Below are 72,089 nucleotides of genomic sequence, written 5' to 3'. Positions count from 1 at the left end.
GGTGCAAACATTTGTATACAGTTTTTATAAGGATATTTATTTATTTTATTTTTAGGTCAAAGTATATTGCTGTGTCTGAATCATGAGGCCTGTGACTATTTAGCTTTTGAAGAAACTAACAATTTGTGACCTAATAATTGTGTTTTTTACATTCTTTCCAGCACTGTATGAGGGTTCCAGTTTCTCTACCTCGTAGTGAATACTTTATTTGGTCAGTCGTTATTAATTTTAGCCTTTTTAGTAAGTTTATCATGCTGTCTCGCTGGGTTTTTTTTTTTTCCCTCTAAGAATTCATGATTAGCAGGTTTGTTTTTTTTTTCAGATGTTTGGTCTCTGTTTTCATTTGCTCTATCTTATAAAATACTCACTTTTATCTTCTGCCTACTTTATGAACTTTGGTTATTTTCTTTTCTTTTTTTTTTTTTTTTAACAAGTAGGACAAAGATGTACATTGAAGAGTCATCCATCTTCACTTGTTGAATAATGTGATTGTTAAGATTTGCTTTCAGTGCTGGAAGAATGTGTCCTGAGCTTTTTCAGTTTTTGTTATGCACAGTGTAGTGGGACACATGTACCATACATTTTAAAGATTAATATACCCTGGGAATTTCCTGACGGTCTAGCAGTTAGGACTTTGCTCTTTCACTGTCTGAGGCCCAGGTTCAGTCCCTAGTTGGGGAGCTAAGATCTCACAAGCCTCATGCCACATGGCCCAAGCGGGGGAAAATAAAGACTAATCCGCCCTAATACGACGTTCGTCCGTTTCTAAAGTCCAGACTGAATAATAAACCCTTGCTTTGTAGTGTTTGGCCATTTTCCTGCTCCATTATGAGGGATGGTGGGTTGGAGCAGGACTGTTAGATGGATTAAGTGCCATCAGGATGGACAGTACATCTCAAAAGCCCAGTGTGGAGGGACATAGGAGGGCAGGGGCCAGTCTCTGCAAGCCTGGGTCAGGCAGCCTGGGTTTGCAGCCTAGTTGTTGGGTTCACATCCTGGATCCCATTGCCTTGACTCACAGAGAAATGACAGCCACCCACCCTCTACCCTCCCTGACCCCCTGTAAACAGGGATAAGGAGAGATCCTGTCCCCTGGTCTTCAGAGGAGCTGAACAGCCGTGTCACCCGTTCCCCATTAGGAGGGTGTGGCAGTGGTGACACACTGAGCCCAGCCACCCTGCGCTCCTCCTGACGCTCACAGTCCAAGCTGACGCCATGAAGCCACGCTTCGGGTGGCCAGTGCTACGGGACACTAGGGTGTCAGCATGCGTTTTCCACCTGAGAATCTTCAGGTGGCTTACTGGAGCTCCTTCAGGCTCAGTTCCTGACTGGATTTGCAGGCAAATGATAGCATTTAACTTGTTCTTCGTGAGAATCAATAAAGAGACTGGGACTTGACCGTGCAGGAGCCCCGGGTTCCATGCTGGTAGAGGATCTAAGATCTCATGTGCTTCCGGGCAAGCCCACGCATTGCCACTGAACAGCCAACATGCTGCATCAGACACAGTCAAATACATAAATATTTTAAAAAGCACTCCTAACTCAGAGATGCCGCGGGAGTGGATTTGAGTCTTGTCCCCCGCTCTTGCTGGGTGCCCTGCAGTAAATTTTGTACGTTCTTTCATCGCCACCAGGTGGCACTAGATCGGCTTTGTGGAGCCAGTGGACTGTTCCGTTTAGTAACACAAGCACTTCGGTGATCCATGGCAGACTGATCCCACAGATTCTAGTGTGGCTCCTTTGGAAGAAAAGCCGCGTCTCTGTCCTTAGAACTGCAGGCATCGTTTTCCGGCGACGCTCACTGGGCAGCTTAGCCTTTTCTCTTTCTCCTGAAAGTCTCGTAGGGAGAGCCTTCGGCCGTGACTTGCTCGTGCGTTCGAGCGACATTACCCGGGGTGTTCAGAGGAAAGGGCAGCGTGGGGAACGAATGAATTACCAGGAAACAGGCAATTTCCGTTTAAAGCGCAGCTCGTTGGGGCGGGACTTCCGGCCTCCTCCCTCAGGCGGCCGTTTCAACTGCTGGGGGTCTGTTCAGGTCCGGAGGCCTGTTAGGGCTGGGCGATGGGACCGAGAACATTCGATGCGAGGGCCTGTCGCCGCTGCACAGAGACGGGTCTGAGCTTCGGCGACGCCGCCCGGGGACCGCCTTGCCCCAGTCGCCCCGCCGTTCCCGGCCCCGCTCCGCCCAGAGCCGCTGGAGGCGGCGGCGCTGAGGGACCAGCCTCAGGTAAATGTCCTCCGGGCGCGCACTGCCCTCACCCCACCCGACACGAAAGCCCCGAGAGCGAGGCTCCTGCGCACGTGCCCGCAGCCCAGGCCCCGGGCTCCAGGACAGTGAGGCGGTCGTGGGCGGTCCCTGTGTGTCACGGACTGTGTGATGGCGCGTGGGACAGGGTGATGGGCGGAGGGACCCGCAGCTGCAGAGGCTTGGAGGTCGGAGTGTGGCTGGAGGATTCAGGAAACCTGGGTCCATCAGATGTCTTCAGGACCCAGACAGTGTGAAGCGGAGTCATGACCAGACTGTCAGGCTGAGGGTTGTGTCTTTACTGTCGGGACCTAAGACGGTGTGGGGAGAAGGACATGGCAACCCACTCCAGTATTCTTGCCTGGAGAATCCCAGGGACAGGAGCCTGGTGGGCTGCCTTCTGTGGGGTCGCACAGAGTCAGACACGACTGAAGCACCTTAGCAGCAGCAGCAAGAAGGTGTGGAGAGTTTTGAACAAAAAGGGGAACAGGATTTACATTTGCTTTTAAATTGTTTCCCAAGGCTATTCAAAGGAAAAACAGATTTGAGGGGAGTGATGAGAACGCTGAGGCACTAGGAGGTTGAATCTTTGTTCAAGGTGACACTGCTGGTAAGGAGTGACAAAGCGCACCGAGGCATAGAGGTCAGACAGCCAAGTTGAGGTCACCTGGCTTGGTCTCGGCATGGATGCATATGGGGTGGCATGAGCCTCAACCTTTCTGTTCCCACTGTTAGATTTTTCTAAGGTCTGTCTCTTTTCACAGAGTCTCAAGGCTGCAGAAGTACTTACAGAAACAAAACGGGTATGTAGAGGGTGCCCTAGTTCCTTTCTGGCTCTAACCCTCACTCAGATGTTTTCTGGTTTGTGGAATCCGGGAACTCTTACGTGCCGTCTTCCTAATCCTTGGCTCTGGGCACCCTTGAGAAACCCCATGCCCAGAGTCTTAAGTCCATATTAGAGGTTATATGGTTATATTTCCATTTCTGGCAACCATCGTAAGGTAGTTTGGAAAGTTACCCCAGGAGCTGGTACCACCATGTGCAAATACTTAGTATTAAAATGAAGGTGGGAGTGTTGAGGAAGCACAGGTAGCCTTATCTGGAATGAACACGAAATATAGGATGAATACCTGAGAAATTGAGCATCTATTCTGGAGGTATTGGGTGGTTTCAATCAGAGGAGGGAGGTGATATTATCAAGGTCTTAAAAAGCTATCTCTGACTGTAGGTAGAGTGGGAAACAGACTGTGGGAGTGAGAGGAGTGAGGCAAATCCTGGTAGAGTCTACTGACATACTCTAGCTGAGAGTTAATGGGCCAGAGTTGTGATTTAGTAGATGAGGTTGAAGTCTGGATGCATGTTCTAAAAAGGGGTAACTAGGTTTTCTAGTTTGGATGGTGAGAAGTGAAACAGAGAAACCAGAGATAACCCCAGGGTGTTTGATCTTAGCAGCTGTAACGATGGAAGCTCCAACTGAGATGAGGAAGTTGATAGTGTGAGTAGTAATCACTGGGTTTATCAGAAGCTTTTTTTTTTTTTTTAACCATATTAAGAGTCTGAGGTATTTCAGGGACCAGTAAGTGGAGGCATCAAATTGGCAGCTGGACTCACAAATTGGAAAATCGAAAGAGGGATTCAAGTGGAGATATCCAAAATGTGGCAGCTACTATGTGGACCCAAGTGAGTGACCTGTGGTCACATTTAGGAGGTATAATCTTCATGTTACTGTCCTAACGCTGTTCAGGGAGCAGGAAGTAGAGGATAGAGGCTGAGCACTGGGGCTCTTGCTTGAGTACCTGAGTGATGGTATTGGGTTTCTTGGTGGCTCAGATGGTAAAGAATCTGCAGTGCAGAAGACCTAGGTTTGACCCCTGGATCAGGAAGATCCCCTGGAGAAGGGAATGGCAACCCACTCCAGTATCCTTACCTGGAGAATTGCATGGACAGGAGCCTGGCAGGCTACAGTACATAGGGTTCCAGAGTCAGACACAACTGAGTGACTATCGCTTTCACTTTTCAAATGCAGTTGAGGGAGGTATGTGGCCATAAAGGTAGGGTGTAATCAGACATGAGAGCCTGGTAAGTGGCCAAGGCTTCCAAGAGAAGAGTAAGTATGAGTTGGATGCCAAGGAATAGCAGTGATTGAGGCAGGATGGCATACAGACCGGAGCTATTGCGTATTCAATTCACTAGGGACTCACCAAGATTTTGTGAGGACTTAAATGGGGCCTGGAATGATTCATTCAGCCTGGTGGATATGGACAGAGGCAAATATGGTCATTTGTGATAATTAGTGGGATTGGGGTGACTTGAATGGGGGTTAGCTGGACAGAGAAGGCTGTCATTGCTGAAGGACAGCGAGAGCTGCACAGAAATGGAAGAGGGCCATGGGCATCCAAGATTGACTGGTGGGTTTGTGTGGCTTAGTCTTAGGCAAGGAGCAGCCATACAGGAAGAGAGGCCATAGAAGGCTTAGATGTTCCCACCCTCAGTGGGTGCTGTGGGAGGTCTAAGCTAGTATTGAATCCTGTCTGAGTTTGCTGAGCAAACCTGGGTGCTTTCTGCAAAGTTGTATGTTAAGAACTTAAATGAAGGACTTCCCTGGTGGTCAGGTGGTTAAGAATCCACCTGCCAATGCAGGGGACGCAGGGTCGATCCCTGGTCTGGGAGGATCCCACGTGCCACAAGGCAGTTAAGCAGGTGTGCCACAGCTACGATACGAGCCCATGTTCTAGAGCCATGAGCTGCAACGGCCGAGCCCTTGTTCAGTTATACGTCTTCTGAGAGGAGTGGGGCCAAATGGATGAGGTTCAGGGACGCTTGTACCTTGATGCTGGAGAACCTTGAACTTGCAACCTCCCTGGGTGAGGTCCTCACGCCCACCTCTGTGCCCCGATGTATTCCTTGCTGTCTTCACCCTAGAGCCTGGCCTGCCCTTCCTACATCAGAACCACGGACGGTGCGTCCCTCCCCAAGTCCCTAAGTAGGTGCTGGGGCTGGTTGGATAAGATATGTGCACTGCCTTCTTCTCTCCTTGAAAAGTCCCAACTTCTGCTTTCATGAAGCCTCACAAAGAATGATTCAGGGTCAGCCATCTACTGGTCACTGTAATGGATTCTGTTTTGCTTGCCCTCTGCCTGACCTGGTGACTTTGTCCAGATCTAAAGCACTCTAGTACCCTAGATCCCGTTTCTCTCTTCTAGCTGACATTTCCTCATGCCTGCCTGTGCCAGGATTTGACATGTTTACTAATTACGTGGACCATGGTCTTTCCTTGCAAGACTCTCTGAAGTTTTCTGTAACGGTTTTCTTTCCTGTGTACTCTGTGTGCTGAGTTATTCTGGCCTGGTACTGGCTACACTTTGTAATGTCTTTCTCTAAGTAATTGCATCACATGGTTGCCATGTGTATTTGCTCATCTCGGGAGTAGGATGGAGTGCATTCAGTGGTTCACAAATGACTTAATCCAGTCACAGCAAAATGCATCAGGAGGCTCCTGGTCTTAAATGGCACCTGGGGGAGGGCATGCCATCAAGGCTGTGTTCAAATTATAGGAGAAGCTTACTGTGTTTGATTAGTATTTTGTGCCGTTTCTAGCAGCTACACCTCATTTCTGGTGCTGCTTCCCCATTCTTGACATTTTGACGACTTGTCTGTTCGACTCGTCTGTCCTGCTCTTCCATACACGACTAACCCTCGCCTCTCTGGACGCTGCCCTGCTCTTCTCACTGCTCCTTCTGCAGTGCTCTCCAGTGTCGACTGTTACGTCTTGTGTCACGAGGTGTGCACTATCTGTGAATAGTCCTTGCACACAGACTGTTCTATTGCAGTTGGATATTCTTGGTCCTGGACTTAGCCTTCTACTCTAGTGGTCACGTGTCACCAGCAAACAGGAGCCCTCTGGAAATTACTTACAGATAAACTGGTTGTAGGCCCTGTTCTCCTCCAGATATCCCATCCCATAGCTGTGTCCTTCACCTTACGAGGCCTTCCTCATTCTGTGCTCTTTATTTCCCAGTACAGCAAAGCGGCCTGATCTGGAGCCTGCGTCACCTCCCTGGTCCTGCGGACAATCCCATGGACTTATCCTGAGTTGTGTTCAGGTGGCCCTCTCCGACCATGTACTGTGTTATCTAGCACCATCTACAAGGGTGCACTATAGAGATGTACATGGCTCTGCGATGTGAAGAGGCCACAGAGGTTTTCAGAAGGCAGATCATAGAACAGAAATACAATGGCATTATAAATTTTAAGTTTCATAACTGTGTCTAAATACACATCCATTCTTCTGGATTCCACTAAATAGTGTGAAGAACAGAGAGAGAGAGAATGTCTGACATCTAGGACCTGTCTTGACTTCAGCTCAGTTACATTTCCTCATTTTGCCAGGAGTAAATCCATATGGAGAAGATTCCAAGTCTAGGAAGCCACTCTAGATGGCTCATCATTTTCCTGTGTTCCCTTTTCATGGAACCTGAGTACCAGGTCACTGCATACATTTAGTACATTATTTCTGACCAGGTGTGATCTTGGATCAGAGATAGAGAACAAACACATGGGGTAAAACAAAGGAAAGAGAAGAGGGACAGAGAGGGGAAATGAGAGAGATGAATTATGGTAGAAATGACACATAAATATCCGGAAGTGGTGCAGTTCTGAAAATAAGAGACTGTTTAAAGAGTTCTGTAGTTTTTGAACATGGGAAACACTAATGTATAATATTTTGGGTCAATTAATTCTTCAAGGTATAGAGAATGAGAAGCAGTTCATTAGAAAGGATAAGAAGCAAGCTATGAAGAGTGAAACTATGATCTAGACTCATGAAAATCCAGATTCTTAGACAGATGGGAAGGTATGATAAGTCTTCAACAATCAAAATTAAAAATTGACATAACTGAAAATAAGTAACTGAGGGAAAATACATTTTCTAACACATTTGAAATGAGATAGTTTTCAAAGGAGAATAATCAAAATAGAACTCTAATAAAGGTTTATTTTGCTAAGTCAACAAACTGCCCTGCTGTCAAGAGAATTGATAGAAGCAGTGTTTGCAAGCAGAGTGGATTCATAAAGAGAGGAAAGTTTCTTCAAAACCAGCAGCAACAGGAACAGCCTGACGCTGCTGTGTTCCAGGTTGGGGTGTTACTCTGTGACTCTATGAATCCCAGTCCATGTGGGCTATCAAACTGGCCCTCCCCCTCCATCAGGATATCTGAGGTTCTGTTACTGTACAGAAGAGAAGGCAGGGCTATGCCCTGTGGATCTGAATGTGACTAGAGCTCTCTCACACCTTCCTTCTAGAATTACGAGCTTATATCCTAACTCTGCTTAGATTCAGCGTACACTTGAATGACAATATTGCACCTTCCTTTTCATGAATATGAGATGTCTCCTCCATTTATTTAGTTTCTCTTTGATATCGTTTATCAGAATTCAGTAGTTTTCTCCATATAGCTCTTATATATGTTTTGTTAGATTTGTACCTGAGTATTTAATTTTGGAGGATGCTAATGTAAATGGTAATATATTTAAAATTTTAAATTCCATTCATTCACTGCTGGCATATAGCAACAACCTTGCTATAATTTCTTACTGATTCGAGAATTTTTGTTGGTGTTGATTCTTTCAGGTATTATACATAGAGGCTTTCTTATCACTTGTTTACAGAGACAGTTTTATTTCTTCCTTCCCAATCTATACCTTTTCATTTTATTTTCTTGTCTTACTGAATTAGCTAGGACTTCCAGGACAATGCTGAAAAGCAGTGGGTAGCAAGACATACTTGCCTTGTTCCTGATTTTCGTGGAAAAGCTTTGAACTTCTCACAAGTAAGATTAAGCAGCCGTTGCTTTTAAGTATATCTGATCATCTCTGCTTTTGTTTATTTGAAGTTAAATGCATCATTTTGAGTAAGGTCTTTATTTCACAACCTGATACTTACTATGCTATGTTTATTATGTCTATTTATTATATTTTTGTAGATTTTCTTCAAATGTTGGATTTTCTCAAATGTGTTTTCTGCGTCTATGATGTGATCATGTGGTTTCTCTTCTTTTAGCCTGTTGATGTGATTGTTGTTGTTCAGCTGCTTAGTTGTGTCCGACTCTTTGTGGCCCCATGGACGGCAGCACGCCAGGCTGCCCTGTCCTTCACCGTCTCCCAGAGGTTGCTCAAACTGCTGTCCATCAAGTCAGTGATGCCATCCAATCATCTCGTCCTCTGTCGTCCCCTTTGCCTACCTTCAATCTTTCCCAGCATCCAGGGTCTTTTCTAATGAGTCAGCTCTTTACATCAGGTGGCCAAAGTTAATTTGTATTTGAATATTAAACTAGCCTTGCATACTTAGGATAATTCCATTTGGTTGTGGTGAATAATTCTTTTTACACATTGTTGGATTTGCTTCTGTGCTCATGAGAGAGATTGGTCCATAGTTTCCTTGTAATGTCATTGTCTGGTTTTGGTATTAAGAGTGATGTTGGCCTCATAGCATGAGTTAGGGAGTATTTCCTCTGCACTTTTCATCTGGAAGAGATTGTAGATAACTGGTATAATGTCTTCCTTAAATATTTGGTAAAATTCACTAGTAAATCTCTTTGGGCCTGGTGCCTTCTGCTTTGGAAGGATAGTAATGATTGATGCAGTTCTTCACTAGAAAGTAAGAATAGACGATCTGAATAGGCCTGTATCGTTTAAAGAAATTAATAAATGCTGTAAAAGCATTTGAGAAAATCTAACACCCATGCTCTCCTGTTTTCCATTTCATTGATTTCTATTCTAATTTTTATTTCTTTTTCTGTTTTGGATTTAATTTGCATTTCCTTTTACAGTTTTCTAGGATGGAAATTCAGACTAATGATTTTGTATATTTCTTCTTTTTATGCTGTAAATTTTCCTCTAGGCACTGCTTTCTCTGCAACCCACAAGTTTTGGTAAATTGTTTTCATTTAGTTTCAAGCAGTTTGAAATTTCTCTTGAGATTTCTCCTGACTCATAAGTGTCCTTGAATTATTTAAAACTATGTTTTTTCCTCTCCATGTATTTTGGGGTTTTCCAGCTATCTTTATCTTTTTAATTTCTACTTTAATTCCTTTGTGGTCTGAGAGCAGACAGTGCGTGATTCTATTCCTTTAAGTTTGTTAAGGTCTATTTTATAGCCCAGAAAATGTGGTAGTGAGTGTTCCATGTGAGCTTGAGAAGAATATGCAGTCTGCTCTTGTTTGATGAAGTAGTCTTGTAGATATCAATTATATTAAATTGACTGAAGGTGCTTTGAGTTTAAATATGTCCTTAAGTGATTTTCTGCCTGCTGGAACTGTCCATTTCTGGTAGAGGGATGTTGAAGTCTCCCAAATATAATAATGGATTCATTTATTTGTGTTCATCTGGAGCTCTAGGTCCACTTTCACACTCACAAAGCACAGTAGTTTCCTTCTCATGGTTTCCCTCTGAATTCCTCTGTATTCAGCCACAGCAGGAGACTGTCAAGGAGAGAATTTCTTCTCCCACTTCTGAATCCCCTCTTCAGATCTGCCTGACTTCCACTTCTGTTTCAGCCAGAACAATCTCCACATTGGGAACTCATGTGATTACATTAGGCCAGCCTGAATAATCTCTATTTTCAAGTCAAACAATTAGCTACTTTAATTACATCTGCAAAGTTCTTCTATCTTGTAACATAACGTGCTCAGGGGAGTAACTCCAGGGGTCAGAGCCACAGCCATCAAAACTGCCAGTCATAGTCTTTTTTCCTAATTCACTTCTAGTATTTTGTAGCACATTTCATATGTTTATCTTCTCACCTGTAAGTCTGAAGTTATTTTTATTTATATAAATCTACTCGCAGTTTATCCACACATCTCAGCCATGGGATAAATATCCATATATAACTGCAACTACCATTGTCTGGCACCAGTTGACTTGAATTCCAGGTTTCACGTGTTCAATACAGTGCTTCGATTAAGCAGTAGTTCGCTTCTAAGTACATCTGATTATCTCTGCTTTTGTTTATTTGAAATTAAGTGCATCATTTTGAGTAAAGTCTTTATTTTGCTTATTTCCTTTGATTTTGTGGACTAATCCTTTGCTCTTCTCATGATATTAGCTTGGGGGCTTACTCTCTGAGTCTGTGAAGAATTGATACTGATGCTGCCTTTGTGTAGAGGGGTTGCTTCTGCCCTCCTGGCGGGCCTCAGTTGGACAGGCCTATCACAGAGGCCTACTATCTATCCAGTATTCTGCATGATGAATGCTTAGGCAGTGATGTGTTAGGTTTCCACACAAAGGCATATACATGTGCAACAGCCAAGTTTGTAACTGTACAGCACGATTACTTACTGTTCAGTGTTTTGGTGTTCTAAGGTAGGAACTGTTGTGGAAACATAATTTTGAATAAAATGTCCTGCTAACCCAGAAGACTTCTTCACATAAAAAGAAGAGAGAGAAAACTTTTTTTTTTCCTGTTGAAGAAGCATTGAGGCAGAATGTGATATGCATTACAGGCAATCTAGTAAGGAGATCGTGAAGTCAGTAAGGAACCTCACCCTTTTATGTGACCGTGCAGTACAATGTGTTACATACATGTTCTTGAGATAAATGAGAACTATTCTCCAGTAAGAGGATTTGACAGTACCATTTTTCATATAATTCATGCTAAATTTACCTTCTAATTGGAGTGACTATTGGTGTTTGCCAAGTGTCTTTATCTAAAGGAAAAATATATGTCTTATACCTTTATGACAGGAGGTAGCTTTATAAATTAGAGCCTGGCACCTGCTGAAGTTAGGCTCCTTCTCTCCTGCAGAAACTGGAAGATAAGGGCACACTCTTACGTAATGATTGAATTTAAAAGAGCAATCTCTCAGGTCCCGGAGCTAAAGGTTTCCAGAATGCACATCTCACAAAAGGCTTATATAGCTTTAAAAAATATATCGTAATGGGCAAAGGAAGAAAAGACAAGTTTTCTTAAGTAAATGCCTTAACAAAAAGTGGATGTGGTGATGAAACTCTCCTTTTTTGCCTCGGAGGATTTATTTTTCTTTTTTTAAATTTGTGTTAACTGTTACAAAATTCACTGTTAATTTGAACTTTAAGCTGATCTCCAAAAAATTTACTTGCATTTTCTAAGCATTGGCTGGGTGAAGTTGCTTTCAAATGGAGAGGAAAAAGTCCTAAAAATTTACTGATTTCTGGAAGCTTTAGAAGACTGGAAGAACTGAAGGGATGTCAAGAATTCTGTGTGTGGGTGTGTGTAAGTAAGATAAAGCCAGGAAAGTATGTGATAACTTCTGACAGGTTTTGATGGAAACACCAAAGGAGAGAGATTTTCCAGAAGAGACATGATGTGTCACTGAGTGTTTATTCATGTAGGAGAAATGATAAGATTCCCTTAAAAATTCAATTAAAACAAATTGATTTTATTAAAAATTATTTTTAACCCTTTTAGTTTTAAGTATTAAATAAGTATTTTTAATATAAGTAAAAGTTTAACAAAATTTGACAGCCATTAGCACCTAAAAACAACATTCCAAGACCTACATTTTCATGTAGTCTTTATTGTCCATATTTGATAATAACTTGCCATTTATTATAAGTAACATGGTGCAGTGGTAAAGAATGCGCTTGCCAATGCAGGAGGCATGGGTTCGATCCCTAGGTCAGGAAGATCCCCTGGAGAAGGAAAGGGCAACCTACTCCAGTATTCTTGCCTGGGAAGTCCCGTGGACAGAGGAGCCTGGAGGGCTTCAATCCATGGGGTTGCAGAGAGTCGGATATGACTGAGTGAGCACCCGTGACTAACTTACAAACAACACTTGGTCATTGAGAAATAGTCTTACCTGTGGCGAAATGTGTAATTCTTCAGCTCTGTGATGTCTGCTTCACTTAAAATCAATTGAAAACATTGTTTTCGTCTTTTAGTATTTAATCATGTAAAATGCTTTTTAATGTGTGCAGATATGAAGCACATAATTTAATTATTTAAATATCATTTCAATCCAGAATATTTAGGTAATATGGTTGTCAATGATAAATCTTGCTGAAATAAGTTACATTTATTGCCACTAATAAAACGTCATAGCAACAATACCTCCCATAATGAGTTTTTCTTTTCAGCATTCATTTATATTCCTGTAGTAAATTAATACTGCATGGATTTCTTTTTCAAGATTTTAATTTGATGGTTCCCTGTTATTTACAGACTCAAAGTTTTAGTACTTGTTCAGTGACTTTGAAATCTGTCCTAATTTAAGATCCTCAGGATTATCTCTTGTTCACTTATCACATTTTTCAAAAGCATAAATACTGAGTGAACTTTTTTATGCTTATGACAGTGCAGTGATCTGTGAGGAACCTCATCCTCTCCTGTTTCCACAACTCCACGTGGTTTTTATAGTGAGAAACTTGTACTCACTTAGCTATATGCAAATTAACAAATCAGTGTCAAAACTCATTATTGCAGAGACTGAATATGATCTTTGGTATGATTCATTCTTAAAAATCGTTTTATGGTTCTATGTCTTAATAGATGTAAAAGACATTTCCTTCACTTCTTGGATCTGACCGTTCTCAATACACTTTAGCCTCAGCCTCAATACTTTATTATAGGAATGAGCAGAGCTTATAGTGCTTCTGTCTCTTTATTCTCTATTCTTTGCACTCTGCCTTCTCTCGGTGCCCCCTTTCTCTTTTCCTGAATGCTGATATTGCGTAATGACTTAAAGCGTAAAGAAGAATCACATTTTGAAGACAGTGTCTTCAGAATAATTATTCTGGTCACATGCTCAGCTTAATTATATCTCTTCTCAGACATCACTGCTAAAACTTCTCTAAGATTTTCACATTTTAAACCATATACGGATACTCCGCTGAGACATTTCAGACATAATCTCTGAATCACTACATAGTCATGAATAGTTTTCTGTAATTTGAATTTTATAACGTTTTCTCAGGCAATAGTTCCTCATGCAGAGCACTCTCTGTAATCCAGGGGAAATGATAACGACTTTCCAGTGATGAGATCATAGTTTCAGTTACTCCGTGCAGTTTGGGGTTCAAACACCTTTTTCACACATGCTTGATCTGTGAATACCACATCTGTATGAAATCTGCATGTCTTTCATTGTTCTGTTTTTGAGAAATAACTATCAGGCTATCCAAAAAGAAACTAAATGATAAAAATATTATATGCTTGCTAAATTGGACACAAAAACTTACTATGCTGTTAAAAGTATTTTCTGAAGTGACTACAGGGATCCACCTTTGTACTTCTGCTGACCCACCTGGAGTGTTTTTTCTCTTCTTCCTGACCAAACATACAGAGACTGATCAAACTGATTCTAACACTTCATAGTGTATAGATTTAATTGGAACATGGTAATGTTTAATACGTGAACTTCCTGACGTTCAAGCTGGTTTTAGAAAAGGCGGAGGAACCAGAGATCAAATTGCCAACATCTGCTGGATCATGGAAAAAGGAAGAGAGTTCCAGAAAAACATCTATTTCTGCTTTATTGACTATGCCAAAGCCTTTGAGTGTGTGGATCACAATAAACTGTGGAAAATTCTGAGAGAGATGGGAATACCAGACCACCTGACCTGCCTGTTGAGAAATCTGTATGCAGGTCAGGAAGCAACAGTTAGAACTGGACATGGAACAACAGACTGGTTCCAAATAGGAAAAGGAGTACGTCAAGGCTGCATATTGTCACCCTGCTTATTTCACTTCTATGCAGAGTACATCATGAGAAACGCTGGACTGGAAGAAACACAAGCTGGAATCAAGATTGCCGGGAGAAATCTCAATAACCTCAGAGATGCAGATGACACCACCCTTATGGCAGAAAGTGAAGAGGAACTAAAAAGCCTCTTGATGAAAGTGAAAGAGGAGAGTGAAGAAGTTGGCTTGAAGCTCAACATTCAGAAAACGAAGATCATGGCATCCGGTCCCATCACTTCATGAGAAATAGGTGGGGAAACAGTGGAAACAGTGTCAGATTTTATATTTTTGGGCTCCAAAATTACTGCAGCTGGTGACTGCAGCCATGAAATTTAAAAGATGCTTACTCCTGGGACGAAAAGTTATGACCAACCTAGACAGCATATTCAAAAGCAGAGATATTACTTTGCCGACTAAGGTCCATCTAGTCAAGGCTATGGATTTTCCAGTAGTCATGTATGGATGTGAGAGTTGGACAGTGAAGAAGGCTGAGCACCGAAGAATTGATGCTTTTGAACTGTGGTGTTGGAGAAGACTCTTGAGCGTCCCTTGGATTGCAAGGAGATCCAATCAGTCCATTCTGAAGGAGATCAGCCCTGGGATTTCTTTGGAAGGAATGATGCTAAAACTGAAACTCCAGTACTTTGGCCACCTGATGCAAAGAGTTGACTCATTGGAAAAGACTCTGATGCTGGGAGGGATTGGGGGCAGAAGAAGAAGGGGACGACCGAGGATGAGATGGCTGGATGGCATCATTGACTCGATGGACGTGAATCTGAGTGAACTCCAGGAGTTGGTGATGGACAGGGAGGCCTGGTGTGCTGCGATTCATGGGGTCGCAAAGAGTCAGACATGACTGAGCAACTGAACTGAACTGAATGTTTATTTTTCATTGTTAGTTTATTTTTATTGAAGTATAGTTGTTTTACACCTGGAGCTAATTCAGGTATATAACATAGTGATTCAGTATTTTTATAGATTATACTCCATTTAAATTTATTAAAGACAAGGCTTCCTTGGTGGTCTAGTGATTAAGAATCCTAGAAGACAATGGCAACCCACTGCAGTAGTCTTGCCTGGCAAATCCCATGGGTGGAGGACCCTGGTAGGCTGCAGTCCATGGGGTCGCTTGGGGTCGCTAGGAGTCGGGCAACGACTGAGCGCCTTCCCTTTCCCTTGTCCCTTTCCTGCATTGGAGAAGGACATGGCAGCCCACTCCAGCGTTCTTGCCTGGAGACTCCCAGGGACGGGGGAGCCCGGGGGGCTGCCGTCTCTGGGGTAGCAGAGCGTCGGACACGACTGAAGCCCCTTAGCAGCAGCCAATGCAGGGGACACGAGGTCGGTCCCTGCTCTGGGGAGACCCCGCGTGCCACCGGGCAGCTAAGCCCTGTGCCGTAGAACCTGTGCTCTGCAACAGAAGAAGCCAGAGCAGAGAAGCTTGAGCACCACAACGAGGTGCAGCCCCTTCGCGCCTCAAACAGAGAAAGCCCACGCACAGCAGCCAAGACCCAGCATGACCAAAAGTAGATAAATCTTTAAAAAGTTACTAAAAACAAAAGCTATATTTTCCTGTGCTGTACGACATATCCTTGTTCTTATCTTTTTATACATAGTGAAACTGAGCAGGACCCTGTGGGACCTTCATGGGAGAGACATCCCCAACGCTTATGTCCCCTGACTCCCACTTGACCCACTGGGTGTGCTGCACAGCTTGCGGGATCTTAGTTCCCTGACCAGGGACTGAACGCGGGCCCTGAGCAATGAGAGCATGGAGTCCTAACCCTTTGACCGCCAGGGAATTCCTGTCCTGACTCTTGTTTATGGAAAGTTTTATCCTCTTTGGCTTTCCTGGAATTCCAAAAAGCAAAATCAGAAAAGTGAGAAGATGCAGAAACAAAGGAAGGCAGTCAAGTGTGACACCATAATAATAGTTTAGCCATAAAACAAAGTGAAGGACCTTTATAGTTCCTCCTCAGGGGCTATGGATAATATCCTGAGCCATATCCTTGAGCTATTTTGCAGTTACTAAAACCCCTACCAGGTGGAAGAAGTTAACTGCATGCTGACAACCAGCATGTAGCCTCCCAGACCACTTGGAGTTAGAAAACTGATAATTAATATTCTGAAAATATCACCATTATCTCATCATCAACCAGAGAATTGTGCTCAGGCTGACACACATCCTGCTACCCTCTTCCTCATAGTGTCTTTAAAATCCCTTCTTTGAAAGTCATTGGGGACTTCAGGTCTTTTGAGCATGAGCTGCCTGTTCTTGCAGTAAACCCTGTACTTACGTTTCACCACAAGGGAATATCGATGGTTTGGCTTTTCTGTGCATCAGGTGACTGGCCCAAGTTTGGTTTGGTAACAGCAGTTTGAGTCTCTTAGGCCCATAGCCCTATTTTGCCTTTCCCCCATGAAATGTTTATCAGCTTCTGCTACCAGCGGACACATTTTGTATCTGAAGGACTAGGAATGATATGTGTACTTGGCTCTGTGTCCTCTGAGAACTTCAGAAATAATACAGGTAGCCTCAGGCAGCATGATGAAGTTCACAGAAACTGAACTAACACATCTCCAATCTTGGGTGAATGTCTTCAGACAACACAACATCCCCCAGAAGTCCTGAGATCTGCCCCTTTAAGAACGAACAAGAGGCTTCTAAGTCCTTGGACGGGTGAACTCCATTTCCCAGCGCCCCTGGGGTCTCTAAACTTGTCAGAGTGCAAAGGGGTGGGGCGAGTTACCCCGTAGCGTGAGGACTACATAACCCAGAGTACTCTGCTGTGCAGCCTTGCTGAGCCAATGAAGGCTCAGAACAGGCGTTTCCGTGCGTGGCTCCCAGCGAGGGGCGGGGCTTCCGGCGTCCTCCTCCGGGCGGTCATTTTGGCTGCTCGGGTGTGTTCGTCCGGACAGAAGTTCCGGAGCCGTGAGCCGGGGCCGACAGAACAGGACCGACAAAGCGTCAGAGGAGTCCCGCTGCACAGAAGCGAGTCTGAGGTTCGGCCGCAGCACCGCGCGAGATGATTCGCACCAGGGCCGGTTTAAGACCCGCCGGCCCGCTCCCGGACCCACTCCGCCCAAGGGCCTGGATGGCTGCGGCCGATCGGAGGGACCCGCCGCAGGTAAGCGCTTGTCCTCGGGCCCTCCCTACCCTCACGCTATCAGACACTGACGTCCGGAGTGCCCTCGTCCCTGCAGCCCAGCCCCCGGTGTCCGGGACGGTGAGGCGTTAGTACACGTGCTCTTGTTTCTGACAGTGGTTGTGAATAAACTTCACATTCCAGTTTTCCAGTGTAATCTTACCATCTGGGGTGTGATTAGATGAGGGAGAGGGATACAGGCAGAGGAACCGGGATGTACGAAGGCCTGGAGCTGCGACTGAGCTCTGGGAATTCGGGAACTCTGGGCTCCGTTGTGCCCGGCGAGGAACAAAGTTTGAGGCGGAGTTACTCCTGGAATAGCAGGCTGAGGGCTCTGCATATATTCTCAGGATTCTAAGAGCTGTGGGAAATACCATACTACGTTAGGTTTTCAAAAGTCTTCCAAAAGCTGTTTAACAGCCTTTGGATAAGCAGACCGAAGGAGAAGGATGAAGACGCTGGGGCACCAGGAGGTTGGATCTTTGTTCAAGCACGCAGAGCTAGTAAGATGAGATACTGAGGCACAGAAGTTAGGCATTCAGCCCAAGGGCCAGGCGTGCGCTCATAGCGGCCTGAACCCCGTGAAACCTGCCATTATATTCGTTCATCTGTAGCCTGTGTCTTAAAGCATGACTGCAGAAACGTTTGTGGGACCTGTGTAGGTATGTGTAATGTGTCCCAGACTGCTGCTGTTCCCTTCCCCAACCCATATATTCTCTGAATTGTGGTGACCCGGGATTCTCTTTATACATTGTTTGTTTATGGCTGTGCTGGGTCTTCCTTGCTGCGCAGGCGTTTCTCTAGCTGTCGTGACTGGGGCTGCTCTTGGCGAGGTGTATGGGCTTTTGCATTGTGGTGGCTTCTCTCGTGGAGCGTGGCTTCAGTAGCTGTGGCGCATTGTCTTAGTGACTCTCGCAGCTTGTGAGTCTTCCCTGACCGGGGATCGGATCTGCGTCCACTGCTTTGGCAGGCAGATTCTTACCACTGCACCACCAGCGAACTTCCTGCTGTGGGATTCTTTAAGGACCTAAGCCTAGGGTCCTGAGTCTACCAAAGATTGTATAGAAGTGTTTCCATTTCTGGCACCTAATGTAAATGGATGTGGAAATGTTATCCAAGTACCAGGATGTGAAAGTGCTTAGAGGTAGAGCTGAGGTGGGATCATTAAGATCTTTCCATTAGGTGGGAAGAAGGAGCAAGAGAACAGAATTCAGTACTGGAACGGCTGCCTAAGAAATTGGGTATCTGTTCTGGAGGTGATAGGAAGTTTGAATCAGAAGAGGGGAACGACCTTGCCTAGCTCCATGCATAGGAGAAGGAAATGGCCACCCACTCCAGTGTTCTCGCCTGGAGAATCCCAGGGACGGGGGAGCCTGGTGGGCTGACGTCTGTGGGGTCGCACAGAGTCGGACACGACTGAAGCGACCTAGCAGCAGCAGCTCCATTCATTCATTTATTTGGGGGGGGGGGGTGCGTCTTATTGCAGTGGCTTCTTGTGGCAGAGCTTGGGCTCTGGTGCGAGTGGGCTTCAGTAGTTGTGGCGCATGGGCTCAACAGCTGTGCCTCCGGGCTTGCAGTTGATCTGCAGCACGTGGAATCCTCCTGAATCACCGATCGAACCCGTGACTCCTGCACTGGCAGGTCGGCTCTTTAACACGGCCTCCAGGAAAGCCCTGACCCAGCTCTTAGCTGTGTCCGTAGGGCTGCACAGTGGAGACCAGATTGTGAGACTGAGGGAAGAGAAAGGAAAGCCAGTGTGGAGGCTCCTGCAGTAGTCCACTGGAGGGTTTATGGAGCAGAGTGGTAGCTTAGAAGTGGCTCGATTCTGGATGTTTTTATTATGAGATAACTGGATTTTCCAATGAGGAAGGAAAGTGTCTTTCTCTGCATGGGTGGTTATGACAAAGTACCATAAAGTAGATGACTTATAAATACCAGGAGTTTTTTTCCCTGGAGGCTGGAAGTCCAAGATCAGGGTGCCTGCATGCTGAGGTTCTATGTCTGGTGAGGGCCTGCTTCCTGGTTCCTAGAAGCCATGTTCCGTGTCCTTATGTGGTGAGCAGAGAGGATCAAGCTCTCCTGAATTTTATAAGGGTGACAATCTCTCCTTTGTGGGGCCTACCTTCATGGTCTCATCTAATTTACTCCCAAAGGTTCTCGCTCCTAATACCATAAAATTGGGAGGTTCTGTGTCAACTATGAATTCTGGGAGGACATAAACATTCACTCTCTAACACTGAGAGAGTGAAACAGATGAACCTAGGTAGTCTTTTTTTTTTTTTTTAACATATTTGTGTGATTGAATTACATTAGTTTCAGTTGTACAATATAATAATTGGATATTTATATACATTACAAAATGATGGGAAACATTCTGTTACTGTGTGTTACCATACAGAGTTCAGTTCAATTCAGTCGCGCAGTCGTGTCCGACTCTTTGCGACCCCATGAATCGCAGCACGGCAGGCCGCCCTGTCGGTCACCAACTCCCGGAGTTCACTCAGACTCACATCGATCGAGTCAGTGATGCCATCCAGCCATCTCATCCTCTGTCGTCCCCTTCTCCTCCTGCCCCCAATCCCTCCCAGCATCAGAGTCTTTTCCAATGAGTCAACTCTTCTCATGAGGTGGCCAGAGTACCGGAGTTTCAGCTTTAGCATCCGTCCTTCCAAAGAAATCCCAGGGCTGATCTCCTTCAGAATGGACTGATTGGATCTCCTTGCAGTCCAAGGGACCCTCAAGAGTCTTCTCCAACACCACAGTTCAAAAGCATCAATTCTTCGGCGTTCAGCCTTCTTCACAGTCCAACTCTCACATCCATACACGACCACAGGAAAATCCATAGCCTTGACTAGACAGACCTTAGTCGGCAAAGTAATGTCTCTGCTTTTGAATATGCTATCTAGGTTGGTCATAACTCCTTCCAATAAGTAAGCGTCTTTTAATTTCATGGCTGCAATCACCATGTGCAGTAATTTTGGAGCCCCCAAAAATAAAGTCTGACACTGTTTCCACTGTTTCCCCATCTATTTCCCATGAACTGATGGGACCAGATGCCATGAGCTTCTTTTTCTGAATGTTGAGCTTTAAGCCAACTTTTTCGCTCTCCTCTTTCACTTTCATCAGGAGGCTTTTTAGTTCCTCTTTACTTTCTGCCATAAGGGTGGTGTCATCTGCATATCTGAGGTGATTGATATTTCTCCCCGCAATCTTGATTCCAGCTTGTGTTTCTTCCAGTCCAGCGTTTCTCATGATGTACTCTGCATAGAAGTGAAATAAGCAGGGTGACAATATACAGCCTTGACGTACTCCTTTGCCTATTTGGAACCAGTCTGTTGTTCCATGTCCACTTCTAACTGTTGCTTCCTGACCTGCATACAGATTTCTCAAGAGGCAGGTCAGGTGGTCTGGTATTCCCATCTCTTTCAGAATTTTCCACAGTTTATTGTGATCCACACAGTCAAAGGCTTTGGCATAGTCAATAAAGCAGAAATAGATGTTTTTCTGGAACTCGCTTGCTTTTTCCGTGATCCAGTGGATGTTGGCAATTTGATCTCAGGTTCCTCTGCCTTTTCCAAAACCACCTTGAACATCAGGAAGTTCACGGTTCACGTATTACTGAAGCCTGCCTTGGAGAATTTTGAGCATTACTTTGCTAGCATGTGAGATGAGTGCAATTGTGCGGTAGTTTGAGCATTCTTTGGCATTGCCTTTCTTTGGGATTGGAATGAAAACTGACCTTTTCCAGTCCTGTGGCCACTGCTGAGTTTTCCAAATGTTCTGGCATATTGAGTGCAGCACTTTGGTAGCATCATCTTTCAGGATTTGAAATAGCTCCACTGGAATGCCATCACCTCCACTAGCTTTGTTCGTAGTGATGCTTTCTAAGGCCCACTTGACTTCACATTCCAGGATGTCTGGCTCTAGATTAGTGATCACACCATCGTGATTACCTGGGTCGTGAAGATCTTTTTCGTACAGTTCTGTGTATTCTTGGCACCTCTTCTTAATATCTTCTGCTTCTGTTAGATCCAGACCATTTCTGTCCTTTATCGAGCCCATCTTTGCATGAAATGTTCCCTTGGTATCTCTAATTTTCTTGAAGAGATCTGTAGTCTTTCCCATTCTGTTCTTTTCCTCTATTTCTTTGCATTGATCACTGAAGAAGGCTTTCTTATCTCTTCTTGCTATTCTTTGGAACTCTGCATTCAGATGCTTATATCTTTCCTTTCCTCCTTGGCTTTTCGCTTCTCTTCTTTTCACAGCTATTTGTAAGGTCTCCCCAGATACCCATTTTGCTTTTTTGCATTTCTTTTCCATGGGGCTGGTCTTGATCCCTGTCTCCTGTACAGTGTCACGAACCTCATTCCATAGTTCATCAGGCACTCTATCAATCAGATCTAGGCCCTTAAATCTATTTCTCACTTCCACTGTATAATCATAAGGGATTTGATTTAGGTCATACCTGAATGGTCTAGCGGTTTTCCCTACTTTCTTCAGTTTAAGTCTGAATTTGGTAATAAGGAGTTCATGATCTGAGCCACAGTCAGCTCCTGGTCTCGTTTTTATTGACTGTATAGCGCTTCTCCATCTTTGGCTGCAAAGAATATAATCAGTCTGATTTTGGTGTTGACCATCTGGTGATGTCCATGTGTAGAGTCTTGTCTTGTGTTGTTGGAAGAGGGTGTTTGCTATGACCAGTGCATTTTCTTGGCAAAACTCTATTAGTCTTTGCCCTGCTTCATTCCACATTCCAAGGCCAAATTTGCCTGTTACTCCAGGTGTTTCTTGATTTCCTACTTTTGCATTCCTGTCCCCTAGAATGAAAAGGACATCTTTTTTGGGGTGTTAGTTCTAAAAGTTCTTGTAGGTCTTCATAGAACCGTTCAACTTCAGCTTCTTCAGCGTTACTGGTTGGGGCATAAACTTGGGTTACCATGATATTGAATGGTTTGCCTTTGAAACGAACAGAGATCATTCTGTCGTTTTTGAGATTGCATCCAAGTACTGCATTTCGGACTCTTGTTGACCATGATGGCTACTCCATTTCTTCTGAGGGATTCCTGCCCACAGTAGTAGATATAATGGTCACCAAGTTAAATTAACCCATTCCGGTCCATTTTAGTTCACTGATTCCTAGAAGGTCAACGTTCACTCTTGCCATCTCTTGTTTGACCACTTCCAATTTGCCTTGATTCATGGACCTGACATTCCAGGTTCCTATGCAATATTGCTCTTTACAGCATCGGACCTTGCTTCTATCACCAGTCACATCCACAGCTGGGTATTGTTTTTGCTTTGGCTCCATCCCTTCATTCTTTCTGGAGTTATTTCTCCACTGATCTCCAGTAGCATATTGGGCACCTACTGACCTGGGGAGTTCCTCTTTCAGTATCCTATCATTTTGCCTTTTCATACTGTTCATGGGGTTCTCAAGGCAAGAATACTGAAGTGGCTTTCCATTCCCTTCTCCAGTGGACCACATTCTGTCAGACCTCTCCACCATGACCCACCCGTCTTTGGTTGCCCCATGGGCATCGCTTAGTTAGACATTGAGTTGTCATCATTGAGTTAGACAAGGCTGTGGTCCTAGTGTGATTAAATTGACCAGTTTTCTGTGAGTATGGTTTCAGTGTGTCTGCCCTCTGATGCCCTCTTGCAACATCTACCATCTTACTTGGGTTTCTCTTACCTTGAGCGTGGGATATCTCTTCACGGCTGCTCCAGCAAAGGGCTGCTGCTGCTCCTTACCTTGAACCATACAGAGTTACTACAGTATTATTGACTGTATTCCCTGCGCTGTACTCAGGAGTCCCCAGCCTGTGGGCTGCAGACTGCTAGCTCTTGTCAGATCTGGAGCATCATTAGATTAGAAATAAAGTGCACAATAAATATAATGTGCATAAATCAGCCCGAAACCATCCTCCCCTGGTCTGTGAAAAATTGTCCTCCATAAGACCAGTCCCTGGTGTCAGAAAGGTAGGGACCCCTGCTTGCATCCTTGACTTATGTGTCTCATAACTGGAAGTCTGCTTTGCAGTCGCCATGAGGCTTTTGTTTGTCTGCGTGTGGTCTCTGTTGTGTTGTGAAGGCGTGTTTGATGCGGTGCAGAGCCTCACTGTGGTGCTCGGGCTCCAGTGTGTGCCGGCTTCCATAGTTGCTGCTCGCAGGCCTAGCTGCCCTGCAGCATGTGGGATTCTAGTTTCCCACCAAGGGATCGAACCCGGGTGCCTTGCACTGCCAGGCAGATTCTTAACCATTGGGCTGCCAGGGAAGTCCCTCCCATGCAGTTTTTATATATGTATATATATACATACACATAACATGAAAATATATGTGTTATATGTTTTAAGTTGCTGGGTTCTTCATGTCAAATGAGTTTCCAATACCCTGCATTTGTGCTCTCCACTTCTCATAATTGCTGGTGTTGGTGCCATATTTGTGTGTGGGTGATTTCCTACCTTGACTGTATGTGAGCTTTTACCCGTGAGCTTTCCCATTTGTAGTTTTCTTGTTTCTAGCTGTGGCCTTTTCCTTTTAGAGAAGTTCCTTTGGCATATGTGCTAAAGCTGGTTTGGTGGTGCTGAATTCTCTTAGCTTTTGCTTGTTTGTAAAGCTTTTGACTTCTTGGTCGAATCTGAACGAGAGCCTTGCTGAGTAGAGTATTCTTTGTTGGAGGTTTATAGCTTTTCTGCCTTGCTGAGTTTCTGCTGGAAAATCAGCTGATAACCTTATGGGAATTCCTTTGTATATACTTACTGCTTTTCCCTTGTTGCTTTTTTTGGTCCTGGGCACATTGAGCAGCTCTCGGGTCTTAGTTCCCCGACTACAAATTAAACCCGGGTCACAGCTGAGAAAGCACTGAGTCCTAACCACTGGACTGCCAGGGAATTCCCAAGTTCTGTCTATTTCAGTGATGTATTTATGATTATATGTGCTGTCAAAATATGCAGAATTGTACATTAGACAGAGGACATTTTACAGTATATACTATAGAAAATTAAGACAAATCCCAGAGACTTTTATTATTTTAAATCGAGTGGTCATGAAAGGACTCTAATAAAAAGACATTAGGACTGGTGATCTAGTGGTTAAGAATCCATCTTCCAATGCAGGAAATGCAGCTTTGATCCCTGGCAAGGGAACTAAGATTCCGCCTGCCCCAGGACAAGTATGCCCACATGCCACAACCAGAGAGGCCTGCGTGCTGCAATGAACAGCCCACATACCTCAGCTAAGACCTGATGCAGCCAAATAAATAAATCTTAAAAATAAAAAAGATGTTAGACCAAGTGGTCAAGTGGCTAAGCTCCCGAGCTCCCAATGCCAGGGCCCTAGTCAGGGAACTGTCAGGCAGATTATCTCACTACTGCTGACCAGGAAATGCCAGGTTGACTGATTTAAGGTTTGGTTTCTGGGGAAGGCTGAAACTGAACTTAGGTAGTGTTGGTTTGGTCAGTAAAGCTCAGTTCAAGTGACTCCATTTTGGGCCAGTTGTCTCTCTTTTTTTTTTAAACAATTCTTTAAATTTTTATTTTAGATGGAGGTATTATTGATAAAAAGTGTTGTATTAGTGTCAGGTGTGCAGCAGAGTGGCTCGGTTATACATATACATGTATCCACTCTTTTTCAGATTCTCACCCCTTATACATTATTCCAGAATATTGAGTAGAGCTCTTGTGCTATACGGTAGGTCCTTGTTGGTTGCTTATCTGTTTTATTTAGTGTGTGTGTGTGTGTGTGTGTGTGTGTGCTCAGTTGTGTCTGACTCTTTGTGACCCTATGGACTGTAGCCCACCAGGCTCCTCTGTCCATGGAATTTTCCAGGCAAGAATACTGGAGTGGGTTGCCATTCCATTCTCCATTTATTTATAGTAGTGGATATGTTCATTCCAAACTCCCAATTTATCTGCCCACCACCTTTCCCTTTGATAATCATGATCCTTTTCAAAGTCTAATCTGTTTCTATTTTATAAATAAGTTTCTTTGTGAAGATTTGTATCATCTTTTTAAGATTCTGCATTAAGTGGCACCATATTTGTCTTACTTCGCTTAGTATGATAATCTCTCTTATTTCAGTCTCTTTTATGGCCAGTAGTATTCTGTTGTATGTGTGTATATGTCTGTGTCTCTGTGTGTGTGCGGCGTGTATGTGTGTATACATGCCGCTTCTCTGTTATCCATTCCTCTGCCGATGGGTATTTAAGTTGCTTCTGTGCTTGGCTGTTGTAAATAGTGCTGCAGTAGACACTGGGGTGCATGGGTGCATGTATTTTTCTTGCTTGCTTTCTCTTCCTTCCTCGCTACCATCCTCCCTTCCACTCTCCCCGGCTTGCAGGATTTCAGTTCCCTCCAGGAACTGAACTGGGCCCAGAGCTGTAAAGCCCAGAATCATAACCACTAGGCCACTTAAGGAACTTTCTTAAGTGGCATGTATCTTTTCAAATTACAGTTTTCTCCTGTTAATATGTCCAGGAGTGGGTGTTTTAAACAACTTTAAGGAGAATACATTTTGTGAAACAGAAGTAGTTTTCCGAAATTTACAATCTTTAGATTTGACATCCACAATGTTAGGACTGTTGGAGATATTTCATTTTTCTTGAACACAAACTACAGTTGAATTTTAGATGGATGCAATATCATCTCCATGGTGTATCATAGCAGTTTGCAGCAGATGTTGGAATTCTTATTTGTAAGTGAAACTCTCCTTATACCACAACCACCAATTAGGGGAGTGGAATTGGATCCTACCCCAGTGACTGTAGGCACAGCTTCATGCGCTCGTCACTCACTGCCTGTAGCATGTGCTGGCTTAGAGAGAAGATTTTCAGAATGACTGGCTAGGGTGTCAGCTAGGTTCTCTGCTCTTTAGAGACGTGCAGTCCTGGGTTGAATCATCACTGCTCTAAGATGTCGCTGTTCCCATTGGCTAACAAGATTCCACATGGTGATTTCCTTTTCAGCCTCACCTTCACTTAGCTGAGGAACATTCAGAAAATCTAGGACATCTTCTCCTGAACTGTCTTAGTAATTATACATATTGCAGTACTTTGAGGTAGGAGAGCTCACATCCGTCATTTAGAACTTCCAAACCCCGTTCACCTGAACTCCTGTGCTCATGTCCCTGGACCAGCAGCTTTTCCATTTCCTGTTCTCCTCTCCAGATTGCAGTTCTTGGCTCAATCTCTTTCTTAAACTTTCAGGAGGGCCAGCAAATCTTAACTGTTGCTTCGTTAAGTTCCCTGGTGTGACTCCCTTCTCTGTTGATATTCAGCTCCTGCCACCCACAGAAAGAGCAGAGCTCGCCATGTGAAACCAGTGTCTGCTTCCTAACCTAAAACAAATCAGTTTAACTCAGATGCCAGCTAAGGGCCATGCCCTCATGTCTTAATTTGTCTGCGGACTGGTTCTTGATCAGATCTCATGACTGGTGACCTACTACTGTGCTCTCCTTCAGTCTCTTTTCAAAGTAACTTTATGAACACTTATTCCTTCTAGAAATAGTTTTTCCTCTCAGTGATCCGGTGCATTTTGTGTTCTACTGTCTCTGTCATCTTTTACAACTGAACTTTACATTTATTTTTAATATTTAATTTATTCTTCTGTGTCTGGTCTTAGTTTTGGCATGAAACCTCTCAGTTCCAGCATGTGGGATCCAGTTTCTAGATCAGGATTGAACCCGGACTCCCTGCATTGGGAGCGTGTAGTCTTAGCCACTGGACCACCAGGAAACCCCTAGAACTGAACTCTTAAAAGAGCGTTGCTTTCTTCTCTCTCCTGATGATGTCGACAATATAGCTCTGTGTTTTCAAGTTTCGTGTATTAGCCTCACAGCTCCATTGTTACTAACAAAGTCCGAAATCCAATGGTAAGTTTAAGATCTTGTTTACATTTCCTCTCAGAAGCGTTTGCCGCAGTGGACATTTTGATTCTTTTTGGCTATGCTGGACCTTCATTGCTGCGGGCTTTCTCTAATTGCAGTTCACAGACGTCTTGTTGCAGCGGCTTCTCGTGTCGTGGTGCACAGGCTTAGTTGTTCCGTGGCATGAGCGATCTTCCCAGACCAGGGGTCCAACCAGTGTCCCCTCCATTGCAAGGTGGATTCTTAACCACTGGACCACCAGGGAAGTCCCATGCATATATTTTTTTTTTAAGTAATAATGCTTTATTGAAGTGCTATTCATATGACATGGAAATACCATGACAGGTATTGGGGTACATGTATCCTTTAGAACCACGGTTTTCTCCAGGTACATGCCCAGGAGTGGGACTGCTGGGTCATATTGTAAGGAACCTCCATACTGTTTCCCAAAGTGGCTGTACCAATCTTATCAGGTTGGCAAAAAGTTCATTGGGGTTTTGCTGTAAGATCTTAGAGAAAACCCAGACAAACTTTTTGGCTAATATGTACATTCCCACCAACAGTGTAGGAGGCTTCAATAACAGTCTGACCTGATGGTAATACAAGTGAAAACTTGTGAGAACTATGAAATAATGCACATAGTTGGGTCTTCTCTTCCCTACTTTGCACTCTGCTGGCACAACTGACTATATTTCTCTGTCTTACCTCTCCTGAGGTTGAAGGGATTTAGTATCTTTAACTTTCCTAAGGAAAACTGATGAACAGTAAAATAATATTGGGACGTCCCAGATAGCTCAGTGGGTTAAGAATCTGCCTGCAGTGCAAGAGACACAGGAGATGCAGGTTTGATCCATGGGTCAGGAAGATCCCCCAGAGGAGAGCACGGCAACCCACTCCAGTATTCTTGCCTGGAGAATCTCATGGACAGAGGAGCCTGCCCAGCTACAGTCCATAGTGTCACAAAGAGTCACACACGACTGAAGTAGTTAACTAAGCACAGTATGGTCATATTAGGGGAATCCAATATACTGGTATCTGAAGAAGACAGGTTTTGAGATATGATCCACTTCAGAATAAAAGGGTAGCATATAGCAAATGGAAAACATGCTCAACATGTTTGATCATTAATATAAAAATTTTGTAACTAATATTCAGTTCAGTTCAGTTGCTCAGTCGTGTCCGACTCTTTGCAACCCCATGAATTGCAGCACGCCAGGCCTCCCTGTCCATCACCAAGTCCCAGAGTTCACTCAAACTAACGTGCATCGAGTCAGTGATGCCATCCAACCATCTCATCCTCTTGTCATCCCCTTCTCTTCCTGCCCCCTATCCCTCCCAGCATCAGAGTCTTTTCCAATGAGTCAACTCTTCGCATGAGGTGGCCAAAGTATTGGAATTTCAGCTTCAGCATCAGTCCTTCCAAAGAACACCCAGGACTGATCTCCTTTAGAATGGACTGGTTGGATCTCTTTGCAGTCCAAGGGACTCTCAAGAGTCTTCTCCAACACCACAGTTCAAAAGCATCAATTCTTTGGTGCTCAGCTTTCTTCATAGTCCCAACTTTCACATCCATACATGACCACTGGAAAAACCATAGCGTTGACTAGACGGACCTTTGTTAGCAAAGTAATGTCTCTGCCTTTGAATATACTATCTAGGTTGCTCAAAATTTTCCTTCCCAGGACTAAGCATCTTTTAATTTCATGGCTGCAATCACCATCCTCAGTAATTTTGGAGCCCAAAAAATAAAATCTGACACTGTTTCCATTGTTTCCCCGTCCATTTCCCATGAAGTGATGGGACCAGATGCCATGATCTTCATTTTCCGAATATTGAGCTTTAAGCCAACTTTTTCACTCTCCTCTTTCATTTTCATCAAGAGGCTTTTTAGTTCCTCTTCACTTTCTGCCTTAAGGATGGTATCATCTGCATATCTGAGGTTATTGATATTTCTGCCAATCTTGATTCCAGCTTGTGCTTCTTCCAGCCCAGGGTTTCTCATGATGTACTCTGCAAATAAGTTAAATAAGCAGGGTGACAATATACAGCCTTGACCTACTCCTTTTCCTATTTGGAACCAGTCTGTTGTTCCATGTCCAGTTCTAACTGTTGCTTCCTGGCCTGCATACAGATTTCTCAAGAGGCAGGTCAGGTGGTCTGGTATTCCCATCTCTTTCAGAATTTTCCAGTTTATTGTGATCCACACAGTCAAAGGCTTTGGCATAGTCAATAAAGCAGAAATAGATGTTTTTCTGAAACTCTCTTCCTTTTTCCATGATCCAGCAGATGTTAGCAATTTGATGTCTGGTTCCTCTGCCTTTTCTAAAACCAGCTTGAACGTCAGGAAGTTCATGGTTCTCGTATTGCTGAAGCCTGCCTTGGAGAATTTTGAGCATTATTTTACTAGCGTGTGAGATGAGTGCAATACAGACTCTTAAAAAATCGTAGAAAAGTGGGCACAATAATAGGCAAAAAGAAAAAACCCACAAGAAGTCATCATATAGTTACAAGTGAACTGACACACAGCCAAAATAATTTCATTTATAATCCTGGTCTATTTCCCTCAGCAATTGCTTATCTTAAGGCAAACTCTAAAAGCCATGTCATTACATCTATAAAAGTTCAAGTAAGGGAATTCCCTGGTGGGCCAGGGGTTAGGACTCCATGATTTCACTGCTGAGGGTGTGAGTTCAGTCCTTGGTCAGGGAGCTAAGATCCTACAAGCCATGAAGTATGGCCAAAAAGAAAAAAAGCACGTAAGTGTCTGTAATAGGCTAGGACTGTTTGCTGTTTAATTGTAGTGTCTTTATCATATGTAACTATAAACAGTTTCTCCATGTTATGCAGTACCGAACAGTGTTCCAGTTTTCCTGGGTATTTTATTTCTAATATGTATGTCACTTCTCTATTGAGCTTTGGCTGTGGCAGGCCTTGGTTGCAGCGTGCAGGCGGTTCATCACAGGCTTTCCTTTAGCTGCGGTGCGAGGGCTCGGTAGATGCAGCTGCTGGGCTTACTTCCCCTGTGGCATGCGGGGTCTTCGTTTCCTCAAACCTAGGTTCCCTGTTTGGGAAGGTGGTCTTTTTCCTTTTTTTTTTTTAAAGAAGGCATATTTTTAACTACTGGGCCACCAGGGAAGTCTCTAGATTTTTTTTTTTTTTTTAATATTTATTTATTTGTCTTCACTGGGTCTTGTGGCATGTGGGATCTAGTTCCTTGACTAGGGATTGAACCTGAGGCTCAAGCACGGAGTCTTGGCCTCTGAACCGCCAGGGAAGTCCTGCCGATGGTGATTCTTGCCGGTACCGTCAATATGGGTGATGGTTCTGCTCCCCCTTTTCCTCTATTAGGTGGAATGGGCTTTTTACAAATACGGAAGTTACGGGAGAAGAAGTTCAGACAGAAAAAGATACAAAATATCTTGTTTCTTATTCCTCCTTTCCCAGGGGGATGATTCGGTCCTTTGCCTTTCTCCAAAATGAGGGTTTTGGGGTTTTTTCTTAGTAGTAGTAACAATACATGTAAAGGAGTTTTACAGATTTTTGCTTTGTAGACACAGTTGACCCTTAAACTGCCAACCCCCTACAAAATCACAGATTTGCGTATAACTTTTGATTCTCCCAAACCTGATTGCTAATAGTCTACTGTTGACCAGCATATATATTCTATTTTATATGTATTTTACACTTACACGTTAGAGAAAAGAAAACGCTCTTGAGAAAATCATAAGGAAAAAAAAATACATTTACAGTATTGTAATGCATAGCCACCAGGCACATGAAAAGATGCTCAACATTGTTAATTAGAGAAATGCAAATCAAAACCACAGTGATATCATTTCACAGCTGTCAGATGGCTGTCATCAAAAATACCACAAATAACAAAGATGTGAAAAAAGAGAGCGCGCCCTCCTACACGGTTAGCGGGAATGCAAATTGGTACAGCCTGTGAATAGGAATATGGAGGTTCCTTAAAAGAACTAAAACTAGAACTACCATAGGATTCAGCATTTCCACCCCTGGGTATTTATTTAAAAAAGAAAAAAAAAACCCACTGATTTGAAAAGATACATGCCCCCCAATGTTCATAACAGCATTATTTACAATAGCCAAGAAATATATGGGAGGAACCTATGATGATCAACAGATGAATGAATAAAGATGTGGGATATCTATCTATAAATGCATATATCTTTTATATATTTATTATATATACTGTTTGCATATATTTAATGGAATAAAATACTACGCAGCCATCAAAAGAATGACATTTTTCCATATGCAACATGGATGGACTTGGAGGGTATTATGCTTAGTGAAATAATTCAAAGAGAAAGACAAATACTGTATGATATCACTTTTATGTGGAATCTAAACAAAACAAACTGGTGAAGATAACAAAAACAAACAGATTCACAATATAGAGAACAAACTAGTGGTTACTAGCAAGGAAAAGGGATATGATAGAAGTAGCATACTTAGAGGTACAAACTACTAGGTGTGAAATAAGCTACAAGCATATATTCTACACAGAGGGTATAGTCGATACGTTATAACTGTAAATCAAGTGTAAGCTTTAAAAAGTGGCAATCTCTATGTTGTGTACCTGAAACTTATATAATGTTGTAAATCAACTCTACCTTAATTAAAAATAAGATAATGTGAAAAAATTCATATTTACGCATATTCATATGTCAGTAACGAACCAGCAATATGATTGGTCCACGGTAGCCTAGCTTATACACTAGTGAATGGTTGATTATAAGAGTTTTTACTGATTTTCATGTTTTATTCATGGTGATCCTTAAATTAAGGGTGAGCATGTACAAATTAAAGCATAGGATTAATAAATGGTAATAGACTTCTGGTTTAATTAATAAGATTTGCTGCAATGGATTTGAGATTTTGTTGTCAAAATATGTTAAAATGAATTAAGCTTAATAAGAACTTTTTAATTTGATATTGTTTTATTGTCATCATGACCACTTTTACCTCATTAACATTTTTATTTATGGCTGCGTTGGGTAACAGAGACGTATTCCTTCATGTGATCATTTATTCAGAAAACATTTTATCATGATATCCTATTTAAGTAGTTACTTTGCTTATGTTGTGGTTGCTAGTTTTTGTTGCAGACCATTCCAGTTCAAAAATGGTAACTATTTGTAAAGACATGGCAATTCCTAACATTGAAAATGTCTGAATTACCCTTTTTTGTAGCAGGTATTATGACTAAAGGGCTTATTCTGTTTTCTTCATTTCATTTTCTTTTTCAAATTTATTTGTAATTGGAGGATAATTGCTTTACAATACTGTGTTTGTTTCTGCCATACATCAACGTGGATCAGGCAGTTTCTGTCTGACTTTTTAAATTTTTTCATTTCTCAAAAAAGTTTCTGTAGGGCGCCGACTCTTCCACTGTCTGTGTTTGCTCTAGTTTCAGTGCCCATATCATGCAAGTCTCCATCTTTGAAAGGAAGTCAAAAGCAGTCTTGAATAATCAGAACCCTTCTGCTGGACTGTCTAAGGCCGTTTCGTTTCCTGGCACTGGAATGTCGGCATCAGCTTCCCCCAGCGCGGGCTCAGAAGCACTCATCCCCATCACGTTGTCTTCTGCTCATTCCTCTGGTATGGGGCCAGTTAGCTCTGGAATTTCTCCAGGATCCATATCCTGAGACCCTTCACCTTCCCACCTGCCCACCTCCCCCAGCCACCATATATACAGTCTCTTTCATGATTTTCTTGACTGCCTTTGTTTTAAATCCTATGAAGTCATCTGGACACGTTCTTCTCCAGTAGCAATTTATTGTTTCAGACTTTATGGCTTTCACAGCTTTTTCTATAATAAGAGCATTTTAAGTAGTATAATCCTTCCTGACTTCTGTGGTGATTTCTTGATCAGAATCCTCGTCTATTGTAGCACTGATAATCTTTCCATAGAGGGCTGAATGTAATGGGCCTTACAAGAACTGTAAAAGGCAGTCCCTTACTTGCAAGATACTGATTTCAGAGACAAAGCAGCAATGGAACAAATTCAGAAAAATGGTTCTTGTCTAGGCCTTCTTGTGTAACCAAAGACATGTTTATCTTTTCCCACGGGTTAGCAGCTTTGTAATCAGGGGAGTCCTGATTATCAACCAGACTGCATTTGTACTACATGGTCAGAGGGTTTGGCGTAGTTGATAAAGCAGAAATAGATGTTTTTCTGGAACTCTTGTTTTTTCTGTGATACAACAGATGTTGGCAATTTGATCTCTGGTTCCTCTACCTTTTCTAAATCTACCTTGAACATCAGGAAGTTCTCATTTCACGTACCGTTGAAGCATGGCTTGGAGAATTTTGAGCATTACTTTGCTAGTCTGTGAGCTAAGTGCAATTGTGCAGTAGTTTGAACATTCTTTGGCATTAACTTTCTTTGGGATTGGAATGAAAACTGACCTTTTCCAGTCCTGTGGCCACTGCTGAATTCTCTAAATTTGCTGGCATATTGAGTATGGCACTTTCACAGTATCATCTTTTAGGATTTGAAATAGCTCCACTGGAATTCCATCAACCCTGCTAGCTTTGTTCGTACTGATGCTGCCTAAGGCCCACTTGACTTCGCATTCCAGGATGTCTGGCTCTAGATGAGTGATCACACCATCGTGATTACCTGGGTCGTGAAGATCTTTTTTGTACAGTTCTTCTGTGTATTCTTGCCACCTCTTAATATCTTCTGCTTCTGTTAGGTCCAGACCATTTCTGTCCTTTATTGTGCTCATCTTTGTTGAACTGTTCCCTTGGTATCTCTGATTTTCTTGAAGAGATCTCTAGTCTTTCCCATTCTGTTGTTTTCCTCTGTTGCTTTGCATTGATCGCTAAGGAAGTCTTTCTTATCTCTCCTTGCTGTTCTTTGGAACTCTGCATTCAGTTGGGTATATTTTTGCTCTTCTCCTTTGCCTTTTGCTTCTCTTCTTTTCCCAGCTATTTGTAAGACCTCGTCAGACAACCATTTTGCCTTTTTGCGTTTCTTTTTCTTGGAGATGGTCTTGATCACTGCCTCCGTCCACAGTTCTTCAGGCACTCCGTCTATCAGATCTGATCCTTTGAATCTATTCTCACTTCCACTGTATAATCGTAAGGGATTTGATTTAGGTCATACCTGAATGGTCTAGTGGTTTTCCCTACTTTCTTCGATTTAAGTCTGAATTTGGTAATAAGGAGTTCATGATCTGAGCCACAGTCAGCTCCTGGTCTTGTTTTTGCTGACTATATAGAGCTTCTCCATCTTTGCCTGCAAAGAATACAATCAATCTGATTTCGGTATTGACCATCTGGTGATGTCCCTGTGTAGAATCTTCTCTTGTGTTGTTGGAAGAGGGTGTTTGCAATGACCAGTGCCTTCTCTTGGCAAAACTCTGTTAGCCTTTGCCCTGCTTCATTTTATACTCCAAGGCCAAACTTGCCTGTTACTCCATGTATCTCTTGACTTCCCACTTTTGTATTCCAGTCCCCTATGATGAAAAGGACATATTTTTTTGGTGGGTGGTAGAATTAACCTATCCTTTCCTGCCTTAAATCCTGGTGCTCACTTCTTCTCTTTACTAATAAATGTTCTTTGTAGTGTTGCTATATGATATTCTTAAATATATAGTAAGAATGTACATATTTTACTGTTGATATTCTGAATATGATATTCTTACTTGTAAGAGTAGGTAAGACTATGTATTAGATATTCTTATTAAGATATCTATCTTAAGATATTCTGAATATGGTATTCTTACTTTTTCTGGACTGTAAATTACGATCTGAAGGCTCAGCAGTAGAGAACATTTATTGATTATGTCCACAGCTGCCTAATGCTTACTGTGAGGATGCGGCATGGTTTATTCAGTCTCTCGGTGGTAGATACCAGGCTGGTTATTCTTTGTTACTATAAAACAGTCTATACCAAATAGCTTTGTTATTACAAAAGATTGCTCTTATTATTAAATTAAAATGATTTGTTAAGTGACCAAGTTAATTTTCTGGTATTAGAATTATCCACTATCTTTGTCACCGGATTCCTCTGATTCAAATAAAATCAGTTTCTAACATACTTTCTAAATTGATGGAGTAATTTCTCCTAACTTTAATTGGGGTATTATCTTCACTCAGACTGGGTTGGGATCCTTGGAAATTCCTCACTCTTTATAACTTTGTAATTCCAATTTGGGCATGAGATGAGACCTCTTTGGATCACTTGGTCTTTGCTGACAAGTTGGTCCTTTCTCTAAAGGGATCATCTGGTGGCAGCTTTTGGATTGAATGAAGCTGGATGTGAACATGTCTTCTATTTACACAGAAAGAATATGGGACTTTCCCCCAGCATGACTTGCCTCCTGAGTAGTTTCTAGGCCATTAAGCTTTGTATGCACACCTCTTTGAGATCAAAGTCTTAGCTCCATCCACTGAGTACTCTGACTTCTGCTGTTTCCTAGACTGGATCCTGAAACTCCTGGTGTAGATTGACATTCCTGTTAGCGTGGTGAGGAGCAAAAACAGAAGTATGGGGCGTGGGTATGTATGTATATCTTCCTGGTTCCTGGGACTTTCCAGATAGACTAAGAGGAAGTATTGTCAGTGTCTGTGATATTGATGTAGTGTGTTTGGACCTTGTCACCTGGGCTGATGCTTCCATTGTCTTTGTTCTTTACAGGTACAAGCAGTAAGTCCAATACATTCTCAGCAGTAGACTTTCTTCTGGACCTGCCTATGATGTCAGAGCCACATGTACCATCCTGATCCTGGTAAGCATGTTTGGCTTTTTTTTACTTATTCACTTCTATCTTTGTCCTTTGGATGACTCTGGTTATAAACCCAGGCCACTGGCCGATGGAAACCTTTCTTGTGTCTTTATGTTTCTCAGCATCTTGTCGCTTTGTGCTGATTAGCAGTGGCCGCTGTGTCTATGTTCTGCTTTGTGTGCTGGGTAGAGAGAACATCTTTTTCCAAAGATGTGGGCTCAGAAAGTTCCCTGTAGGATATTCAGTCATGAATTTAATAAACTTTCCTTTTATGTTTATAATCTTGTGAACTATTCCAGTTAATCTGTTGGGAATTTTACATTCACTGTTGAATAACAGTTGAAGTGATTCAGTAGTGGTAGGCTACAAAAGAATCTGTTGCAGGAAGGGAGACCCCTTCCATGGCTTGAGTGGGCTCTTGTCTGACACTCAGAAATGAATTGTCTGAGGAGACACATGTGCAGAAGACTATTGGGAAGGGGCATCCTGGCTGAGAGCAGGAGGGCAAGGAAACCCAAACGGACTGCTCTGCCACGTGGCTCACAGTCTCAGGTGTTCTGGTGATGCGGTTAGCTTCTGGTGTGGCTCCGGCCAGTCATCTCGCCTGGCCCATAGCCTGACTCGGGGGCCTTCCTGGTGATGCGAGCATCTCTCAGCTGAGGTGGGTTCCAGTGAGAAGGTCTTTGGAGGGTTGGTCACCTCCTCCCTCTTTTGCCCTTCCCTGAGTCTCCCGGTTAGTTTTCGGGTTAGTTTTGTCCTGCAGTACATGTTCTTTTTTGAGATTTCCTCTTGTGAGACAACTCAGGTAAGCGGGCCTGGCCAAGATGGGTGGTTTTGGTCAACAGTTCCCTAGCAAAAACTGTTGTGTAAATATTCAGAGATGTTGCTCTGAAGTCAAAAAACATCTGACTTTTTCAGATTTGGGGTTAGATGGTTGAAATCCAATGCCGCTTTGAGTTCTTTTCAATACCCCAGTTTTCTAATCATTAAGGAAGGAGCCCTGAACCTACTGCAGCATCTTTGTTTGGTGATTGGAGGTGTCATGATGGTTCTGCTGTACAGCAAAGTGAGTCAGCCATACGAATACACACGTCCCCCGACTCCCCCAAGTCGTCATGGAGCCCCGAGCTGAGCTCTCTGTGGTGTAACAGGTTCCCACTAGCTCTCTGTCTTACACACGTAGTGTATTCATGACAAATGTAATCTCCCAATTCATGCCCTCTGTCCCCTTCCCCTCCCCTCATCCACTCTCTGTGTCTGCATCTCTTATTTCTGCCCTGGCAGTAGGTTCACCTGTACCATTTTTCTAGATTCCACATACTTATGATAATTGCCTTTCTCTTTCTGACTTCACTCAGTATGACAGACTGTAGGTCCACCTACATCTGCAGATGAGCCAGTTGTGCTCCTTTTCATGGCTGAGTAAATACCCCATTGTGTGCATATACACGTAACACCTTTACCCATTCATCTGTTGACGGACATCTGTAGGTTGTTTCCATGTCTCAATATTGTAAAGAGTGCTCCAGTGAACATTGTCTTACACACACACACACATATATATATATCTTTTTGCATTAAGGTTTTTTTCAGAGCATATGCCCAGGATTGCTGGGTCATAATGGTAGTTCTATTTTTAGTTTTTCAAGGAACCTCCATACTGTTCTCCATAGTGACTATATCAGTTTACACTCCCACTAACAGTGCAGGACGGTTCCACATTCTCTCCAGCACTTACTGTTTGAGGATTTCTTGATGAAGGCCTTTGTGATTGATGTGAAGTGATACCTCATTGTAGTTTTGATTTTCATTTCACTAATAATTAGTGATGTGGAGTATTTTTTTCATGTGCCTCTTGGCCATCTGTATGTCTTCTTTCAAGAAGTGTCTATTTAGTTCTTCTGCCCATTTGTTTGCCTTTTGATGTTGGGCTCCATGAGTGTTTATATATTTTGGTCTAACTTTTTCTTTCTTCATGTGGGGCCCTAGTTGCAGCACATGGGATCTTCATTGCTTCATGCTGCATCTTTTGATGTGGCACGTGGGCTTAGTGCTTGTGGCACTGGTCTTAGTGCTTGTGGCACGTGGGCTTAGTGCTTGTGGCACGTGGGCTTAGTGCTTGTGGCACTGGGCTTAGTTGCTATGCAGCATGTGGGGTCTTAGTTCCCCGACTGAGGATTGAACCCACGTCCCCTCCATTGCAAGGCAGATTCTTAACCACTGGACCAACAGGGAAGCCCTATTTGTGTATTTTGGAGACTAGTCCTTGGCTGCTTTGCCTGCAAGTATTTTCTCCCATTCTGAGGGACATCTTTTCTTGTTTGTGGTTTCCTTTACTGTGCAGAAGCTTGTAAATTTAATTAGGTCCCATTTATTAATTTTTGTTTTTATTTTCATTACTGTGTGAGGTGCTTCAAAAAAGATCTTGCTGTGATTTATGTCAAAGAGTGTTTTCCCTAAGTTTTCCTCTAAGAGTCTTTTACAAGTTAGTATTACATTTTAGATCTTTAATCCATTTTAAGTTTATTTTTGAGTATCGTGTTAGGTAGTGTTTTTCTTGTTTTTTTTAAGGTAGTGTTTTAATTTCATTCTGTCTAGTTTTCCCAGCCCTACTTATAGAAGAGACTTCTTTTCTCCAGTATATGTTCTTGCCTCTCTTGTCATAGACTAGGTGACCCATAGATGTGTAGGTTTATCACTGGGCTTTCTGTCCTGTACCATTGATTTGTATTTCTGTTTTTGTTTCAGTGCCATACTGTCTTGGTTACTATAGCTTTGTACTATAGTCTGAGGGCGGGGAGCCTGATTCTTACAGCTCCATTTTTCTTTGTAGTTTGCTGTAGCTCTTGGGAGTCTTTTTGCTTTCCATACAAATGGTAAATTTTTTTGTTCTAATTTTGTGAATTAATTTTGCCGGGAGAAATATCAATAACCTCAGATATGCAGATGACACCACCCTTATGGCAGAAAGTGAAGAGGAACTAAAAAGCCTCTTGATGAAAGTGAAAGAGGAGAGCGAAAAAGTTGACTTAAAGCTCAACATTCAGAAAACAAAGATCATGGCATCCGGTCCCATCACTTCATGGGAAATAGATGGGGAAACAGTGGAAACAGTGTCAGACTTTATATTTTTGGGCTCCAAAATCACTGCAGATGGTGATTGCAGCCATGAAATAAAAGACGCTTACTCCTTGGAAGAAAAGTTATGACCAACCTAGATAGTATATTCAAAAGCAGAGACATTACTTTGCTGACTAAGGTCTGTCTAGTCAAGGCTATGGTTTTTCCTGTGGTCATGTCTGGATGTGAGAGTTGGACTGTGAAGAAGGCTCAGCGCCGAAGAATTGATGCTTGTGAACTGTGGTGTTGGAGAAGACTCTTGAGAGTCCCTTGGACTGCAAGGTGATCCAACCAGTCCATTCTGAAGGAGATCAGCCCTGGGATTTCTTTGGAAGGAACGATGCTAAAGCTGAAACTCCAGTACTTTGGCCACCTCATGCGAAGAGTTGACTCATTGGAAAAGACTCTGATGCTGGGAGGGATTGGGGGCAGGAGGAGAAGGGGACGACTGAGGATGAGATGGCTGGATGGCATCACAGACTCGATGGACGTGAATCTGAGTGAACTCCAGGAGTTGGTGATGAACAGGGAGGCCTGGCGTGCTGCGATTCATGGGGTTGCAAAGAGTCGGACACAACTGAGCGACTGAACTGAACTGAACTGAATTTTGTGAAAAATGCTGGTGGTCATGTGATAGGGATTGCATTGAATCTGTGGATTGCTTTGTGTACTTTAGTCATTTTCACAATATTGACTCTTCCCATCCAAGAACTTGATGTATCTCTCCACCTCTTTGTGTCATCTTTGATTTCTTTCATCGGTGTTTTATAGATTGCTGAGTACAGGTCTTTTGCCTCCTAAGGTATGTTTATTCCTAGGTATTTTATTTTTTTTCTTCCTATGGTAAACGAGGTTATTTCCTTAATTTCTCTTTCTGCTCGTTTGTTGTTAGTGCATAGGAATGCAAGAGCTTTCTGTGCATTAATTTTGTATCCTGCAACTTTAAGATTCATTGATTAGTTCTAGTAGTTTTCTGGTTTCATCTGTAGGATTTTCTGTGTCTAGTACATCGTTACAAAAGTGACACTTTTACTTCCTCTTTTCCAATTAGTATTTCTTTTATTTTTCTTTTTGAGTGCTGTGTCTAAGACTTCCAAATCTGTGCTGAGTAGTAGTGGTGAGAGTGGACATCATTGTCTTGTTCCTACTCTTAGCAGAAGTGCTTTCAGCTTTTCACCATTGAAAATGATGTTTGCTGTGGGTTTGCTTTATACAGCCTTTATTATGTTGAGGTAGATTCCTTCTGTGCCCATTTTCTGGAAAGGTTTTTTTTTTTTTTAAACCATGACTGGGTGTTGAATTTTGTTAGAATCTTTTTCTGCATCTACTGAGATGATCATCTGATTTTTAATTTATTAATATAGTGTATACATTGATTGATTTGTGTATATTCTTCATTTGCATCCCAGTTTTTCCTTGCATCCCTGGGATAAATCCCACTCAGTCAAGGTGTATGATCCTTTTAATGGGTTGTTGGATTCTGTTTGCTCGTATTTTGTTGAAAATTTTTGCATTTATGTTCATTAATGATGTATCTATAATTTTTTATATGTGCTTTCTTGTCTGGTTTTGGTATCAGAAAATGACTTTCATAGGACAAGTTTGGGCATATTCCCCTCTCTGCAATTTTTGTTAAGAGTTTGATAGAATTTACCTGTGAAGCCACCTGATCCTGGACTTTGTTGGAAGATTTTAAATTATACCTTCTATTGAATTACATGTGGTTGGATCTGTTCATATTCTCTTAATTCTTTCTGGTTCAATCTTAGAAAGTTATACCTTTCCAAGCATTCATCCATTTCTTCCTGCTGTCCATTTTGTCCTCATAGAGTTGCTTGCAGTAGTTTTTATGATCCTTTATATTCCTACAGCGTCAGTTTTAATTTCTCTTGTTTCATGTCTAATTTTATTGATTTGAGTCCTATCCACACACACCCCCTCTTTTTTTGTTTTGGTAAATCTGGCTAAAGGTTTATCAGTTTTATCTTCAATCACCTTTTAGTTTTATTGATCTTTGCTGTTGTTTTCTTCATTGCTATTTCACACATTTCTGCCTTGGTCTTTATGATTTCTTTTTTTAATTTTAAAAAATTTTTGGCTGTACTGGGTCTTTGTTGCTGCACGAACTTTTTCTCTAGTTGTGGCAAGCAGGGGCTACTCTCTAGTTGTATCGCGGGGACTTCGCGTTGCTGTGGTTTCTCCCGTCGTGGAGTGGAGCTCTAGGCATGCAGGCTTCAGTAGTTGCAGCACGTGGGCTCAGTAGCTGTGGCTTGCAGGCTCCTGAGCATACAGGCCCAGCAGTTGTGGAATGCAGGCTTTGTTGCTCTGCAGCATGTGGGGGTCTTCCCGTGTCTCTTGAATTGGCAGGCAGATTCTTTACCACTGAGCCACCTGGGAAGCCCCTATAATTTCTTCCTTTATACTAACTTGAGGGGGATTGTTCTTTCTTTAGTCTCTTTAGGTGTAAGGTTTGGCTGTTTTGAGATATTTCTTCTTGATTCTTGAAGTGAGGTTGAATCACTGAGACAGCATTACCACTTATTAAAAAGGCAGACAGGAATTCCCTGGTGGCACAGTGGGTAAGAATCCACCTGCCAATGCACGGGATTCAGTCTCTGCTTCAGGAAGATCCCACACGCTGTTAGAGCCACTAAGCCCGTGCACAGCAACAAGAGAAGCCAGTGCAATGAGAAACCCATGCCGAGCAGCTACAGAGTAGTCCCTGCTCTCTGCGACTAGGGAAAGGCCATACACAGCAGCAGAGACCTACACAGGCAAAAGTAAAAAAATAATTAAAAAAATAAATTCGGTGAGGAGTTAAAATACTGTTGTTGTTTCGTCACTAAGTCGTGTCTGACTCGTTTGTGACCTCACAGAGTGTAGCCCACTAAGCTTCTCTGTCCATGGGATTTCCCAGGCAAGAAAGCCATTTCCTTCTCCAGGGGATCTTCTCAACCCAGGGATTGAGCTCACATCTTCTGTATCTCCCGCACTACGGGCAGAGTCTATACATGTAGGCAGAGGAGTTTTAACTCATTGTTTTATTTGTTTAATTCAGTGTTTTATTCACTGCTGTGAGAACCACAGTGCCCAGAGGACCCCGAGCCAACAAAGGCACGTGAGCGTGGAACCAATGAAGGTCCAGGAGAGGGCCATTTCTGTGTGTACCATCGTGTTGGGACAGGACTTCCCGCATCCTCCTAGTGGCGATCTGTTTCCTACTCAGAGGTTCCAGAACGCTGGGTCGGTTCCAAGGTGACCCAGACTGAGAAGGAGACGTGAGCAAGAAAAGTCACTGTGCCTGCTTCACAGAGACAGATCTGAAGCACTAGGCTGCTGCACCTCGGAGTCCAATGGCGGCGGTGACACTGAGGGACACGCATCAGGTAACCCTTGTCCTCTGGGCCCTCACCCCACCAGACACGAAAGCCCAGGGTGTGGGGCACCTGCTCACATGCCTGCAGCCCTGGGATCCAGGATGTCGAGGTGGTCATAGGTCAGGCCCTGTGTCTGACAGACAGTGATGGCGTGTGGGAGAGGGTGATGGGCAGAGGAAGCCGCAAGTATAGCAGCTTGGAGGTTGGACTGAGCTGGGAGCATTCAGGAAACCTGTTTCTTTAGGGAACAGGGAATTAAAATGAAATGGCACCTGGACTGGCAGGCTCAGGGGTTATTTCTTCATTCTGAAAACCCTGGGGACTGTTGGAGAATTTCGGTGAAGGAGAAATGTGAAGTTTCCCAGGAGGTTCTTTAGATGGAAAACAAGATTAAAAGGGTTGATGACAGTGAAACACAGGGAGATTGAGTCCTGTGGCTGAGGGCTGAATCTCCCAGGGTTTAGGCAGCTGGAGGTCTCTCTGCTCTAGTGTGAGCAGAACAGAGCCCATGAAGCTCCACCCTGGTTGCCTGCCTCCACTTCTTCTACCTTGTCGTTCCCACACAGCTGAAGCACTTTTGGAATCTTCACAGTAAGGGGAGGGTTCCCAGGGCTCACTGATTGCAACCCTATCTGTGTGGTATCAGGGCCCTGGAGAAACATCAGGACAAGGCTGGAGGTTACTATATAGAAGTGTTCCCAATTCCAGAGATCAGTAAACTGAAGTGTTCACGGGCACACGTACCAGTATGTCCAAGATGCTTGAAGGTGAAGCTAGCCTGGCAGTATTCAGGGAAATGTCAGTCTCCTTCTGATGAGAACAGAGCAGGAAGGTAGGACTCAGACCTGGAATATGGGTGTTGATTTTGGAGGTGGTAGGAATAAGGGGAGATTTGGACCATAAGATGGAAGTGACCTTACCTTACCCTGCCCAGCATGTTCCATCTTAGGTGGGAGGGTGAGAGGAGGCTGCCACACTAGTTCAGGTGGGATGTGTGTAAGACACAATTGTGGAGGTGAAGTTGTTGGATCTTTGTTCACTTGCTGAATCATGTCCGACTCTTTGCAACCCCGTGACTGCAGCACACACTGTTTCCCTGTCCTTCACTGTCTCCTGGAGCTTGCTCAAACTCATGTCCATGCAGTCGGTGATGCTGTCCAACCATCAAATCTCTGTCACCCCCTTTTCCTGTTGCCTTTCCTAGCCTCAGGGTCTTTTCTAATGAGTTGACTCTTCACAGAAGAGGCCAAAGTGTTGGAGCTTCAGCTTCAGCATCAGTCCTTCCATTGAATATTCAGGGCTGATTTCCTGGTTCCTTCAAACCAGGATGGACTGGTTTGATCTCCTTGCAGTCCAAGGGACTCTTGAGTCTTCTCCAGCACCAGTTTGAAAGCATCAGTTCTTTGGCACTCAGCCTTCTTTATGGTCCAATTCTCAAGCGACTACTGGAAAAACCATAGCTTTAGCTCTGTCTGTTGGCAAAGTGATGTCTCTCTTTTTACATATACTGCCTAGGTTTTTCATAGCTTTTCCTCCAAGGAGCAAGCAAGCATCATTTGATTTCATGCCTGCAGTCACTGTCTGCATTGATTTTGAAACCCAAGAAAACAAAATCTCTGTTTCTATTGTTTCCCGATCTGTTTGCCATAAAGTGATGGGACCAGATGCTATGATCTTTGTTTCTTGAATGTTGAGTTTTAAGCCAGCTTTTTCACTCTCCTCTTTCACTTTCATCAGGAGGCTCTTCAGTTCCTCTTTGCTTTCTGCCATAAGGGTGGTATCATCTGCATATCTGAGGTTACTGATATTTCTCCTGGCAAGCTTGATTCCAGGTTGTGCTTCATCCAGCCCAGCACTTTGCATGATGTATTCTGCATGTAAGTTAAATAAGCAGGGTGACAATATACAACCTTGACTCCTTTCCCAGTTTTTTTTGTTGTTGTTGTCTTAAAATTTTATTTGGCTGCATCTGTTCTTGGTTGGACATGTGGGATCTTTGCTGTTGCAGTGAACCGGTTCAGGCTTAGTTGCTCCAAGGCATGTTGGCACACGGGATCTTAGTTTCCTGACCAGGGGTCAGCCCTGCACCCTTTGCATTGCAAGGCAGACTCTTAACCTTTGGACTACCAGGGAAGTCCCCCTTTCCCAGTTTTGAACCAGTCTGTTGTTCCATGTCCGGTTCAAACTGTTGCTTCTTGACCCGAATACAAATTTCTCAGGAGGCAGGTAAGGGGGTCTGGTATTCCCATCTCTTGAAGAATTTTCCAGTTTGTTGTGATCCACACAAAGGTGTTCGTGTAGTCCATGAAGCAGAAGTAGATTTTTTTTTTTTAATTCCCTTGCTTTTTTAGTGATCCAACAGATGTTGGCAATTTGATCTCTGGTTCCCCTGCCTTTTCTAAATCCAACTTGTACATCTGGAAGCTCTCAGTTCACATACTGCAGTGAGTGCAAATTGTACAGTATTCGAATGTTCTTTGGCAGTACCTTTCTTTGGTATTGGAATGAAAACTGACCTTTTCCAATCCTGTGGCCACTGCTGACTTTTCCAAACAAATTTGCTGGAATATTGAGTGCAGCACTTTCACAGCATCATTTTTAGGATTTGAAACAGCCCAGCTGGAATTCCATCACCCCCAGTAGCTTTGTTTGTAGTCATGCTTCTCTCAAAGGTCCACTTGACTTTGCATTGCAGGATGTGTGGCTCTAGGTGAATGATCACACCATCGTGGTTATCTGGGTCATTAGGGTCTTTCTTGTATAGTTCTTCTGTGTATTCTTGCCACGTCTTAATCTCTTCTGCTTCTGTTTGATCCATACTGTTTTCTGTCCTTCATTGTGCCCATCTTTGCATGAATTGTTCCCTTGGTATATCTAATTTTGTTGAAGAGATCTCTCTAGTCTTCCCCATTGTATTGTTTGCCTGTTTCTTTGAAGGTTTTCTTATCTCTCCTTGTTGTTTCTCTCGAGTTCTGCATTCAGTAGGGTAAATCTTTCCTTTCTCCTTTGCCTTTTGCTTCTTTTCTCAGCTATTTATTTGTAAGGCCTCTTCACAGATGTTTTTGTCTTTACAGCTGAACATGGGGTCTCCATTCACAGGGTGGAGCAGTCAGTGGAGGGAGTGGGAACAATTTCCAGTTAGGATAGCGGGAGTTTTGTTTTGGGCCATGTTTAAGAGCCTGATGTGTTTCAGAAAATATAGAATGGAGGTATCCAGTTAGTTGGAGGTTATAAAAATGTAGAAATCTGAGACAGTTCAGCATGAGACCCACATAGGTGGTGACCACTGAGTGGAAGGAACTCAGTGTCACATTTAGGAAAGGGAATTCTCATCCTTGGTATTTTTACTCTCAGGTCAGAAAGAACAGGTTGAGTGTTAATTCTGCATCTCTTTCTGGGGCACCCGGTTGGAGGAGGTGGCATTTGTGGGAGGAGGGGACAGTCTAACAAGTGGCCAAGACTCCCAAGGGAAGAGTGGACTGTGGTGAATGCAGAGGCCCAGGAATAATTGGGGCAAAGGGACCCTGAGGCTGGAGCTGCTCTTGTTCAACATTTTCTTGACTCACAAGAACTTTGTGGTGACCTTTCATGGAGCCTGATGTATTTCACTCACACTGCTAGATGAGTTTAGAGATGAATGGGGACATTTGTGCCCATGTAATGGGCAGAATTACATCCTCTGAAGCTTTTAAGTTGAAGTGTTAACCCCCAGGACCTCAGAATGGGACTGTATTTGGAGGTAGATTTTTAAAGAGGTAATTAAGTTACAGTGAGGTTATTAGCACGAACTACTAGTGTCTTTGTAATAAGGAAGTTAGGACTCAGGTGTAGAGGAAAGACCATGGGAACTCACATGGAGAGTACCAGTGAGTTTTAATTCTTAATAAGCCAAAGATTGAGACTGCAAATGTTTCAATAAGGGTAGTAGGAAAGAGAAGGGCTCTGATAGTAGGGGACGTCAGTGCATGCATGCTTGGTTGTGTCTGACTCATTGCAACCCCATCCACTGTAGACCACAAGGTTCCTTTGTCCTTAGGATTTCCCAGGCAATATTACAGTTGGTAGTCATTCCCTTCTCCAGGGGCTCTTACCAGACCAGGGATCAAACCCATGTCTCCTGCATTGGCAGGCAGGTTCTTTACCATTGAGCCACCAGGGATCCCCAAAGGAGCATCAAGTGCAAACAAATTAGGAACAGGGCTATGGGATATCTTAAGATCCACACATGGTTCTGGGTGCCTGAGACTGAAGCACAAATCTGAGGCAGACAAGGGGGGCTGGATTTTAGGCTGCCTCAGATGGTTGGACTTCCTGGCTCAGACGGTAAAAGCATCTGCCTAAAATGAGGGAGACCTGGGTTCGATCCCTGGGTCAGGGAGATCCCCTGGAGAAGGAAATGGCAACCCACTCCAGTACTCTCGTCTGGAAAATCCCATGGACGGAGAAGCCTGGTAGGCTGCAGTCTGTGGGGTCACAAAGAGACAAACACAACTGAGTGACTTCACTTTCAGGTGGTTGGGTCTTGCACAGGGCTGTAGCAGTAGGGGGTTCTCTTTATCAAGGCCTCTTAAGCTGTGTGATGAGTCAGAGAGACAGTTGGGACACCTGTGCCTGCAGATGAGAGATGTGCACGTGGAGAGGTCGTGGGAGCTGATGATTCCACATCCTCAGCATTGGACTGACAAGTACAGGTTGAGCCCATGTGATTGTATCTGGGAGGTACCCTCTGGGTTCCCCAGGGATGGGGCCTGGCTGGCAGGGGTTAGGCGCCCCCAGTGGGGCCTTGCACTTAGATGATATCTATTGGCCCACTTGCCTTTTACAGCTGAGGACGATACAGTGATTCCTGGGACCTGAAGAGAGACTGATATTAGTGGCACCAAGGTCCTGGGCAAATGTGGTCATTTGTGAGAGTCATAAGGCCTGGGGTGGTCCACTACATGGCGCTGAGCTTTGAATGTGGCTTGGGTGAACAGAAGAAGGTTGTGACAGCTGAGAGTGCAGCCCAGAAGTGGAGAGGGCCACGTGTGTCTAAGAGCAGACATGTTCTGAATGCAGAGTCTGAGGCAAGGACCTGCCCCTAAGTAATGAGGCCTCCAGAGAAAGATCTGGGGCTTCTGCAGCTCAGGAAGTCATGAGAAGTCCCTGGGAGTGTTTGAATCCTGTTTGAATTGGCAAAGCATACTCTGGATGTTTTTTGCCTGGTTGTGGTATAAGCCTAAAATTAAAGATTAAAACCGGTGTTTAAGTGCTGTGTTGTGAAACCATGAGGACTTCAGATGGCCTGAGTGCTGGTTCTTCTCACTCTGCTCCTACACATAAGGTCTCCTAACCCAACAGTCTTCTTTCTCACAGGGATTAAATGGACTTTCTGCTCATCCCTTCTCAGGTGGCTTCAGTTCCCTGCCTGCCCCTGGAGGATCATTGTTCACTCTTTTCATTCATGTAGCTCCACTCTGGCTTTGTGAGTGTGTGGTTTCCTCATCTCCCAGACTGAGTAGATGATTAATAAATTGCTGTTGATCTCATCTGACCAACATTAGGTCTCAGGTCTCCTGTGTTTGGTCATCTCTATAACCATAGGACATGATCTCATCCTCCCCACTGGGGTAAAGTAGGAGATGATTGAACTACCATAATTTATAGGGACACCAAAGAGGCACTTACGCTATAGGGTGGCCAGATGGTGGCCTGGAACATGCGGCTGTGGTGTCTGCAGGTGTGAGGGACGTCCTGTATTAAGAAGGGTGTGCATTTGCAGAAGGAGTAAGGCTCAGGGCCCCAGTGTGAGACATACATGATTTGTCCACAAGTCAGGGACATTGCCTGAGAGCTGTACCATATCTTTTTGTCTATGTGCCTCCTCTTGATGACTTCTGGCCCCAGTGATCAGTGGGGCCATTTGTAGACAGTGGTCTGGTTTCATCTCCCCTGAATTAGAGAGAGGGTGGGCATGGGTATATGTGTCAGTGATGGGTTGTGGTTTTTGGGAGAGTTTGTGATTTCATCTTTCCCCCATCATGGCAGGGAAGTGTGACCTTTGAAGATGTGGTTGTGTACTTCTCCTGGGAGGAGTGGGGTCTCCTGGATGAGAATCAGAGATGCCTGTACCACGATGTGATGCTGGAGAACTTTGCGCTCGTGACCTCACTGGGTAAGGCCCTCACACCCACCCCAGTACCTTGTACTCAACTGTGCTCACTTCAGACACAGGTTCTGCCTCCTTTCCCCAGTTGCCTGGCTAGTAGCTACTAAGGTCAACAGGGCTGGGCTAAGCTACCTCTTCATGAGCCTGCCACCTCTAACTGTGCTGCCAAAAAATCCAACCACTGTCCCACGCTGCTGTTCATAAAACTCACACATAGCACTGAAATGTCACTCAGCCAAGGCTCTCATGAAGGGTGTTGGCAGAGAACTTGAACCAGATGTTTCTTTCTTTTCTGCACCCCTCCCCTTTACATTCTTTATCTTATGAGGCCTTCCTAATTCTTAAGACTTTCAGAGCCCCAATACTGCATATCAACCTCATATTGAGAGCAGTCCAATGGGCTGTGCTGAGTTTTACACAGAATTATGTAGAGGCTGCCCCCTCCACCACAGACGACAGGCATCTCAACCCGCACGTCTGTGCTTTCAGGTTGTTGGTATGGAATGGAGGAGGCAGTGGCATTTTCTGTGGAGAGTGTTCCTGTAGAACAAACATCACGGGGCAAGACTGTAGTTCCATACCCATCCATTGAGAAGACACAGCCCTGTGAGGGGTGTGTCAGGGCCAGGAGAGACGGTCTACAGCTGCCTGAGCACCAAGGCCTGCATCTTGAGCAAAACTCACAGCCCTGTGAGGAGTATGAGAAGCAACCAAGGTTTAGCCCTGGCTTCCACCCAGAGCCCAGCAACGAGAAGCCATCCAGAAGGGACACAGACAAGGCACGTGTGAGAAGTTACAGATTTCATGTATCAGCAAAGCCCTTCACTTGTGAGGAAGTGGGCAAGGATTTCCTGGCTATGCTGAACCTCCTCCAGCATCAGGCCACACTCAAAGGGACAAAGCCACAGAGCAGCTTTCAGTGTGCAGAGCCCTTTTTTGATGGAAAAAGTCAGTACAAGTGCAGTGAGCATGAGAAACTGTTTAGCTGTGAATACACACTTTTTCAGGATCAGCAGATTCTCGCTAGAAAAAACTACCAGGACTGTGATGACTGCGAGAAACCTTTTAACCAAAGTTCCCTCCTTATCAATTGCCAGAGACCTGATAACACAGGAGCAAGGCCTTACGAGTGCAGCGAATGTGGGAAGTCCTTTAGCCAAAGCTACAGACTCATTCAGCACCACAGAAGTCACACTGCAGCACGGCCTTATAAGTGCAATGAATGTGGGAAAGCCTTTAGCTACAAATTAAGACTTGTGCAGCACCTACAGATTCACAGTAAAGTGAGGCCTTATGAGTGTGGCGAGTGTGGGAAATCCTTCAGCTACAGCTCTACTCTCATTAAACACCAGAGAGTTCACACTGGAGCCAGGCCTTATAAGTGTGGTGAGTGCGGGAATTCCTTTAGCCAAAGCTCCAATCTCATTCAACACCAGAAGATCCACAGTGGGGCAAGGCCTTATAAATGCACTGAATGTGGAAAATCCTTCAGCTACAAATGCAAACTTGTGCAGCACCTGCGCATTCACACTGGAGAGAGGCCTTATGAATGTGGGGAATGTGGGAAATCCTTTAGCCACAGCTCCACCCTCAATCAACACCAGAGAATTCACACTGGAGCCAGACCTTACAAGTGTGATGAATGTGAGAAATCCTTCAGCCAAAAGTCCAATCTCATTCAGCACCGGAGAGTTCACACAGGAGAAAAGCCTTATGAATGTGGGGAATGTGGGAAATCCTTCAGTCAAAGCTCCCACATCATTCAACACAGAAAACTGCACACCAGATAACCTCACGAATGCAATGACTGTGAGAACACCAGTCACAGCCAATGTCTATATTCAACTAGAAAATTATGCAGCAGATTTGGGGAAACCATCTTAAAGGTCTAAGCCCAACAGGGAACATGGGTTTCTTTGTGAAGGGGCCATCTCTTAGAAGTTGAGCATTATACAGCTGAACAGACACAGCAAAAACATTCCTTTTGAGTTTGTAGGTTGGTGGGAAGCTTTTAGGAGCCTTTCTGCATATTTCACTGCTGGCTCTGTTTCCTCAGTTACATCCCTTCTGGTTTCTGTGGCAGAAGCCTCACCCCTACCAGCCAGTAGTTTCCAGGTTCCAACACTTTGTATCAGTCCTGGCAGTTTGATCAGGAGAGGGAGATGTCTCATCTCTGTCCCATTCTTTACAGAACAGTATGAATAATTTTCAGGGTTACCTCATATTCCTTCCCCTCTGACAAATTAGGGCTCAATCCAATTTTAGTAAAGTGTGGGTAACATTGGCAGCAGTAGGCTTACCACCTTCCACTAGAGGTCCAGCTTGCATAGCTGCCAAAAGTCTCCTAGGAAAGAAGGCTTTAGTAAAGGGTCCTAATTTATGGCCTGGATGCAAGGAATTTGGTGGACCCAGAGGTCACCTGTAAGAAGCACCTCTGGTGCTTCTGTGAGAAGCATAGAAATCAGTTCCCTTTTCCCCAGTATTAACATAATCCTGAGCACTGTTGTGGAGAAGCTCCAGGTACTGCAAAAATCATGTGCCTTCAGGTCTCAAGCTGGGTTTTTTGGTGTTACTGAACGGTTTCAAGGGTGAAGCCAGAAACTTCACACGGAAATGCTGGATGTGGTTATATGCACTGGAGGAGGCTGTGGCAATGAAAGGAAGTGCCTGTTGTAAAGGCACCTCCGCAAATGTCCCAGTGGCTATGATGTGTTAGATGAGTGTGTACACTCCCATTATGTGTTCTTCCTTTAATTGAGGTCAGTGTCAGAGCAAATAAAGCTTTGCTTATTCTCTTAACCTCTGGACTCTTCACCCTGAGCCTCATGCTGCACAGACAGTGACAGACGGGGGTGAAGCAAGATGCTGGAGCCCAGGGATATAGCTTTTGTGACCAGTTTCCTGCTGACTCAAAAACAGTCTTTACCAGTATATTTTTTCCCTGATGGAGGGCCTGCCAGGGAAAGACAGGTTTCTAAGGCTCTGGTTATGAAAAAAAAAACTAGGAAAATTTCTATGTAAAACAAATTTCTACAAAGTTTTATTGAAATATAATTGATTAAAATTGTACAATATGATACTATTTACTTGTACACCCATAAAACTATTAAAAAACATATCTACAACAAATAGTTTATTGTTCCCCCTTTTTTTTTTTTTTTAAGCCACACTGCATAGCTTCTGGGATATCTCAACTCAACCAGAGGTTGATCTGGGGCTGTGGCAGTGAAGCCCAGGATTCTAGCCTCTAAGCTACCAGGATACTCACTTGTACCCTTTTAAAAACTCTCCCTCTGTCCTTATAGCCACTATTGATTTTACTCTTTCACAGTAAATTAGCTTGTTTTATAAAATTTTATATTGTTGGAATCATTAAACTGTTTACTTTTAAAATGATATTGTGCTTTCTTCCCCATGCAATTCACAATGTTGCTTATGTAAATAACCATTTCACAGCTAAGTATTCCTCTATAGATGTACCCCAGTTTGCTTCCCCACCTAATTGGACATTGGCTTGTTCCCAGTTTTGGCTGTTACATTTTTGGAATGGGTGATGGGAGCTTCAGCTTTCTGAAGCTTTCACCTAGCTCCACTAGGCCCACTGTAATAGTGGATTGTAACACCTAACATCTCAGGACCACTCTAAGACAAAGAATCTTCATTGCTCCAAGTAACTTTCACACAAAATACAGTGCTGAGGTATCCCAAGCTGCTTGCAAAATACATCTTTAAATAAAAGCTTCTATGTTTCATAAGTTTCCTCCATCATTCCAGTAGCATTTACCACATTCTAGATGTGTTTCATTTGGTCTCTCTGAAGCTGTTTAAACATACTGACTGCACCCAGGCCCCATGCTTGTAAGCTAGGTGTTTTGGAAGTTGCTGATGATTTATCCGTTTTACTATCCCCCACTCAGCATAGCGTGGAAAGCATTCAAGTACTTGTATGTGCCCCAGTGTAAGAAACCCTCCCTTCCAGTTTCCTGCACCCTGATACACCCTTGAGTTCTGTAAACCTACTCAGGACAAGTGAAAACCATGAAACCCTAGAAACACCACCCTTGGAAACCAATAAAGACAGAGCTTCAAGTCTGTTCCCTTCCTTTCCCTTCACCACCTCGCTGTGGCAGGCCCCCAGTCTTGGAGTGAGTGCCTGGGCATCCCAGCTGAGAGCATCCATCGCTGCTTCCAGTGGCTGGGACCTGCAGCGCATAGTGAGCTGTCCAAAAAGTTCATTCAGGCTTCTGCATAACATCGTCATAGCAAAACCTAAACAAATTTTTGTGCCAATTCAATATTACTAGCTCTTCAAAGGAGTAGAGAGAAAAATCCGGGTATCATTTTCGTGTGGTATTAAAAAGTACCTACAAGTTACTTCGCTGTAAATAATCACTGTAATTACAATGTGAATTAAGACTTGGATGATGTCCCTGCACATTATCACAGGAAAAAGTCAAAACTTGTCATTTTTTGCCAGACATACTAAGTGAAACACCAAGGGAAAGAGAGTTGAGTGCTGATTTTGGCAAGACTTTTAAGGTCACTGTAGTAGTAAGGTGGACTTCCTTATAATGAGAATCCCGCCTCAGAATGGAAAAACTGCTTATGGACTCTACTGAAGTAAGTCACTTGTTTGGGAAAGTTGGAATTTTGAAAACGAAATTAAGAAATAATCCTTTGCACATCACAACAATTTTGGAAGGAAACAGAAATAAGACAGAGTTTAACTCCAGCAAAGTACTTAAATGGGGAGGAAGGGGATTTGGGAAGAAAACACTTAGGCTTTTAAGTGGCCTGGGGACTTAACTTTCTTGAGCTGTACCAGGTCTCAATTGCAGCACAGGGGGAATCTTCAGTCTTCGCTGTGGCATGCAGGATCTTTAGTTGCAGCATGTGGGATCTTAGTTCCCTGACCAGATATCAAACCCTGGCCCTCTGCATTGGGAGCATGAGGTCTTAGCCAGTGGACCACCGGGAAGTCCCCTCTCAAAACTTATCAACTTCCACAACAGGAAAAGAAAAAAAAAGCCAACTTAAAACCAGCCAAAACAGCAGTTTGAACATTAGAGAATGCATTTGTTGCTTTTGAACACATCTATTAGAATCACTGGGCTTCCCAGGTGGCACTAGAAGTAAAGAACCTACCTGACAACAAAGGAGACGTAAGAGACGCAGGTTCGATCCCTGGGTCACGAAGATCCCCTGTAGGAGGGCAAGGCAACCCACTGCAGTATTCTTTGCTGGAGAATCCCATGGACAGAGGAGACTGGTGTGCTACACAATCCATGAATTTGCAAAGACTCAGACACGACTGAAGTGACTTAGCACACACTACAGTCACCACTGTGTGCCACACATTAGTCCAAGCGTGCGGTGCGCAGGAGAAGACAGAAAAACAAGGAGGCCTCTGTGGTTAATAGGTGAGGGAGGACTCTGACCTCACAACCTTGGGCTCCAGCTGCCTGCGTCCTGCAGTCCGCTCCGTGCGACTGTGTCCCTGCTGCTACTGGGAGGCTTGGGAGGCCAGGCTGGCAGCTCCCAGCGCTGCGTCCCCACGTCCATTCCATGCTTCCAGGGAGCAGCTCCGGCCCATGGGGTGTCCTCACTGGGCTCACTTGGCTTCCTGTGCTTCCTCCTGCCACGAGGCTGGGTCCCTTTACACCTGGGGAGCTGCAAGAAGCAGGAGGGATGGGCACTGGCCTCCCTCGCCCCATGACCTGGCCACTGTGTACCCTGGCCCCCTTGGCCTCTGCTTACTGTGCCTGCTGTGTCCCTGGCTGGCTGACCTCTGGATCATGTCCTTCAGTGACGTGCCATCATGACCTCGGTTTTTCTCCACAGTGACATCTTTGGATCACATGCGTTGGCCCTGCTCTGTAGGGCCTCCTTTGTCACAATAAAGTCTGTGCAAACCCTGAGGTGGGGGGCAGGGAGTCAGGAAGACAGAGAATGAAGAAAAGAATAGGATGGAAATTTCCAAGGAGAAAGGGTAGTGTAGTGTAATAAATAGTGCAGGGGGGTGGGTTATAAGTTATATAAACTAAAAACGGGTAAGAGCATACTCCAGTCTAGATGTGACGAAAGGGCAGGCATGAGATTTAGGGGATGAGAGGAAACACCACTGAAACGTCTGAGGCCAGAGTACACTTTCAATACCTGGGGGGACAGTCTCAGGGCAGTGCAGAGGTGTCGCCAGGCCACAGGTAAGCCCCAGCCCCTTCGCGGTAGGTGGGGACGCACCGCCAGGGGAGGGGCACGCCCTAGAGCCCACGCAGCGAGTTGCCTTCCTCCTCAAGGCACCGGAAGTCCCCTCGCCAAATACCAAGACAAATTCTGTGGGCGGAGGGCCCCCTCACTGGCACATCCCCAGCGGATGCCAAACATGCAAAGAGGCCCAGCTCTGAGCGGTCACAAGGTTTGAAACCCCGTGGGCAGCACCGTCTCAGGAGCGAACCAAACAGCCCACTGGGCTCCGGGGGGTCACTGCCTCCCCGGAGGCGCGGGGCCCAGGAGGCCCAGCGCCCGGAGTCGTGGCTGTGGGGGACGGAGTCCACGGACCGGGACCAGGCGAGTCTGCAGCCCGGCTCGCCCCTGGCCTCCAGCCAGGCCTGGCCTGGTTCCCACCTCCGGCCCCGGGAAACCCTCTCCCGCTCCCTGCGGCGTCCGGAGCGGCTCCGGTGGAGGCTGGTCGGTCGGCGGGCAGCTCCACACCCAGGCCTGGACTGAGGGGCCGGCCTCGGCCTCCGCCCCGAGAACCTGGCGGCACAGCCTCCGCAGAGAGGACGAGGCCCACCGCCCAGCCACAACCAGCCGATTCCCCTGCCCCGGCGTCCTCCGGGCGTCGGCTCCCAGCCAGAGACAGGGCGGCCGCCGCGGTGAAAGCACCGGACACTGCCTAGACCGGAGGTCGGTGACAAGGGGCCCCACCGTTCCGCTTTGCGGAGAAGAATGCCCGCGAAGACAGAGGCGAGTACAGGGCGCGTGGATGAACACTCCGGCCGCCTGCGGGAAACGCAGTCGCCGCGTCGAACCCTCGTGGCAGTTTCGCTGGCTTAACTGGGGCATTTCTTCCGGGTTTCCTTCGGCGGGTCATTTTGATTTGCCCGGTTCACAGGCCGCATTTGGTGCATCTCAGGATTCTCCTGGACGTGCGCACTCAGCCAAGACGGGTTCCAGCCAAGAGGCCGGGGGGCAGCCTGGCATTAGTTAACGTCACGCCCCTTTGACTTCCAAGGAGACTTTCTGTGCACAGGCGGTCGGGTCTCCTGAGAAATGTGTGGTCTGGGCAGGGCCCAGCCTCCTCCCTAAATTGTCCTGCTAGTCTCAGCTTGAGTTTCAGTCCGCAGGGAGTGAATCTCTGATGCTTACCTGGGACCCACCTACCGCCTGCCTCACCGCCTGAACCACCCCCATCCCCACCTTTTCCATGGGAAAATTCTCTTCCATAGATCCGGTCCCTGGTGCCACGAAGGCTGGGGACCGCTGCTGTAGAGGGAAGGGACGATATAAAAGAGGCTGTCAGGTGGCGCCCGACAACCGGCAGGAACGTCAATGGGACAGACCCAGGTCCCGGGGCAGTGGGGGCCGCACCGCGGGCAGTGGGGACCCCTGGGCTCCTCCGGGCCCGCCTCTGAGCCCTGGACCCTCAGGCGGGCTGCCCAGAGTGGGACCAGAGAGTTCCCAGGCTCCCCGAAGGGCTTCAATAAACTCTGCAGCAGGCAGTGTACAGCTAACAGCTTCCAAGGGGGCTTCCCTGGTGGTCTAGTGCTAGAGTCTGCCTGCCAATGCAGAGAACAAGGCTTGGGCTCCTGGTCCAGGAAGACACCACAGGGCAACTAAGCACAATGAGGCACCAGCTACTGACCAGATGTGCTGCAACTGCGGAAGCCCCCTGGGCTGGACCTCATGCTCTGCAACAAGAGAAGCCACAGCATTGAGAAGCCCGCACTCTAGCATGAAGGGTAACTAAGCTCTATCACGGCCAAAAAGTAAAATAAAAATAAAGAAATAGATTCTTATTTTTTTAAAAAGCATATAAGGATGCACAGAAAACAATGAATTAATGGTTTCATTTGTGGGAAGGTGAGGTTTGTTTACTTTGGCAGAGCCATGTGACTTGCAGGATCTTTTCCCAACCAGGAACTGAATCCATGTCTTCAGCAGTAAAAGCACCGCATCCTAACCGCTGAACTACCGGGGATTTCCTGGATGAATGTTTGAATTCTATCATTTTGAGCAGAGGTTTTCTGTTTTTTGGTTGTGCTGGTTTCCCTTGCTGCACACAGGCTTCTCTAGTTGTAGTTTTCCACTTTAGAGGAAAAAAAAATCCCAAGAGAAAAACTGGGGCTCTAGGGTCAGCTGTGCATGCATGCTGTCACTTCGGTCATGTCCGACTCTTTGCAACCCTATAGAAGGTAGCCCACCAGGCTCCTCTGTCCATAGGATTCTCCAGGCAAGAACACTGGAGTGGGTTGCCATTTCCTCCTTGAGGGGATCTTCCTGACCCAGGGACAGACTCCTGCATCACAGGCAGATTCTTTACCACTGGGCCACCGGAGAAGCCCAGGGTCAGGTACAGTGATTTTAAAATTTGACACCAGCAGTATGATCCATAAAAAGAAATGGAGACACTGAAAGCTGTCAAAATCAAAAACCTACACTTTGAAGCACCTTGTGAAGAGGATGAAAGGACCAAGGACAGAGGCCAGGAGAGAAAATACGTGCAAACCACACGTCAGATACAAATACGAAAAATTCTCAAAACATCATGGTATTATCTTTAAAAAAATCCAAATATAGAATAGACAAAATACACAATATATTTTACCCAAGAGAAGGAGATACCATTAAATGGCAAATAAGCATATGAAAAGATATGAGGCATTTCCTGGGAATGCAAATGAAAATCATAGGGATATATCTAGGCAGATCCCTCAGAATGCCTCAGAGAAAATACAGAACAGTAGCAAAATGATGAGGAGGTCAAGGGAAAATCCAATCATTCATCCTAGTGGTGATGTAAATTGGTATAGCCACTGTGGAAAACAGTGTTGGTTTACAAACACAAACAACAAAAAACTTTCCAAGTACCATACAATCCAGAAACTCAACCCCAGAAATATTAAAATAGATCGTGTAGTAAATGATTGACTCAGCATGTCTATAATGTTCAAAACCTGGGCACATTCCAAAGAAAAGTCTGGCCTTGCCTGGCTCCCAGGAAGCCCCTGGAATACCTGATGAGGGTTCTTGTATAGTTGAGGCTAATAACTTGCGGGGCCTTGGGCCATGGGCCATGGGGTAGCAATTTCGCCTGCAGGAAAGAAGTCAGCTTTGTGGGATCATGTGAGTTCTCCTAGGGAGTGAGGCATCAAACAAGAGGGTGGTCTGGAGGAGCCCCCCCAATCCCTCCTCGACAAATAACATTTATAGTCTCCCAAAATCTTGAACTTGCCTGGCCTTAGCACCTCTTGTTCATCAGAGCGCCAAACTGGAAACAAAGATGGATTCCTTCAAGGAATGAGTGGTTAAATAAATTAGTTGGTGGCAAGGGGTAGCTGTGAAGTCAAGTGGGCCTTAGGAAGCATTACTAGGAACAAAGCTAGTGGAGGTGACGGAATTCCAGGTGAGCTATTGCAAATCCTAAAAGATGCTGCTGTATTAAGTGCTACACTCAATATTGTCCGCCAAAAGCCGGACACAACTTAGTGACTGAACAACACAAGGGGGTTGTTGAGGAACTAGAAGTGTTTGGAGATACAAATGGAAGGGAGAATGGACAGGACTGGGCAACGGGTTGTCTGTATCATGTGGAAATACAGGATGAGGGAACGCTTCCAGGGTCTAGAACAGTCACTAGGTGCAGAGTGGCGGAATCCATTCAGACACGGCTCGGCCTGTGGCCCATCCACAAAGGGCCCATTCTTTCATGAATGCTCCCGTGGACACAGAAGCACTTAATACAATGTGTATGCCCGCCCTCCTCCTGTTAACCTGCCTTTTGTCAGTTTCAACTTTGGGCCCAGCCACAGACACTAAGAGGGGAGAGAAGTTTTCCTTCCCTGCAGCCGTTAGGAAGTCCAGTACAATGGTAGACGGCAAGTGAGCACTGTGATGTTCACCAAATAAGTCACTGGTGTCAATGGCAAGAGAGAGCAGTGTTGGGAGCGATATGGGGATTTTAGGTGAAGATACTGAAAGCATGTGTGTGGAAAGAAGTGTTCACAAAAGGTCGACTCTGTGTTGCATTTTTTAAAGAGTTTAGGTTCACAGTAAAATTTAGAATAGAGAGTCCAGAATGCCCCCTCCTCTGCCACTGCATGTCCTTGCCTGTCCCCACTCCCCACAAACAAGAACCAGAGAGGGAGAAACTCAGAGCCTTCTCCTTTGCCACTCTTCTACCAATAATTCCACACCCGTGAGTTGTCTGTAAGCATCAGAATTCACTCTTTTAAAATAGAAGATTTCTCTCTCTTTTTTTTTTTTACTTATTTCTTTTTATTTATTTACTTGGCTGTGTCAGGTCTTACTTGTGGCATGTGGGATCTGTTCCCCGACAAGGGATTGAACCTGGAACCTGGGGCTCCTGCATTGGGAGCATGGAATCTTAGTCACTGGACCATCAAGCAAAAAGAGGGAAAGTGAAGGTTAGGAAAACATGGAGATTCCTTATAGATACTGGGACTCCACCACAAGGGACTGACTGACTCTAAGGTCAGACTCTAAGCGACTGACTCTGAAAGATTTCTGAATGTGTATGGCCAATTTGATATGCAGGTCATTTTGAATTTACACTACCATCTAGCCACTTCTGAGTGTCACACACTCCCTCCTCCCCACTGAAAAGGGAGATGAATAAACATGACTGAGCCCCACAAATGGCACCACTGAATGAAGATGGGTGCTCTCTTTGTGCCAACTGTGACTGTGAGTTGTGATACCAGGGTGTTTTATTTTTTATTTTTATGCTGAGCTACACAGCTTGTGTGATCTTAGTTCCCTGACCAGGGATTGAACCTGGGTCCTGGTGGGGAAAATGTTGAAACTTAACCACTGAACCACAGGGAATTCCCACTAGGGCTGTTTTAAAGATTGATTTAATAGTTTTAACACAAGAAGAATGTAAATGTACTTAATGCCACTTATAAATAGCAAAATAATGTTATGTGATACATATTTTTAACTACAATTCCAAACAAAACACCATCTCCCTGACTCGGACTAAGGGAGTTTCTGGGTCTGCTGGAGAGGGTCATAGGCAATATGGAAAACCAGGGTCAGCAATTCAAAATATTTTCTTCTTCGTAAGGTGAATAAAAATTATAAATGTTAGTAGTTGTAGGTGCTGTAATTTAAGAAGGAAAAGGCAGGGATTCATTTGAGCATTTAAAAGCATAATCCCAGCTTCTGTGGCTTACTGTAAAGAATTCTCCTGCCAATGCAGGAGCCACAGGAGACCCAGGTTTGATCCCTGGGTTGGGAAGATTCCCTGGAGAAGGAAATGGCAACCCACTGCAGTGTTCTTGCCTGGGAAATTCCATGGACAGAGAAGTCTGGGGGTCACAAAGAGTCAGACTCAACTGAGCACACACCCATTGTAAAAGAATGGTCTGTTTTATAATTGGTGGCATCTTAGCTTTGGTTTAAAAAACAAAAAGACCTTTGAGCCAGTGCACAGTCTTACCAATTATTACATAATCTAAATTACTGTAAATGTTGGAAGGTGAAGTTTTGGTGATTATGAAAAAATACAAGTAGTGGACTTGACCTAGTCTGAAGGCTCAAGAAATATACCTTGAGAAAAACTTACTATATATTGAGTGTTGGGCAGAGTATTCCAGTGAGAGAGAAAAGTTGGTATTGGGAAGCTGAGAGAACATTCAGGAAAGATAGAGGGTCTGGGACAGAATGAAGGATACTTCATGTTCAGACACTGAACTAAGGAAATAATAATTTGTGGCTTCCAAATACCACATAGACTCTCAGGGCTTTTCTTAGGCAGATCCATCAGTGGCTAGAATGTTAAATATACTCCATGTTTCTGGGTGTGTGAAAAACAAATGAAATATAAGGAGCTTAATTCTCCCTGTAGGAAATGTGGGGATTCTCCCTGCCTTTTGTCAAAGCATTTAGCTTAGAGCTAAATCTAAGCACTTCCTCATCTCTTTAAGAGGGATCACTTTGAAGACTAGATGGGACTTTTGTCAGTTGGGCTTTTTTGTTTTTCATTTTCATGAGTTTCTTAAAAACTAGGAACCATTTCTTTAAAATGGAAACAACTTGAGAGCCAGTTTTTGGAAATGTAAACATCAAGGGAGCCAGCTAGCTTGCCTCTCTCCAGGTTTCTGTGGGAGGGTAAGAGCCTAACTTTGGTGGGTGCCTCACTCAAATATGAAAAAAAAAAAAAAATTCCTGTCACAGGGATAGAAATAGTTTGTCTTTCCTCTGCTGCTGCTGCGTCGCTTCAGTCGTGTCCGACTCTGTGCGACCCCATAGATGGCAGCCCACCAGGCCTCCCCAGTCCCTGGGATTCTCCAGGCAAGAACACTGGAGTGGGTTGCCATTTCCTTCTCCAATGCATGAAAGTGAAAAGTGAAAGTGAAATCCCTCAATCATGTCCGACTCTGTGCGACCCCATAGACTGCAGCCTACCAGGCTCCTCCGTCCACAGGATTTGCCAGGCAAGAGGACTGCAGTGGGTTGCCATTGCCTTCTCCTCTAGATAAAGCCAATAAGCAAAGTGACAGATGGTCACCCCGATTACCAGGTACAGTTAGGATAAACTGTGTGCCACAAACAATGCCGTCAACATAAAAACACTGAGGCAAAACTCAAGACGAAGCATTTATTTGGGATCAAAGAACTGCAGTTCACCAGATTTGCATAGCAACCTAACTCAAATAGGTTTCATTTGAAGCAAGTGAAAGTCAGGAGTTTTTAAAGGCAAAAAGGGGGACATCTACATAATTCAAAGTATTTTGATTGGCATTGGTGGCAAAAAGCTACTGTTGGCTAAACGTGTTTGGTCGCTAAATATCACTAAGCAAAAGTCTGTTCCTGGAGCAAGGTACTTTTGCAGAGCTCTTGAAAATACTTGTGGTTTGGCCCTGTCCAAAAGTCCACAGTTCACGGGGTGAGGACATGCATAAGACTCAATTCTTTAATGGTCCCTAGGCTCCATTTTAAAACTCACTGACATAAGCAACTCATTTTATTTCATCTTTCATGATGCTGTCAAGTCCTCTTACTTGTTATACTTATCTTGAAAACACATATATAATGGGTTCTATGTGCTTGTCTACATAATGGAGTGAGGGGATTTTTTTTCTTCTGTCTTTGAAATCTCTTAGAGTTTGCTTGTGAGGCACATCACACTCTGGTTTAACACTGATCCAATAATATGGTATAGAGAGAAATTTATTTGGTCTTTGTTCACAGATCCTGGCAGAGGTCCTAAAACCCTTGGAATTTCCTGATAGGATTACCTTTTGTCACTAATAAGAGGCTCCCTTTGAGCACAAGTGGATTAAAGCTTCAAGAGGTGATTTAGGGTGGAGCTCCTGCATAGCCCCACCCACTGACCTCCAGGAAGGGAGTGTGAGGAGACCCTTATCTCTGGATGAAAACTCTGTACACATGTCTGGACAAGAATTAAGGAGTTTCCAGGTCTGTATACATGCTGGGCCCAGCGTGGACAGGAGGACTGAAGCGCCTATGCTCCAGATCCTTCTAGACTTCACCCTGTAGACTTCTACATCTGCCTTTTAAATATAAGTACATGCTTCCCTTAATTGTGAGCCGCTCTAACAAAATAGTAGCCATCATGGTCAACGAAAGAGTTCGAAATGCAGTACTTGGATGCAATCTCAAAAACGACAGAATGATCTCTGTTCGTTTCAAAGGCAAACCATTCAATATCACGGTTATCCAAGTCTATGCCCCAACCAGTAACGCTGAAGAAGCTGAAGTTGAACAGTTCTATGAAGACCTACAAGATCTTTTAGAACTAACACCCAAGAAAGGTGTCCTTTTCATTCTAGGGGACTGGAATGCAAAAGTAGGAAGTCAAGAAACACCTGGAGTAACAGGCAGATTTGGAATGCGGAATAAAGCAGGGCAAACTAATAGAGTTTTGCCAAGAGAACGCACTGGTCATAGCAAACAGCCTCTTCCAACAACACAAGAGAAGACTCCACACATGGACATCACCAGATGGTCAACACCGAAATCAGATTGATTATATTCTTTGCAGCCAAAGATGGAGAAGCGCTATACAGTCAACAAAAACAAGACCAAGAGCTGACTGTGGCTCAGATCATGAACTCCTTATTACCAAATTCAGACTGAAATTGAAGAAAGCAGGGAAAACCACTAGACCATTCAGGTATGACCTAAAACAAATCCCTTATGATCATATAGTGGAAGTGAGAAATAGATTTAAGGGTCTAGATCTGATAGAGTGCCTGATGAACTATGGAATGAGGTTCGTGACATTGTACAGGAGACAGGGATCAACACCATCCCCATGGAAAAGAAATGCAAAAAAGCAAAATGGCTGTCTAGGGAGGCCTTACAAATAGCTGTGAAAAGAAGAGAAGCGAAAAGCAAAGGAGAAAAGGAAAGATATAAGCATCTGAATGCAGAGTTCCAAAGAATAGCAAGAAGAGATAAGAAAGACTTCTTCAGTGATCAATGCAAAGAAACAGAGGAAAACAACAGAATGGGAAAAACTAGAGATCTCTTCAAGAAAATTAGAGATACCAAGGGAACATTTCATGCAAAGATGGGCTTGATAAAGGACAGAAATGGTCTGGACCTAACACAAGCAGAAGATATTAAGAAGAGGTGGCAAGAATACACAGAAGAACTGTACAAAAAAGATCTTCATGACCCGGATAATCATGATGGTGTGATCACTCATCTAGAGCCAGACATCCTGGAATGTGAAGTCAAGTGGGCCTTAGAAAGCATCACTACAAACAAAGCTAGTGGAGGTGATGGCATTCCAGTGGAGCTATTTCAAATCCTGAAAGATGATGCTATCAAAGTGCTTCACTCAATATGCCAGCACATTTGGAAAACTCAGCAGTGGCACAGGACTGGAAAAGGTCAGTTTTCATTCCAATCCCAAAGAAAGGCAATGCCAAAGAATGCTCAAACTACTGCACAATTGCACTCATCTCACATGCTAGGAAAGTAATGCTCAAAATTCTCCAAGCCAGGCTTCAGCAATACGTGAACCGTGAACTTCCTGATGTTCAAGCTGGTTTTAGAAAAGGCAGAGGAACCAGAGATCAAATTGCCAACATCCGCTGGATCATGGAAAAAGCAAGAGAGTTCCAGAAAAACTTCTATTTCTGCTTTATTGACTATGCCAAAGCCTTTGACTGTGTGGATCACAATAAATTGTGGAAAATTCTGAGAGAGATGGGAATACCAGACCACCTGACCTGCCTCTTGAGAAATCTGTATACAGGTCAGGAAGCAACAGTTAGAACTGGACATGGAACAACAGACTGGTTCCAAATAGGAAAAGGAGTAGGTCAAGGCTGTATATTGTCACCCTGCTTATTTCACTTCTATGCAGAGCACATCATGAGAAATGCTGGACTGGAAGAAACACAAGCTGGAATCAAGATTGCCGGGAGAAATATCAATAACCTCAGATATGCAGATGACACCACCCTTATGGCAGAAAGTGAAGCGGAACTCAAAAGCCTCCTGATGAAAGTGAAAGAGGAGAGTGAAAAAGTTGGCTTAAAGCTCAACATTCAGAGAACTAAGATCATGGCATCCGGTCCGATCACTTCATGGGAAATAGATGGGGAAACAGTGGAAACAGTGTCAGACTTTATTTTGGGGGGCTCCAAAATCACTGCAGATGGTGACTGCAGCCATGAAATTAAAAGACGCTTACTCCTTGGAAGAAAAGTTATGACCAACCTAGATAGCATATTCAAAAGCAGAGACATTAGTTTGCCAACTAAGGTCCATCTAGTCAAGGCTACGGTTTTTCCAGCAGTCATGTATGGATGTGAGAGTTGAACTGTGAAGAAGGCTGAGCACCGAAGAATTGATGCTTTTGAACTGTGGTGTTGGAGAAGACTCTTGAGAGTCCCTTGGACTGCAAGGAGATCCAACCAGTCCATTCTGAAGGAGATCAGCCCTGGGTGTTCTTTGGAAGGAATGATGCTAAAGGTGAAACTCCAGTACTTTAGCCACCTCACGTGAAGAGTTGACTCATTGGACAAGACTTTCATGCTGGGAGGGATTGGGGGCAGGAGGAGAAGGGGACGACAGAGGATGAGATGGCTGGATGGCATCACCGACTCAATGGGCGAGAGTCTGAGTGAACTCCGGGGGTTGGTGATGGACAGGGAGGCCTGGCGTGCTGCGATTCATGGGGTCGCAAAGAGTTGGACACGACTGAGCGACTGAACGAAACTGAACTGAACTAACAAAATAACACCCCAGAAGAGGGACATGGAAACCTCAGATTTATAGCCAGTTGCTCAGAAGTGGAGTTTACAATCTGGAATTTTGAAAGGTACCTGAAGTTGAGGGTCAGTGGAAAAGACCCTGATGCTGGGAAAGACTGAAGGCAGGAGGAGAAGGGGACGACAGAGGATGAGATGGCTGGATGGCATCACCGACTTGATGGACTTGGGTTTGAGCAAGCTCTGAAAGTTGGTGATGGGCAGGGAAGCCTGAGTTGCTGCAGTCCATGGTGTCGAAAAGAGTTGGACATTACTGAGTGACTGAACTGAACTGAAGCTGGGGCAGTCTCCTGGGACTGAGCCCTTAACCTGTGGGATCTAATGCTATCTCCAGGGAGATAATGTCAGAATTAATTACTTGGTGAGATTAGAAAGACACACATTGCAAATACTAACCAAAGTGTTTTCTATCCCTAATACCTTTATGGACAGGATCTGTGGATCTTCGGCATTGAAGATTTTTTTATTTTTCCAACAGCCACCATCAAAATCTGTGTACTAGGAGGAAACTTCAATCACTCACTGGTATCTAGAGTACAGGAAATATGAGGTAAGGAAGGGGGACCACTTAAACATCAGACATTCAATAAGCCACATCCTAGCATATGACAAACAACTCAGCAACTTCAACAAAAATAAGAAAAAAAGGTAGGTGAAAGACTTATGAGACAGCTACTGAAAGACATAAGGATCCATTCTCGATCCTAACTGCAATTAATCTGATTTAGGAAAACACATACATACACTTGAGATAACTGAGAAAACTGAGCAGCACCCAACTCTAGTACTCTTGCCTGGAAAACCCCATGGAGGAGGAGCCTGGTGGGCTGCAGTCCATGGGTCGATAAGAGTCGGAGATGACAGAGTGACTTCACTTTGACTTTGCACTTTCATGCATTGGAGAAGGAAATGGCAACCCACTCCAGTGTTCTCACCTGGAGAATCCCAGGGATGGGGGAGCCTGGTGGGCTGCTGTCTATGGGGTCTCACCGAGTCGGACATGACTGAAGTGACTTAGCAGCAGCGGCAGCAGTAATGTATTTATTTAAAAATATTTTTTGTGTTATGGCTATTGGGTTTATATATAGCTCTCACATTTTAAAAATGAATTCTCAGGAAGTTATGCATTAAATGGTGTAATGTCTGAGATCATACGTTAAATAATCCACCAGTGTACATGAAGATGGATGAAACAAGAATGCTCATTGAATGACAAATGATGGAAGACTGGGGAAGTGTTTAGTTGGTTTCATGATAGTCTCTTCCATTTTTGTATATATTTGAAAATAACAAAAGACAGAGTGCGTCTTAGTTTGTTCTGGCTGCCATACCAAAATATCACTGACTGGCTGGTTTATAAACCACAGATAATTATTTCTCACAGCACTGGAGGCTGGAAATCAGAGATCAGGATACTCGGCATGGTCAGGGTAGGGTTCACTTCACGGCTGTTGATTTCTTAATCTATCCCAAGGTGGAAGGGGTTAGGGATCCCTCTGGAGCCTGTTATGAGGCACTAATCCATTCACAAGGGGTCCGTTCTCATGATTTAAGCACCTCCCAAAAGCCCAACCTCCTAATACCATCACCTTTGCAGGTTAGGATTTCAACAAGTAAATGTGAAGGCAACACATTCAGATTGTAGCAGTGTTGTTGTAACAGAAATTTAATATGTTCAGAAAGAACACCAACCAAAAAAAGATTTTAAAAAAGGTGGGGGGGGGGGGGACCGAGGGAACCTCTGGTTTCTGGTCAAGCATATAACAAGTTGGATTTCTCCACTCCACCCGAACAAGCAAAAGGCTAAACAGACTGAAAGAATAAACAGTTCTCAGATTCCTAAGTTTGGTCACAGGGCAAGCTACTGTCTCCAAATTGGAGGACTAACAGGGAAACAGAATCATGACTCACTGAATCAGAAACCAACAAGCTGAAACCACTGTGTGAACCAATGCCAGGATAGGGAAACTGGAAATGTAAATGACAAATTCCTGGAGGCTCAGAGGGGTCAAATCTGAGAAACAAAAACTCAGGGGAGCCAAATCATGGGGGAAAATCCCACACTTCTATTGACATTTTTATCTCTGAGAATGATCTTGGCCAGGAGAAAGGAAAAGGAACCATATTCAACTAGTTCAAAGCATTTGTTTTTTACATAAAGTGTGCTCCAGGAGAAACTTTTAAAGCAGAGCCTTAGGTTTTATCAGAGCCTAAGTGACCAAGGAGAAGGAAAATGCCCAACTCCAGCCACCTTGTTCCACCTAATGCAAAAAGGCAAATACACTGAGACCTATGTTATGTGTTAATTTAAATTATTCTTTTTAACTTAAAACTTTAAACCACAAACAAAACTTCCTATGTTTGGGAACTTTTAAGAAATCATTCCTAAAAAAAAAAAAAAGAAAAGAAAAGAAATAAAGAAACCATTCCTACGGATCCCATAGGTTAATGAGGAAGTTATAATGCAAAAAGAAAAATAAATACTGATAACTAATCATAGGACTACAGAACACCCCTCTCTCCACACCTTAAAATCACCTGTTGATTGTAGTTCCATTTACTGAGTACATGATACTTAGCTATTAAGAAAAAAGGTGTAAGGCATAAGGAATTTTCTTTTCAAAGTTTGAAGAGAAAAAAGAAAAGTGTGAACAGAGCAAGTATCAGAATCAGACTCAAGACATGTCAGACATGTGGAATTATGAGACCAGAAACTTAAAACAATATGTTTAGTGCTCTTCTAGATAAAGCAGACAAATAACTGAGATGGAAATTCTACCACAGAACCAAGAAGAAATGATAAAGATTAAAAAATTCTGTAACAAAAGTAAATGCTTTCAATAAGCTTATTTATAGACTGGACATAGTGAAGAAAAGATTCTGACTTGAGGGTATCTCAATAGAAACCACCAAAACTGGGGGTGGGACAATACAGAATAGTCAACCGAGGACAACTACAAAAGCTGTAAATTATGGCTAACAGGATTAGGAAAAGATAAAGCAACAGAGAAAACTGAATTAGTAATTAATAACTTCCTAAAACAGAACACAACATACTAAAACGGGTTCACTGGTGTATTCCAGTAAATGTTTAAGGAAGAAATTACACAAATTCTCTACAATCTTTCAGAGGACAGAAACAGAAGGAATAATTCCTAACTCATTCTCAGAGACTAGCATTACCATAATACCCTAACAAAAGATACCAGAAGAAAATTTCAGACCAATATCACTCATGAGCATTGACGTAAAAATTCTTCACAATGAGTACCATTCAGTTCAGTTGCTCAGTCGTGTGCGACTCTTTGTGACCCCATGAATTGCAGCACGGCAGGTCTCCCTGTCCATCACCAACTCCCGGAGTTCACTCAGACTCACCCCCATCGAGTCAGTGATACCATCCAGCCATCTCATCCTCTGTTGTCCCCTTCTCCTCCTGCCCCCAATCCCGCCCAGCATGAAAGTCTTTTCCAATGAGTCAACTCTTTGCATGAGGTGGCCAAAGTACTGAGTTTCAGCTTTAGCATCATTCATTTTAAAGAAATCCCAGGGCTTATCACCTTCAGAATGGACTGGTTGGAACTCCTTGCAGTCCAAGGGACTCTCAAGTCTTCTCCAACACCATAGTTCACAAGCATCAATTCTTAGGTGCTCAGCTTCTTCACAGTCCAACTCTCACATCCATACATGACCACAGGAAAAACCATAGCCTTGACTAGACAGACCTTAGTCAGCAAAGTAATGTCTCTGCTTTTGAATATGCTATCTAGGTTGGTCATAACTTTTCTTCCCAGGAGTAAGCGTCTTTTAATTTCATGGCTGCAGTCACCATCTACAGTGATTTTGGAGCCCAGAAAAATAAAGTCTGACACTGTTTCCACTGTTTCCCCATCTATTTCCCATGAAGCAATGGGACCAGATGCCATGATCTTCGTTTTCTGAATGTTGAGCTTTAAGCCAACTTTTTCACTCTCCTCTTTCCTCAAGAGGCTTTTTAGCTCCTCTTCACTTTCTGCCATAATGGTGGTGTCATCTGCATATCTGAGGTTATTGATATTTCTCCCGGCAATCTTGATTCCAGCTTGTGTCTCTTCCAGTCCAGCGTTTCTCATGATGTACTCTGCATATAAGTTAAATAAATAGGATGACAATATACAGCCTTGACCTACTCCTTTTCCTATTTGGAACCAGTCTATTGTTCCATGTCCAGTTCTAACTGTTGCTTCCTGACCTGCATACAGACTTCTCAAGAGGCAGGTCAGGTGGTCTGGTATTCTCATCTCTTTCAGAATTTTCCAGTTTATTGTGATCCACACAGTCAAAGGCTTTGGCATAGTCAATAAAGCAGAAATAGATGTTTTTCTGGAACTCTCTTGCTTTTTCCATGATCCAGCGGATGTTGGCAATTTGATCTCTGGTTCCTCTGCCTTTTCGAAAACCAGCTTGAACATCAGGGAGTTCACGGTTCACATATTGTTGAAGCCTGGCTTGAAAAATTTTGAGCATTACTTTACTAGTGTGTGAGATGAGTGCAATTGTTTGGTAGTTTGAGCATTCTTTGGCATTGTCTTTCTTGGGATTGGAATGAAAACTGACCTTTTCCAGTCCTGTGGCCACTGCTGAGTTTTCCAAATGTGCTGGCATATTGAGTGCAGCACTTTCACAGCATCATCTTTCAGGATTTGAAATAGCTCAACCGGAATTCCATCACCTCCACTAGCTTTGTTCGTAGTGATGCTTTCTAAGGCCCACTTGACTTCACGTTTCAGGATGTCTGGCTCTAGACGAGTGATCACACCATCGTGATTATCCGGGTCGTGAAGATCTTTTTTGTACAGTTCTTCTGTGTATTCTTGCCACCATTACACATCTGTTAAAATCCAAACTCTATAGACCCTGAAACACCAAATGCTGGTGAGGATGTGGAACAACAGGAACTCATTCATTCACTGCTGGAAAGAATAGTATGGCCCCCTTGGAAGACACATTGGCAGTTTCTTAGAAAACAAACATAAGTCTTACCAGTAATATGGCTCCTCAGTATCTACCCAAAGGAGTCTAAAACTTATGTTCACACAAAAACCTGTACACAATTGTTTCTGGTAACTTTATTCATAATAGCCAAGGAACTCTGAACTCTCAGTTTGAACTCTGGACGCAACCAAGATGTCTCCTTCAATAGTGTTTGGATAAATGGTGGTATATCCAGACAATGGAACATCATTCAGTTTTAAAAAGAAATGGACTATCAAGCCATGATGGAGTAACCTTTTTCATTTGTTTTACGGAGGAAACTTAAAATGCACATTAAGTGAAAACAGCCATCTGAAAAAGCCATATACTGTATGATTCCAACTATACGGCATTCTGGGAAAGGCTAAACTATGGAGATGTAAAATAAGATCACTGGTTCCCAGGCAATGTGGGGAAGGATGAATACACAGAATAGCGGAACTTTAGGGCAGTGAAACTACTCTATGTGTCCTATAGTGATGCACTGGTTGTTGTTTAGAAACTAAGTTGTGTCTAATCCTTTGAAACCCCACACCCTGCCAAGCGCCTCTGTCCATGGGACTTCCCAGGCAAGAATACTGACTAGAGTGGGTTGCCATTTCCTCCTTTAGGGGATCTTCCCAACCCGTGGAGTGAATCCACGTCTCCTGTTTTGGCAGGCAGATTCTTTACTACTGAGCCACCAATTATAAATTTATTCAAATTATAAATTTGTTCAAATATATTCAAGCTCAGAATATACACCACCCACAGTAAACCCTCATATGAACTATATAAACACTGGGTGACAGTGCATGGGGATAGGTTCGTCACTTATAACAGGTTACATTATAAGGCTCGTCACTTATAACAGAAGGACCACTCTGGTGGGGGATATTGATAATGGAGGTGATGCATGTGCAGCAGCATGCACTTTCTTCTTAATTTTGTTATGAACCTAAAATTGCTCTAAAAAATAAAAACTTTAAATAAAACAGAACTGTGATTGAAAAAAACACAAAACATTGGACCAAGTGGTTACTAAGCCTGGGTTTAATTCCAAGTCTGCTACTAACTAGCTCTCCAAGTCACTCACTTGCCCTTTCTGGGCCCTAATTTACTTATCTGCTGAAGAAAGAAAGTGGGAATCATGATATCTAAGGGTTTTTCCTGTTCTAATTTTCTATGTTAATGCTATTTTTATCAATTTTAAAGTGACAAATGACCTCAAAATCTATGTAGGATTTTCTGTATCAGTGTTCAGTTCAGTTCAGTTGCTTAGTCATGTCCGACTCTTTGCAACCCCATGAATCGCAGCACGCCAGGTCCCCTGTCCATCACCAACTCCCGGAGTTCACCCAAACCCACGTCCATTGAGTCAGTGATGCCATTCAGCCATCTCATCCTCTGTCGTCACCTTCTCCTCCTGCCCCCAATCCCTCCCAGCATCAGAGTCTTTTCCAATGAGTCAACTCTTCGCATGAGGTGGCCAAAGTACTGGAGTTTCAGCTTCAGCATCATTCCTTCCAAAGAACACCAGATAAAATAAAATGGAATAATATGGCCACATAAACACGGAATATGATAGCTATTAAAATAAAAACAAGATTAGGAAGTGACAAGTTTGCTTATGTTTAAAATATCCATTTTGACATTTACATTCATAGAGTTTCAAAGCTCAGTTTCCTCCTGGCCTTTTACATTTATCCTCACCACACAAAATTAACAGCACATACTCTACCCTTTGTAATGGCTGTTTTCAAATATATCCAAAAATAGAAGACTACTAGGAAGTAATGTCTGTCGTTATTTATCCCACACTACACAGCTTGCAGGATCTTAGTTCCCCAACCAGGGGTCAAAGCCAAGCCCTGTGCAGTGGAAGTGTGGGGTCCTAACCACTGGATTGCCAGGGAATTCTCTATTTATCCTTTTATGGTTGTTCTTATTTTATCTATCCCCATGCAGTTAGTGGTTTATTTATAATCACAGACAACATGTCATTTCACACATAACCTCTTCAGGAGATGTCTCTAAAATGTAAAGATCCTTATATAGTTCCAATAATTTTGTTGCATAAAATTAAAATATTTAAAATTATTAGTGCTAAATTGTGTAATTACCGTACTGCAATCATTACTTAATGTAGACTGACTGCAGTCTGGATACAAAATTTATCTTAGGCAATAAGTAGGTGTGCCTTGCAAGTTTTTTAACCTCTATGTACCACT

At 43.9% G+C, this 72,089-nt stretch overlaps 1 protein-coding gene across 1 annotated transcript; it reads left to right on the top strand.

Annotated features, from left to right (window-relative positions):
• The first annotated feature begins 16,882 nt into the window (after positions 1 to 16,882).
• On the top strand, positions 16,883 to 51,668 carry LOC128063769 (zinc finger protein 501-like). Its single transcript, XM_052656581.1, has 5 exons — positions 16,883 to 17,083; positions 35,638 to 35,728; positions 41,904 to 42,231; positions 48,250 to 48,376; positions 48,860 to 51,668. The coding sequence occupies exons 3-5, from the start codon at positions 42,199 to 42,201 to the stop codon at positions 50,158 to 50,160; spliced, it is 1,461 nt and encodes a 486-aa protein (XP_052512541.1). The 5' UTR covers positions 16,883 to 17,083; positions 35,638 to 35,728; positions 41,904 to 42,198; the 3' UTR covers positions 50,161 to 51,668.
• The last annotated feature ends 20,421 nt before the right edge of the window (positions 51,669 to 72,089 follow it).

The sequence above is a fragment of the Budorcas taxicolor genome, chromosome 18, assembly GCF_023091745.1.
Source record: "Budorcas taxicolor isolate Tak-1 chromosome 18, Takin1.1, whole genome shotgun sequence".
Lineage (NCBI taxonomy): Eukaryota > Metazoa > Chordata > Mammalia > Artiodactyla > Bovidae > Budorcas > Budorcas taxicolor.
Note: the sequence above shows the minus strand (reverse complement) of the source record. Positions and strands in the feature narration are given on the sequence as shown.

Bases quoted from the DNA above. Each gene is read 5' to 3' on its own strand.
- LOC128063769 (XM_052656581.1), top strand. From the start codon at position 42,199: ATGGCGGCGGTGACACTGAGGGACACGCATCAG. The intron at 42,232-48,249 runs GTAACCCTTGTC...CCATCATGGCAG, and splicing joins CACTGAGGGACACGCATCAG to GGAAGTGTGACCTTTGAAGA. The intron at 48,377-48,859 runs GTAAGGCCCTCA...CTGTGCTTTCAG, and splicing joins TGCGCTCGTGACCTCACTGG to GTTGTTGGTATGGAATGGAG.